Raw genomic sequence first — 72,089 nt, forward strand, 5'->3', positions numbered from 1 at the left:
CTTATGATTTACTATTTGTTGTATTGTAGGTGAAGACTGACCTGAGAAACAGGCTACAGGGAGAGCATCTGGCGACTTGTTTGAGAGTCAGCATCAATGGCCCCCCCACCACCAAATTCCCCTACAGAAGAGCACTGGAGCTCTTCTTTAAAAAGCCCAGGAGAATTAAATGCTCCCAGGCTGGATGTAGCCTTTGTGGATGAGCAAAAACTACACAGTTCTCCGTCTGTTGTCCTCTTTTGTTGTCTTCTTCTGTTGCCATAAATCGTCAACTTGATCTGCATGTTAGGCAAGTTTGTTCGATAAAGTACAAATGATTTAATTAAATATATGTAAAAGGTGACACGTTTGAATTTATTTTGTCATCTGTCTTTATCAGATACACTGATAAGGAAGGGCAGCTGTTTAGCCAGTTCTTGGACCTGATTATATTTGCGTTGTGGCATTTTTCATTTAAATATTACTATACAAAAATATAAAAATCTGTAAATGAAGACACAAAAGGCAAAGTTACAACACCAATAATCCCATCTACAGTAATATACAGGACTGTTTGAATAGGATTTAAGTGCATATTCTCCTCTCAAAGTGCACCAGATTCATGCATTCCAATGTAAAGGGTACAAAAAATTTTCATGCCCCCGGACACCCCTAGAGGGCTCGGGGACCACACCACCGCTGCAGAAAAAAATCCTGCGGGAAACACTGCAGTTTCATAGCGGTATCTGGACTTCATGCCCACGTGGTGCAGTGCACCTAAATGACATGTGTTGGGGTAATATTTGGTGTTGGGGTAGACTCCCCAGTGAGTGGCCAGTTTTCAGTCTTAATTCACACCTTCCTCAGACAGCCTGGAGCCGACGGTGAGGACAAAGGATTAAAACTTTTGGAGGGAAAACATTCTCCAGCAGGCCTGAGAAATCTCCCCCTGGTGGTTGGAAAATGTCCTGAAGAGCCTTCAGGACCCCCGCTGTGTCCCAAGCCCCGCCCACTAAGGTCGGAATCCTGACATTCTCATTGGCTGAGAGCCAACTGAACCCTGTGACCACTTCCGGAGGAAGCAGGAAGTCCTCAGGTGGTATAAGAGTGCTGAGACATCAATAATCGCTGCCATTTTACCCTGCTCTGAAGACATCACCAGGGCCCTTCGGGGCCTCCCAGCTGATTTAGTTGCTAAAGGGGGCAACCTTAACTTTTAGTTTATCAGCCATTTTTCCCTGCTCTGAAGACGTCAACAGACCCCTCCGGGTCTTTCCAGATGATTTAGTTGCTAATGGGGGCAACCAGATTTATTTACTTTCATTTCTTTCATTGTCTTTTATCTCAGTCAACGTTTTTATTTTCAAAAGGACTTTTGCTGTTTTAACTTGAAAAGACCAAACAGGAAATTGCACGCGGAACAATCTCAGACTGTTTCACTTGTCCCACGGACTTAACTTTCTTTTCCAAACGATCTACAAACGGCTTCCACAGCCGTCCCCTGCAGAAGCACGACGTTCATCCCGTTGAGGAGCAAGCAGAATCCGTTCCTATTCGGCCAGCCGACGCCGCTGCGACAGAGGAGCCAGCGCCGCCAAGCTTGAGCGGCCACGATTGTTCACTGGATTTCCGGAATATCCGCGCGACACGCACATGCAACACCGTGAAGGTCACAGTAAGAGGCTTTATTGTCTGGGCAGATGTTAATCTAATACGTAGCGTATTGTTTTAATACTTGAATGTATTTGTTTTGTATGAGACCGCTGAGTCTCCAGTGTTTAGCGGCGATTCGCCACTTCCGGTTTACGGTTACGGACTTGTGCCATAGTTTTTAAGCGCCGTGAGCAGCGTCTCCAGCTCATTGTGACCGTTTGAACAACTTTAAAGATACTTTACCGGTCAAACCTCAGCACACAACGCCACTTGGGTGCTGAGTGGTAAAGTAAATGTAACTTGTCTCTGACGGTGCTTTTAAGAGCTTTGCTCTCTCCTTGTATGCTCTCTCTCTCTCTCCTTCTAAACCGACCTATACACACATCCGATCTGTGTTTAGAATACAGTTCATGTAACATAGTTAAATCTATATTCAGAGAGGCTGGACACATCTGGAAGCCATGCGGCCGAACGCCAAAGCAGAGACAAAGACTTCTCTTTGTCTGAAAATCCCTTTGTGTAATTCATGTGACGACCACCAGTATGAGCTCCGGCCACATGGTGTCATTAACATAGACTCCATTTTGAATAACGCAAGTTAAACCACCATTTTGAGTCCATTATTGGCACGCCTCCTCTCTCCCTCTCCTCCCATTCTGGCTCTAAAATATAACGGCTCCGCCATCTTGTTTTGTAGTCAATCCACCATTTTGAGAGTTTTTAGGCCTTGATTCCACGAATCATGATCGGCCGCCATCTTAGATGTGACGTCACCACGTGACTGCGTCATCGCCACGCCCCCTTCTTTTTCTCTCTCTCTCGCTCTCTCACACACACACACAGACACAGAGACACATTGATAGACACAGACAGATACACACACACAGATACACATAGATGAATACATGTGTTTTCTAAATTGTGATAAGCGGCTGCTGTTGTTATCTTTGAAATATGGGAGTTTGTTAAAATGATGAATCATTAAATAACACTAACTTTATTTCACATGCACACACATAGACACACACACAGAGAGACACTTTGACACACACACCGAGACAGACATACATAGGTAGGCCGCCGGTTTTACATGTATTTTCTGAATTGTGATAAGTGCTGTTGCTGTGTTTATCTTTGAAATATCGGAGCTTGTTAAAATGATGAATCATTGAATAACATTATAACTTTATTTCCCCTTTAATAAACGCTTTTGTAATTAAAGTACCTCTAGTCTGTGATTATTTGTGCATATGTGATTACTGCTGGATTATGATTGCCTGTGCTCGAACTTAGAAGCCTTCACTGTTAATTAAATAATTATTAATATTAAATATTGAGATAATTGATTTGACATTTATCATTATGAGACTGATATTTTATAGATTGACTCGTTGGTCCCTGTAACCAGGGTGGTGCCCCGCGACAATGAGCAATGATTACAGATTTGTATTATTCTTAATTGATAATTTTATTGTTTTCATTAATTATTTTAACTATTATTAATGGATAACCGTATCATTTCTAATTAAATGTGTTACTGTTCTTAATAAATAGCTTTATCATTTTTGATTATTTTTAATAAATAATTGTTATTTTAATAATCATATTTCATGATTATTAATAATTAGCCAACGTCAATTCTACTCCTACTATTGCACAACATTGGTTAGCCAATGTTCAGTGATACTAAATTCGAATGTATACTGAAGTTCTATTGTTGTTTGAATTGAATTGTTTCAAAGAGAAGGTTTACTGTGAAAATATGTTAGCCCTTTGCAAATCCCCCTACAGCAATTGCATATGTAGTTTTCAGTTATTTAATGCAATTAAAACTCATGTTTCACCGTGTCATAAAGACCCAGAAGAAAAAGTCACAGGTGAAGGAGCACATGCATTTTTTACTTGTCCCTTGTGTGGTTTTAAGCAGCCATTTTCTAGGGCAACACTATTGTCATTTGAGCGGTCATGAGAGGGTACTATGCCAGTTCAAGAACTGTACATACAGCACAAATGTATATTCATCATTTAATGCATACCAAAGTAGAAAACATTATGGTAGCTCAAACTTTGATGATCATATTTTTTCATCAGAAAAAAACAACCAGACATGGCTACAGCTGAATGTGCAGGCGAGGGACCTAGTCAGTGTGAGAGCACAGATGCATTATATCAGGGATGCCAGGGCTACGGCTCGCGGCCCGACTGTACGTCACATCCGGCCCGCGGGTGATGAGGTGAGAATATATATATATATATATATATATATATATATATTCGGTTTTTTTTGGTGGAATCCGTCAGTTGGTCTGTTGCTGCTGCCCGAGATGTCCTGAGGGTCAGTGAACAGGTCGAGGTGGGACATGTGACAGTTCATGACCAATGACTGTGGGGTTATGTGGGATTTCAGGCTTTCATTGGCTGGTTTGTTGGCGGGTAAGGGGTGAATGAGGAAGTGGAGGGAGAAGACGAGTGTTGATGTTAGGAGTGAAGAGACGACGCACAGACATCTAAATTATGTTATGAAAATAGCCACTGCCCAGAAGCTGACCCCCGATATGGACAGGCTGGTGAAAGTTAAACGGTGTCTGGCTTCGACAAGTAGTTGAAGTAGGCTGGTCTCCCCATTTATCATAATCCAGTGTGATATGGGTGGGAGGGAATAAAAGAGGTTGGGTTGACTGGTGATGTTGGCACCTACTTTCTGTGACTCGTTTAGGACTAATTGGCCTGGCCTTCTTTTAATTGGCCTAATAATGCATTGATGTGTTTTCATGTGCAAGCCTTTAATAAAAGTAATTAACACTTGTGAGGCTATTTTGGTCCCAATGCAATTTCTTATTGATGTGTAGACGTTCAGGAATACATTCAAATAGTCTACCTATCCATGTGTTGAGTCAGTGTTGGGCCTTTCCAGTCCAAAAGTGTAATCCGGTTCCCTGAGGTCTTGCTTGAAAAATTCTGTCCCCCTGTCCAATTTCACCCTGGCATCCCTCCATTATATCTTTCTGAGGTTGAGAGTCAATGGGACAGTGACAGTTTAGGAGCCCAGTTACACCATAACTTGGCATCATTGTTCCCAAAAATGTAAACAATTCTTCTCAGAAAATAGAGCATTTGACTCAGATATTTTCCTTGTCCCAACCTCTTAGAGAGGTCTTACAACGTCATGACATATCCGCTAGTGAAAACACTCTGGATGCACTAGCCAGTGTTGTTATGGACAGTAACATTTTCATCAGTGCCACAGCTAAAGGGGGGCAATTTTCTTCATGCAAGAGAAGGACAACTTTTGTTGAGAAAAACTGCCCTGTGTTAATTCCTTTACAGTATGTGTTAGAGCCAAGACATATGCAGCAGTGCACATACCCATTCTTGAGATGATCCAGAGATTGTTCACACATACTGACATTCTGAAAATTTGCCTTTAACACAGCGTCAGAAGTCTTGGCCTGATTATTTCCCTGTGCCTACTTTTTCTTATAAAGTGGAGCACATACTCGAAGAAGGAAATGCTGTCTTTGATAGATCTGGGAAAACATTGAAGCTTTCAAGGTCCCAAACGCATGTGAAACATGGCTGAACAGATGCATAGATTCAAACCATACCCACATGACAAGGAAGTGGTTAAGGCAGCTAAAGCTCTGATTACAGCACATCCATGTCTCAGAGAACTTGCATGTCAGACTGGAGGGTATGGATGGAAGTTCTCCTTGAATTTCAAGATGGGGAATTATAGAACCAAGCTTGCCAGATCTGGATGTGCAGAGGTGCTGGTCAATACAGGCAGGAAGAGCCAAACAAACCTTTTAAGCCAGTGATTCTCAAACTGTGTGGCGCACCCCATCTGTGTTTATGTTCGCTTTGTCACATCAGAATCACTCTGTGAGGATTTGCGGTTCAAAGTAGAGCCACAGCTGAAGAGCTCTTTGGCTTCTTGACTGTTACAAGACAGAACATGGACTGAAGTGGGGAAACTGTGAAGGTGTTTGCACGGATGGAGCACAGACCATGGCAGGGAAAAGAAGGGGATTGTAGGCACTGATCAAGCAGGTCTCGCCAAATGCGCAATGGACCCATGTTATACACAGAGAAGCTCTAGCGTCAAAGCAGCTTAGTCCTGAACTAAACCAGGTTTTGGCTGATGTTGTTAACGTGGTCAATTTCATAAAAACAAGACCACTGAAAGCACGGCTATTCTCTGCACTTTGTGAGGAGATGGGCGCTCAAGATTCGGCAGTGCTGTTTCACAGCGAAGCGCGGTGGCTCTCGAGGGGTTAAGTGTTATCGCAAGTCTTTGACCTCAGAGAGGAAATTTGTGTGTTTTTGTTGGAGGAGAGGATGCATGAACTTGCAAGCAAGTTCAGCAATGGACTATTTCTGATGAAACTGGCCTACCTAAGTGATGTATTTGGAAAGCTGAATGAATTAAATCTTCAGCTTCAAGGCAGAGACAAGCACCTTCCACACCTGGCTGACAAGATCAGTGGAGCAGGTGTGGGGCAGGCGACTTGATCAGGGAAATACAGATTCCTCTGAGAATCTGAGTGAGTTTGCTGACACCAGTGATACTGGAGCCACCAAACTCCAGTAGGCCTACAAACGGGGTTGCAGGCCTTATCAAGCCTACAACCCCGTTTTGAAAAGATTTGCAGCGTAAAACACTCTCATTGCAGCCACTAATACAGTTGACAAGACTTAAGTTCTCACATAGTGACTTGCCCATCTTTCTACCCAAGTTTCTGCATGTACTTTATCATCTTTGAAACAAAGTGATTCCAATTTAATTTATTTTTTCTCTATTTAAGAAATAGTACAGACTGATGTAGCAAAGTAGTGACAAATGTCACAAAAAGTTGTTTTAATTGTTTAAAGTAATGTGAGGTTAATGTTCATGTTACTTAAGTGCACAAGTTAAACTTGGCAAAGCTACTGCACTATTTTTGGTAAGAAGCACACAGAATGATGTAGCAAAGTAGTGCCAAATGTCACAAAAAGCTTGGTCGTTGGTTACGTCATAGCGCGTGTTTTTCATGCCACGCAGCTGAAGTAAATGTCGTTTTGCCGGAAGAAGCTGAGGAGTGAGCCATCTCGCTCCCTTCCCATCTCTGAAAAGTCGCGCATGCACAGAAGAGAGAAATATATAGACCAATGGCGGCGTCCCTTCCATCAACATTTCGCTTCCGTGAATCTCCAAAGTATGGGATATCTTCACCCTCAACATAGACAGAAAATATTTGTAAGGCGGAGCTAGCACTCCGCTAGCCTGGATGCCAGACGAACTTAGCCCCGCCCACATCATTTTAGGTTGGGAAGTTCGGTCTTGAGTCGCTCCGTTGAGGAGAAATTATGCCCGACCGGGCCAATCAGATTGTCAGGGCGGGCTTCATACGATGATGGTGTTGTGCAATAGTGCTTAAAGAGTTACCATAGAATGGTGTGCCTTTAGGCACTCAATAAATTTGGTTATCAAAATAAAATGTAAAACATTAATATTTAAAATATTAATATTAAATCATAACTTTAATTGGTTAAAGTTCTCGCGGGGCACCACCCTTCGTAGAAGGGAAAAGATAGCCAATTTATTGATTAAGATCAGTCTCATTTAGATCTAGTTCAATTAGAAATCTCAATATTTGACCATTAAAGATTATATAATGAACAATGAAGGTTATGGAGTTCTCAACAGTGTAACGGTTGGCAAAATTCACTTAGGGAATATTAATGACTGTTAGTGAATGTAATGTAAAACAGTCTTGCTTAGCGTAGTATAATTATTAAGCCCAGATAATGTTACCAGTCCGAGGGAAAGAGGAAAAGAGAGTTGCTGTTCAGTTTGCAGTGCTGTGACGTCTCCTGGCTTTGTGGTCGTAGAGATCTGCATTCGCGATTCTGTCGAGCCGTGTGCTCAGATGCTGGTTGAAGTTTTCCTGCAGGACATCGCGTCGCTACGAGGAGTTTTGTAGAGCTTGAAGGGCGAGGAGATTTCCTTGAAGTGTGGGCAGGGGAGCTGCACCTCTGACCTCCGGTTGTGGGTTGGATAGTGAAGGAAGCTGGATCAGAGCTTGAGCAGCCTTCCGCCCTCGGAGAGATGGAAGAAGAGAGGCTGTAGCAGCCTTCCGCCCTCGGGAGGGTTGTAGAAAGAGGAAGATCTTGGGGAGACCTCTCCTTATATTGGCCCCGGTGACCTCACAGGTCTTGGACCAGAGTGACCAATAGGAGTTGACCCTGGTGGTTCTTGACACCTTTGTGTGACATTGCCCAGACCCCAGGACATACAGCATCCTGTTATATCCTCTGGGAGACTGAGTTCCTTGACTTTCTAAGATCAATGGAACCTGTGGCATCTTGGGGGATTGAGTCCACTCCAGCACGTGCGGCATGTTTGTAACACGTTTGACTGAAAGAAGGCCTGTGGTTTGCACATCAACGGTAACGTAATCAACCACGTCATCAAAGTGCCCTTGGGTTGAATTTGTTTTCAACAAATATATTATATTTATATAAATAATATGTTTATATAACAATTCATGCATTTTTTTGATGTGTGGACCAGCTGTGCCACCGAAGCATACCTTGGAGTGTCCTGCCATTTCATCACTGAAGATTGGCAGATGAAAACTTAACCTTGCCACCATGCCTCTTGAGGAGGCATACTTCTGCAAAGAGGTTATAGAAAAATTTGACATCTTGGCTCCCAAAATAAATGCAGTAGTCAATGACACCGGGTTCAATATGGTGGCAGTCATGCAAATGCTACAACAACAACACAGTTGTGCCTCTGTACGCTAGGGATGTCACGAGGACCGATACTTACGATACTAAAATAACAAAACACTGACGATGCCCCTTTTCTTTTAAGCGCCGATGCCAGCTGATAACAATAGCATAGGTGCTGTGCTTCTTCTGGAACTGATGGGGGCAGTTACAGCAGTATACACTTCAGAGTGTTCCAGTCGACGTTTACATTCAGAAAACTAAGATGGCAACTGCGGCTGCAGCGTTCGCCCCACCTCGACTTGTTGATAAAAAAGGCACAAATAGTTGTGTATGGAAGTACTTTGCGTTTGAGGCAGATGACCGTAGCGTTATCATTAATCCGCAGAAGCCATAATGCAAACGATGCTACCATGGTCTTCAGACAAAGGGAGGTAATACTTCCAATTTAGCAAAGAACCTGAAAGACCGTCATCCAGATTTGTTTAAAGAATTTGTTTTTTAATCTGTCATACTGAAATACACGTTACATGATGTTTGAGATGGTGGGCACGTTTGTTACAATGGCTTATGTAATGTACATAGTTTGGGTTAGCTATGCTGTAGTTTTAACGTTAGCCTATAGCCTACCTTGGTTAGAAGGAGAGAGAAAGAGAGCATGTATCTTGCAAGTATCATGTCTTATGACATATCGCTATTTTTCAAATATTTTAATAAAGAAGTTCATGTTCAAGTACATGGAATCTTAGAAAATCCTTTTTTTTTTACCATGGTATCTAAATTGGCATAGAGAATCTGTGCTGGGCACACAGTTGAGCTAATAGTTAATAGTGCCCTCAAAGAGTCCAGCATCAGCAGAGCTGTTGGGGCTGCAAGAGGCTGAAGGCTAATGTATGCTTCTCCGTTTTGACGGACACGGACAGATAGGACCGCCTTCTCCAACGTGGAACCCCTCTCCGCGGATCCTCGGAGAGCTTTTCGTGCAGCTCTCCTTTTTCTAACTACACGTCGAAATGGCGGAGAGCCCACGGATAGCCCTTGGCTGTGATTGGTCCGCTAACGCCAGGATTTCGGAATTCAGTTGCGCCATCTACTGTTCTGGCGGTGAATTGTTTTCACAACAAAAAGGCTCGTAGAACTATAAATCAAAAGGGGTCCGTCAGTCCGCAACGGACTCGGAGAAGCATACATTGGCCTTTAGTGGAACACTTCAGGAGAAGCAAGCTGGCCAATACAAAACTGAAGTCGAAACAGGAACAAACAAACACAGTACAGCACAAATTGATCCACGATTATAGTACAAGATGGAATAGTACATTCTAAATGATAGAGACTGTTGCAGCAGCACTGGCCAGTCACTGCTACTCTATCTGATCCTGAGGTAAGTCCCAGTGGCAAACAATACGTAGACCTGAAGCCAGATCAATGGGTGCCGCTTGAAGAGGTTGGTGCAAGGTTTGCAGCCTTTTGAATGTGCAACAGTTCACCTAAGCGGAGAGGATTATGCCACGTCCTTACATCAAATCCTTTGGATGTACTTTGCAGAGCCGGCCTTTTTTCAGATGGTGGAGTGGAAATGAGGGGTGATTTCCCACTCTTTCAATGCTGGCCAGGGGTAGGATTTATAACAGTTGCGTACGCACGTTTCGGGCCCCGTTTTGTGCGTACTGCTCTTGCCAAATTTGGGATTTATAAAAACGAACTTGATGGGAAAATGTGCGTATTTCTAAGTAAACTTAGACCCATGCGTACGAATGTTTTGGAGACGGGAAAACGGCGACACAAACGCGAGGTGGTGAACTGCAGCCAGATTATTGATCCACTTCTTCATTACCAATAAAATAAATAAGTTATTTGTAGTGGCGCAAATATGCAACCCCCTTAATCGTAAAACATATAGAAAATTTGTAGTTTCATGGTTAAGTAGGACTGTATTACTATTTTAATTTTTATATATTTTTGTGTATAAAATCGCTGAAGTGGACATGACTGTGCTCCCGGCGCACAAACGAACTTGGCAAGGTGTGATTTTGTGAATTTGTCAGATTAGGGTAAACCTATAAATACTGCAGTCACCGTCGTGCGTGATGAGGGTAGTGATGGGAAGTTCAGATCTTTTTACCGTTTCGGTTCTTTGAATCTCGTTCACTAGAATGAACAAATCTCTTTTTGAGTCATTCGTTCGTTTCAACGGGGGGGGGGGGTGGGTGCAAACGATCCAAAGACTCGTACCCGGCAGATGAACGAATTGTTCAACTCCCGACGTGTTTCGTTCATCTGCCCACAGAGTCTTCGGCCAAAGTGTCGGTCACACAGAGCGAGCTCATTTCGCCGGTGACCACTGTGCGGGCGGCGGACGGGAAAATCGCTCCTCGGAAAAGCAAGCCGAGCTCCGGGGCGGCGGGGCTCCACAGCCCCCCGGTCACCTACATGCATATCTGCGAGACGGAGGTGTTCAGCTGTTCCTGCTGCGGCCCGGCGCCTCCATACCACTGCACGTCCACCCGGAAATGAACGGGGATCTACGGAGCAACTGATCCGCACGCTGCCAGCACATCCAGCTGGCCCGCCGCATCCGCGGACACAGAGCTTAAACTGCTGCTGATCCACTCACTATAACAACGCGCATTTCTACACTTATAAAATGTAATTCAATGTGGAATAATCCAAGTATTCAGAATACGTAACTCAGATTAGTTAATGTAACGGAATACGTTACAGATTACATTTTTTTTACATTTATTCTGCATTCTGTAACAGAATACGTTTTGAAAGTATCCTTCCCAACACTGGAAATGTTACTGACTTGAGAGCAGTAAGACACCTATATTTAAAAAAAAAAAAATTCTCAAGATGGTAAATTTGCACACACTTTTTAAAAAGTGCATGCCTTGTGTTTATACTTAAATGACTTTGATTAAATTACTTAAATGCACACCGATTTGTTATTCTGGTTTCTGTAATGAGCAGTTAAATAAAAATGTGGGAAAGAATATTGTACAGTATCTAATATTGTGTTGGTCATATTTAAATCATTCATTACGTTGATTTAAATATAAAATAGAGAGGATAAAATAAAATTATCGCATATTAAATCTTAATCGCAATATTTTGGGGGGGAATCGCAATTAGATTATTTCCCCATATCGTTCAGCCCTATTCAAAAGTCATAATGACTGGTTTTGTTATTTTCACTTTACATTTACACTTACAGTTTAGTGCAGTGTAATTATTTCCCGTGATAATTAAATGCCAGTGTGACTATAAATGACAATTTAAAACCATACAAACTGTCATGTTTTACTATATATAATAGAGGAGGTTTTCTTAAAAAAAATATGATCTGCCACACAAAAGCTGTCAGTCATGGCTGCTTTTTAACAGCGGTCCCGCGATAGGGAATGAGGTAACTGTTTCCTCTTCTGAGCCTATGGAGGTCACGTGGAAAATGATCCGAAGACTCGTACCCGGCAGATGAACGAATCGTTCACCTCCCGACCGTGTCTTCAGATCAGTGACTAGTTCTTCTGCCAACAGAGTCTTCGGATCAGTGATTCGTTCATCTGCCGGATACGAGTCTTTGGATCATTTTCCACGTGACCTGCAGCAGCCTATGCAATAGTCCCGATGCGCGTCCACGAGAAAATTAACGAATCACTCTTTGAGAGGACTCGTTACTCCCGAGTCCTTGTAACTATTCGTTCAAAACGAACGAATCGTTCACGAACGACACAACACTAGATGATGGATGATGGATGCACTGGCTCTATTGGAAGACTATTTTAACTTTAACTAAAGCTACTTTAACTTTTTAACTTTAACTATGCGAACAGGCGAATTAGGGTGGATCGTGTGTTTACGGACCACACAGATTTCCTGGCCCATGATGATGACTGGCTAATCAGTCGATTTAGATTACCGAGAGCTGTGCTCTTGGATCTATGTGCTGAGCTGGGTCCAGCATTAGAGAGACTGACACAATGTATCTGTGCCATCCCGGTGCCAACACAATTATCAGCAACTCTGGGGTTTCTGGCAACTGGCTCTTATCAGCGGGAATTAAGCGAGGTATGCATTTGATATGATCGAAAAAATATAATATTTTCCTTTCTGCCAAAGCCCCTTTTGAGAATGATATAACTTTGATGGCCCGGGTCCACCTGCCCCCTCCCCGACAAGAAGCCTTCCGGCCACATTGTAGCGTGGATACGAGAGGATGTGATGCGGCGTTTTTGAATGTACAAACAAATGCAAGGTTCACTTTTTTACGAGTTCTTTTAATCAAGTTGCAATGTCTGACAACACCATTTTTATCTACTTCCGTTCCTTTGCTACACAGTTTATGGCAGTAATTGTCTCCCTCTGTGCCTGCAGCACAGCATCCATCAGCACGCGCACAGAGGTGCCATGCGCTGGGTGGGACGCACTGGGGCCGGAGACTGGCTGCCGCCTCCCTCGGGGCTTATAATTTTACTTAAAGACTAGTGTTATTCTTAATTGAATAAAAAAAAAAATCTGATTGTGCGTTACCTGTGTTGTCCGATATTTCTGCCATGTCGGTGTCACCCTCCTTCTCAGACACAATGCCACCGAGACTTGTTACCCCGAGAATTTAGGCCATCCTTATCTCCACCGGGGTAAGCTCGGGTGTGCCCTGGCCCCCACCAGTACCAGTCACGCTCAGGCGGTGTGAAGCGATTCTAAGCTTTGTCTCCACTTTAAAATCTGAGCACTTTTTTTTTTATTTCTGCCACCGTCCTCTCCGTGGAACTTGCGTCATTGACAGCATAAGTTACACTGTGCCTGTCACACCTAGGGTATAAATTACATAACAGAGCGGACGGAGTAGGTTTTACCATGTACAACAACGGTTTTATTGTAGATTTCGAGCGGTGCAATTATCCAACCAAAACACATTAACAAAACGTCTGCATCAAATCCAAATGACAACGCACAAAGCCAAAACAAATGATCAGCACAACACGCCGATGCTGGGCAGAGACCAGCGGCTTAGGCAGTGTGTGCTGCAGGTCGAATCCCCCGAAGGAGGAGGAGCCAGAGCTTTTAACGAGTCAGGTGAACCTGCGTGCCGGGTGCACCCAATTAAGGCTCATCACCTCCAATCAGCCAAACTGCACGCAGAGACCAGAGGGCACAAACAGAGAGTTAGATACATGGCATGGAACGGCATAGGCCAGCAGGCCGTCACAGTGCCACTCTGTGCATTTTCGCTTATTAGTGACCCCGGTGCTGTGGCTTCCAAACAAAATGTTCTTCAGCATCTCCACCTCACTCAAAAGCACCTCTATTTCCGCGTCTGTGTAAATAAGTTTCTTGGTTCTCTTTCTTAGCATTCGTTTCGATGTCTCACTATGGGATATGCCCCTCGCGCGTATTCACAGAAGCACTTATTCCAATTCGCCAGCCCTAATAGGCTAGCAGTCGTGACATCCGCGTCAAGGTGCCGCACCTTAAATAAGGTGGACGCGGCGTCACACGTCATTCAAACACCTCTTCTCGCTTCACGAACAAGCAATTTTCGAATCGGCGTTGATGCTAACTAGCTGCTGTCCACAGACCGGAGCTAACACCTCCATCGCCGGACGCTAGTGGCATAAACGCCGATGCGACTGCCTTCACCATAGGTAGTTGCTTCTATTTGATTAGCTAAACGGCACCGGGAGCCTGCGGTCACCACACTGCCTGCCACCGGAGCTAGCTAAAAGCGACTGTCACTCCAGATAATTCGCTCCCCTTTAGAACACCAAGCTAAATGGATCAAGCTGCAAAGCTTCCTTCCACCTCGCAACCAGGCGATGCCCATCGCCTGTGCACCTGTGGAAATAAAATATCGAGCATGGACACTCACCAGGTCTGCTCCGCGTGTCTCGGGCTGGAACATGCCCGCACCGCTGTCAGCAACGCGAGTTCGTGCGCCGACTGCGCCCGCTTCACATCGAAGAGTCTCCGCCGACGACTAGCACGCCAAGCTAGCGTCTCTGAGAGGGACCCGACCCTTTCCAGTGCCACTACCGAGGAACCCCAACCCGGTGTGGACGAGGAGGACGCTCCCGAATCAGAGATTCGGCCCTGGGGCTCCACGCTGGATTTACTTGACCCGCTAACAGAGCCACCCCTCATGTTGGATTATGAGGAGGAGGATGAGTCCGACGGCGGGGCTGTCTGGTGTCGGACGGTGACGACGAGGATTATGAATCCTGCTTTGTCCCACCTTCACAGGCTCTCAGCTCTCCAAGCCCTGCAAAGGGCTCGGTTGGGACGATTACGCCCGAGCCCAGTGGCGATATGCACGATGTGTGTAAACGCGCCGCAGAGAGACTGAAGATTCCATGGCCCGCGGTCGTGGCGGAGGCCCCAAGGTCCCGCTACGAGGGGAAGAAATTACCCCAAGGAAAGAGGGCTGCGAGACAACTTCTCCCGGTGTTCCCGGAACTTACCGCCTCATGGAAACATAACCCTTACTCCAGCAAAACCACCATTCAAGGTGCGTCTTCCTTGGATATTGAGGGAATGGATAAGCATGCCATGGCCCGCATGCCTCCCATGGAGCCCCTGGTGGCAGCACACCTTCATCCACGGCTGTCAGCTGCCTCATCTAGGGCCCCCACACTTCCCACGCGCCGCTCCTGCTTTCTGCATCACGAAGCGCCCCAGGGCTCAACCGGGTGCGAACACCAACGGCCCCCCGGAAACGAAGCCCGCTTGGCCGAGAAAGTCCTTCTATTCCCCGTCAACCCAGGCTGCTCAACCGGGTCCGTCGACCAGTCAGCAGGCCAGGCGGAAGAAGAAGGCGACTTAGCGGTCAACCCCACCGCGAGCGGAGCTGCCACCCGTTCCCTGTTCACTGGCAGCCCAGCTATCACGTGTGTTAGGGGAGAAATTACCCAGTGCCACCCATCCCTCTCGGCGACGCGTGGGCCCAGAGCTCAGTTCGTGCGTCCCAGTAAAGAGGCGAAGAGACATGTTTCAGATGTGGGATTGTTCAACGCCACATCAATGTCTCACAAGCACGCACACAGGGTTTGTGTTAATAAAAAGTTTTCAACTGATGTATCCAGGCTCACAGCCGAGGGCGCAGGGTTGCAAAATCATAAAAACACAAAAACAAAACCAACGAAACACAGAGGTGCACACTGTTGTTCCCCATAACACCACAAGGGGGAAGCAGCGTCCCACCTGTGATCAAACATCCCGTTCCGCTCGCTCCGAGCCTATCAGACCGCGCATGCGCAGTGATACTCGGAAGTCGGCAGCTGGTACGGGCCCCCAAAGATCGTCTGTGTCAGACAGAGCTTCACTCCCCACTAACTTTGAGGCTAGAGAGTTGGAAAGCATGCACAGCGTCAGATTGGGTATTGGGAACACTGGCCAAAGGCTACAGACTTCAATTCGCCACAATGCCCCCCCTGTTTTCCCGGCCTCATCGCTTCCCGTGCGCAGGGAGAGTCGGCCCGGGTGTTACGGGAAGAAATATCAGCTCTATTAAACAAAAGAGCCATACGAATAGTGCCACACAGGCAGGGACTGGAGGGTTTCTATTCGAGGTATTTCCTGGTCCCAAAGAAAGGGGGGACCTCATTACGTCCCATCCTGGACCTTCGCATTTTGACAAGTATCTCAGGAGATACAAGTTTCGCATGCTGACACACTCAACGCTGATACGTTTGATCCGACCGGGGGACTGGTTCACATCAATCGATCTGAAAGACGCGTATTTTCACATTCCCATTTATCCTCCGCACAGGAAATATCTGAGGTTCGCTTTTCAGGGCACAGTGTACGAGTATCTGGTACTCCCATTTGGCCTGTCACTGAGCCCGAGGGTGTTTGTGAAATGTGTCGACGCCGCTATAGCTCCCCTCAGGGAGCGGGGTATACGCGTGGCCACTTATCTGGACGACTGGCTGCTGCTGGCGCGCTCAGAGCAAGAGGCTGCGGCGCACACAAGCATTGTACTGACTCACCTGGCCGATCTCGGTTTTGTGGTGAACAGGGAAAAGAGTGTGTTAACGCCGAGACAGGAAATTGCCTTTGTGGGTCTCACGTTAAATTCACTGACCTACACGGCTCGCCTGTCAGCCGAGAGAGTGCGCACTTTCAGGTCCACTCTCTCTCATTTTGCCATAACACGTCGGGTCACGTACGGAATGTGCCTCAGGTTATTGGGACTGATGGCCTCAACAATATTGGTGGTGAGGCTGGGCAGGCTGTACATGAGAGATTTTCAGCGCTGGGTGGCTTCTCTCAGACTGGATCCTGTGCGCCACAGACGCCGTAGTGTAACGGCTTGCGCGTCCTGCGTCCTCGCGCTGCTACCATGGCAACGCCCGTCTATGTTGACAGCGGGGGTGAGCATGGGAGCAATATCTGCCAGAAAAGTGGTCACAACGGACGCCAGCCTGTCAGGCTGGGGCGGTGTGTTCGAGGGCAGATCCGCGAATGGGATGTGGAGCACAGATCTCAAACATGCCCATATAAATTATCTGGAGTTGATGGCATTGTTTCTGACGCTGAAACATTTTCTGCCGTTCCTCCGAGGACATCATGTGTTAGTGAGGACGGACAATACGACCACGGTGGCGTATATCAATCGTCAGGGGGGTCTACGTTCTCTACAGTTACACACTCTTGCACGCAGACTGATATTGTGGGGCGAGGAGCATCTCCTCTCAGTGAGAGCGACTCACGTTCCCGGAATTCAGAATGTGGGTGCGGACCTTTTGTCCAGGGGAAATCCTCTCTACGGGGAGTGGAAACTTCACCCGGCTGTAGTAGCTCAGATTTGGTCACATTTCGGCCGCGCAACAGTGGATCTGTTTGCGTCGAGGGGGAACACACAGTGCCCACTGTTCTTCTCCCTGCATGACCAGAGCGCACCGCTGGGGCTGGATGCGTTCGCTCACGAGTGGCCGCGCGTCCCGCTTTACGCTTTTCCACCTCTGGCTCTGATTCCCCCGACACTGCTCAGGGTGCAGGAGAATCGTCTGTCAGTAATTTTGATCGCTCCTCACTGGCCGTCCATGCACTGGCTGGCGGAAGTGAGACAGCTCCTCCACGGTCACCCATGGCCTCTCCCGCTGCACAGGGACCTGCTCTCCCAGGCGCGCGGACAGATATTTCATCCTCATCCGGAATGCCTCGCCCTGTGGGCTTGGCCCGTGAGTGGTTTAATCTGAGCCTGACTGGATCATCACATAATGTTGTTAACACAATTCAGAATGCCAGAGCATCATCCACTAGGTTACTTTATGACTGTAAGTGGAGGTTGTTTGAGGATTGGTGTGCTAAGGCACAGGAAATCCCTTTTCAATGTCCTGTTGGTACAGTCCTGTCCTTCCTGCAGGACTTGATTGATCAAAAGAGGGCATTTTCTACTGTCAAAGTTTACTTGGCAGCTATTTCTGCTTGCCATGTTGGATTTGGTGGAAAACCAGTGGGCCAACACCCTCTGGTTTGTCGTTTTATGAAGGGTGCACGGAGGTTGCTGCCCATCTCTAAGACTATGTCACCATCATGGGATCTAGCAGTGGTGCTTGGAGCCCTCTCTAGTCATCCTTTTGAACCGTTGGATAACGTGGACATGAAAACGTTATCCTTGAAGGTGGCTCTGTTATTGGCTTTGGCTACAGCTAAACGTGTAAGTGATATTCACGCTTTATCTGTACATCCAGCATGTATGCGGTTCACCCCAGGGAACCTGGGGGTGACGCTGAGACCGAATCCTGCATTTGTTCCTAAGGTTGTTAAACCATGCTCCCCAGTGGAACTGTCAGCTTTTCAGCCACCTCCCTATGGTTCTGCAGAACAGCAGCGGTTACACATGCTGTGCCCTGTCCGTGCCTTACACACATATGTGGAAAGGACGAGGAGCTTTAGAAAAGGGGATCAGTTGTTTGTGTCCTGGGCTAAGCCCCACTGGGGCAAACCTGTCACCAAACAAAGACTTTCTCACTGGATAGTGGATGCCATTGCATTGGCCTACTCCAGCTCAGGCCTTCAGGTTCCGACTGGTTTACGGGCACATTCTACCAGAGGTCTCGCGACCTCTTGGGCCCTGTTCAAGGGAGTCTCTATCCAAGACATCTGCGCTGCAGCTAGCTGGTCTTCTCCCCTCACATTTGCGAGGTACTACAGGTTGGATGTCACATCCCCTGGCCTGACCCACGCTGTCTTGAGCGTGGGCTCCAATGTGGATCTCACTTTTAAGTGAGGGGGGGGCTGGTGGTCAGTCACCGAGATAAGCTTGTCTGGCAATACGGGAGTCTCCATATCCCATAGTGAGACATCGAAACGAATGCTAAGAAAGAGAACTTTAGGTTACTTTCGTAACCCCGGTTCTCTGAGTAGCATGAGTGAGATGTCTCACCAGACCGCCCTTCTTGCTACTGGGGTGAAGCGAGAAGAGGTGTGCTTGTTTTGAATGACGTGTGACGCCGCGTCCACCTTATTTAAGGTGCGGCACCTTGACGCGGACGTCACGACTGCCAGCCTATCAGGGCTGGCGAATTGGAATAAGTGCTTCTGTGAATACGCGCGAGGGGCGTATCCCATAGTGAGACATCTCACTCATGCTACTCAGAGAACCCCGGTTCTCTGTACAATATAATATACAATATTATTGTATATTGTATTATTAAATAGTGATTCTCTGTACAAATCCATCAATCAGCAGGTTAATTTATATGCTCCGCATTCATGCCATGCTTTGCATTGAACATTTATGGTTGAAAGTGGGCTGTGGAGGGTGTATACCTAATCTACGTGCAACCGATTTTGAAGACCAAAGAATCCATGTAGTTTTGTTTGTTGAAAATGCTAAAAATGGATACTTGATTTTGTATTTATTATTAGTGTAGGCACTTTGCCTGTTTTTGGTTCAAACTTGAATTAACATTTTTATTTTTGCAATTTGCCTGTCCTTTGTTTTAAATGGACACAAACTTGATTTCTTTATTAAAGTTTATTAAATACATTTTTGAATGAAGAATAGTTCTTTATTTTCTTTATTGTCAGTCATCCCATGCCACGAATGAAAAAGCTAATGGCTAAATAAGAGTCAGAGTATTTGTGTGATTCATAATCCGATTAGTTGATTATTCGTTTCAATAATCTGTGATTAATCGATTATCAGAATAGCCGTTAGTTGCAGCCCTATTGGTCATTGTCTTGATGAAAACAAACCACTGAAACTGTGCCTAATGAATCACAAGCACGAGTTGTTAAATGTAGTGCGACTCTAACATGCATGAATACAGTTGTATTTTATTTGCACTTTTAAATAACCCTTTATTGGTCATTGTCTTATTTTTACTTTTAATTAACTCTTCATGGGTTATTGTCTGTGGCAGTGGACCTTGCCACGGGGCTCTCCAACACACAGCCAGAGACGGAAGTGTTTGTTTTTAGCATACTTTATTGAACCACCAAAAATAAATCAACCATAAAGTGACTAGCTTTTCAGCTTGGTCCAGGCTTCTCTCAAGTGTCTCAGTCTCCCCAGTGTCTGATCCTCTGACGCTGCCTTTTAAGCACAAGGACCAATCAGCTAACAACTCTCACCTTCGCTGATTCATCCGCTGTGGTGCAGGTGAGGGTTCTCTCCTAGCCCCCTCACCTCCACATTGTCTTTTGTTTGTAGTTTTAAATAACCCTATATTGGTTGTCTTTTATTTGCAATAAGAAATTATATTATTGTATATTGTATTATTAAATAATAAGCCTTTATTGGTTATTGTCTTTTAATAACAAATACTATTAATATTATATATATATATTATATTATTATATATAATAAAATATGATTGTATAACTGAAAGGTTGTTAGAGATTTAGTTGTTTGTTACTCCTAAAAGCATTTTAAAGCCAACCTCACAATGTTCCTTTAAATTATGTTGAACTTTTCACCTCTACCTCACAATTTGCACTGTTTGCAACATTTACAATTGGGGAACTTCAGTTGGAGTTAACGTTTTTGGTTACCTTTTTATTTATTGGTTAATAATGTATCCTGTCGGCAAAGAACAGAAATGTGAGGCTGCAGTGATGCAGACTCCCAAACACAGGACAATTGAAGATTGAAAAATGGGGCCTGGTCGGATGAGTCTGAATTTCTGCTGAGGCTGCAGATGGTAGAGTCACAATCTGGAGGAATCCAACCGTCCAGGCTGCTGGTGTTGGTGTGAATGTGTGGGGAATCTTTCCTTGTCTCAACTTTTGACCTTAATACCAATCAATAATGAGTGTTGTTGCTGACCATGGTCATCCCTTCAGGGACAGTTTACCATTTGCTTATCGTGATCCCCAGCAGGATAATGCTGGTTTTAAGAAAATGACAATGAGACTAATGAACTTCAGTTTGGGATGTAGTAGTGGCATACAAATCTTCCTCCACTGCTACAATGATTTAGTATTCAGGGGTGGACTAGAAGCAGCAGTATTGATAATGTTTTTGTTGCCTAAAAAATTTGTGGCACCTGATTTGCTGTTAAACCAACCAGACAAAAGCTTTCTATCATTTCATTATAAACCACTTCATGAGCTATACGTATGCAGGAAACAGTCTCCTGTCTCATACCCATCTACATCAGAATCATAATCTGAATTATTTTTATTGCCATGTATATTTGCACATACAGGAAATTGCCTTTGATTGGTTGGTGCACTTTACAAACAACAAATTAAAAACATCAATATCGAACAATATAACAATATAAAAAAAAAAACAATATATACAGTAGAAGAGCCCCACTGCCATGGGGAAAAAACTGTTCAGGTGATGCAAGGTTTTAGTCCTGATGGCCCGGAACCTTTCTCCGGACGGGAGTCTCTGGAACAGGTGGTGAGCGGGATGGGAAGGATCAGCGATGATCTTGCCTGCTCTCTTACTGGTCCTGGAGTGGAACAGGTCTAGGAGAGCCGGCAGGTCACAGCCGATGACCTTCTCAGCTGACCGGATGATCCGCTGCAGTCTGCCCTTATCCTTGGCAGTGGAGGCAGCGAACCAGACAGTGATGGATGAGGTGAGGATTGACTCAATGATGGCTGTGTAGAAGTCAACCATCACTTTCCGCGGCATGTTGAATTTCCTCAGTTGCTGCAGGAAGAACATCCTCTGCTGGGCCTTCTTGATGGTGGAGGTGATGTTCTCCGCCCATCTCAGGTCCTGTGCAATCTGGTAGGTATTAGAAAAGCAAGAATCCCAAGTGTTTTTAATTTAGAATAAAAAAAAGAACATTCTTCTTATTTCCAAGTTAATGATAATAACTTTTTAATGTGATATTTATTAAAAAGAAGTATAGCTGCTCATCTAACTGCAAACACACATTTTCTTTCCATACATATATAAACACTCAACACAAACAAAAACCAAAAAATATTATCAATTGTAACCCTTGGTTACACTAGAATAAGTGTTAGTCTGGACCAGGATAGGAGATTCTAGGTAAGTAGGAGCCCTGGAGTTGAGAATCAATAATAAGAAATACAAAAATACAATTTCTATAAATTAACTTATATTTAAACATAACAGCAGTTCAACTTGGTTTGACAATAGAATACATCAAAAATTCTCCCCAAAATAATAAACAGAAATAAATAAAAGAAAAGTGTGCACAAAAGTCAATTCAAAGTCTGTCAGTCAAGTCATAAATGTCAGTTTGTAGATGGTTGTTGGGTCCAATCCGTCTTTGTACAGGGTTTGTCCTACCACACTGTGGAGTGCAGAACGTGAAAGTCCAATCTCTTCTGAAAGATCGTAGGGTAGCTTGCCACCAGTTAACTGGAATCTTGGTTCCTCGATGTCCTCTTTGACACCGGAGAATTATTTTCCTCAGAATCAAAGACCTGACCGTTGATCCGTAAGAATCCCTGTACCTTTCAACAGGTCAGCAGGATTACTTCACTCATCTACACAGATTATGATCTGACCAAAACCAAGAGCATGCGTCTAGCTCGAGTGATCTAAAATGGCGGGGCGAATGTAGACAGGTAATGACGCTTGACACAGAGTAGGTGAGTTAGATGACTGGTACCTCCCCCTACTGGCTAGAAACGTAACAGCATGTCAAAGTCTACATTCTCCCTTTCTCTCAATATTTACTCACTGGTTTTATAATGTGGGCTACATCTTCCCCCCCTAAACTCATGCACGTCCCGTTGCATGGCAGTGGTTGGGCAATTACTGCTTGATGGGACTGCACAGAGTGGAAGTGCTCAGTCTCACTTATAACATCAGTAAATGCTGTGGTTAGACCCTGGAACAGAGACTGCACAACAGCTATCAATGGGTTTCCAGGTTTCACATACTGGAGTCTGCTAGGCTGCTGCCTATTCCTAACTGAACGTCTGGCAGAACTAGGCTGATTGTCACTGCAAGGCTGCGACCGTTTTCTTTTTACTCTTGATCACAAGGGGACTGCTTAACAGGCTCATTACTGGTTTCGGGAATGAGATAGCCACAAGGGAGTAATAGGTACCTATGTAGGGTTCTGAGTGGACCGTCCCTGTTTTCAGGTCTAATGGTGTACACTGGGAGGGTTCCAGCCCTTTTTACCACTACATAGACAGTGGACTCCCACTTGTCCATAATCTTATGCTTCCCTCGAAGACGAACATTCCTGACCAGCACTCGATCACCAGCTTCTAAATCTGAAACAGTTACACGTTTGTCAAATCTGGTTTTATTCTTTTCTGCTACCTTGGCAGCATTACCTATGGCTAGCCTGTAGCTCTCTTCAAGATGGGACTTGAGGTTTTGCACATATTGGGAGTGTGATGTGTGTTGCCCCCCTTTCACAGGTAACCCAAATGCCAAGTCAACCGGCAAGCGGGGCTGACGGCCAAACATTAGCTCGTAAGGCGTGAATCCTGTCACCTCATTCTTGGTGCAATTGTAAGCGTGTACCAAAGGTTTTACAAAATCACGCCAGTGAGATTTCTCCTGTTCTTGACGAGTGCCTAACATATCCAACAAAGTGAGATTAAATCGCTCCACAGGATTACCCCGGGGATGGTATGGAGTAGTCCTCCCCTTATGTATGTTAGCCATCTGACAGAGCTCCTTTATAGTGTGTGATTCAAAGTCTCGTCCCTGATAGCTGTGTAACCTCTCAGGGAACCCGTAATGCACAATGAGATTGTCCTAAAGACATTTCGCAACCGTGCAGGCCTTCTGGTTCGGCGTTGGAATAGCAACCGCAAACTTGGTAAAGTGATCTGTAATCACAAGGATGTCTTTGGTCCCACTTTTGTCTGGCTCAAGCGAGAGAAAATCCATACAGACTAACTCAAGGGGTTGTGTGTGTGTTAATATTGACTAAGGGTGCCGCTTTCTCAGGCAAGGCCTTTCTGCGAACACACCTGCCACAAGTCTTTACTTTCCTCTCTACATCCAAAGCCATTCTTGGCCAGTAAAATCGAGTACGCACAAGATCTAACGTGCGGTCAATCCCCATGTGACCCATGTGGTCATGCAGGCTGGTCAAGACGGTCTCCCGGAGTTCAACTGGCAACACAAGCTGGTGCAATGTTTGAGACCCTACTTGGCGCTTTCTGTACAAGATGTTGTCAAGGAGTTCTAAGCAACTTAGCTCTCGAAGCAGGAGTGGAAGATCTGGAAGCTCATGCCTCACAGTTGGAGGTGGACTCACTCCCTGTTCGATCTGATGTATAACATGCTTGAGACACTGGTCAGCCCGCTGCTTAAACATCAACTCTGCCTCGGTTAGATGAGGAATTACTGGCAATCCTCCAAGTTTATCCTCTTCCCCATAGCTGTCAGGCACAGCTCCTGGGGACATAGCAAGAGCCTCAACAAAAGCAACACCACTAGCGCAGCTGTGGTCGACATTGCTGACACTATAGACAAGTTGTTTCTCACAAATGGCTTGCACCACATCATGATCCGCTGCATCAATGTTCCCAGGATCAGAAAGATGACCCTTTGCAAACTGATAGATGCGTTCTCGCTCTTTTCGTGATTTTTGGTCATCAACAAGAGGTCCATGAGATCTGCGGGATAATGCATCTGCATCAGCGTTTTGCTTCCCAGGGTGATACAGAAGATTGAAAGTGAAGGTTGACAAAGCTGCAAGCCATCTATAGCTGGTTGCATCAAGTTTTGCAGATGTCAGTAAGTAAGTTATAGGATTATTGTCAGTGACTACAGTGAAATGGTTGCCATACAAATAGTCACTAAACTTCTCTGTCACTGACCACTTGAGTGCCAGGAATTCTAGCTTGTGCGCTGGGTAGTGAGACTCACTCCGTGACAGGCCCCTACTTGCATAGGCAATGACCCGTTTCTGCCCCTCCTGCTCTTGATACAAAACAGCACCAAGGCCAATGGCGCTTGCATCGGTGTGTAGCACATACGGTTTCTCTGGATCTGCATCTGGATCTGCAAACCCTAAAACAGGAGCGGTTCAGCTCTGGTTTCAATAGTTGCATCTAAGGGACGTTGCTGAGTCACTCCAGCCCCTATTTGTCCCACAACAAGGGCGGAATCTAGTTTAAAGAAGGGTTGGAGTCCCTGGGATAGTTTTGCCTGTCCCATGCGTGTCGCTTTTCCTCCAACTGCTTCCTCTTGTCACTTACTAGAGCAGGGTTTGCAGCATTGGTGCAAGACGTGGCAATGTGCCCATCCTCCCCGCAGTGAAAGCAATACCAGGGCCTAGGTTTGCTGGTCTGCTTCTCTTTTGTCTGCCTCATCACCTCTGTATTTGCACCACTAGGCTTAGGTTCACCAGGAAACTTCCCAGCTTTCCCCTTTGTGCTAAAGACCTTTGTCTGTTTCTGTGATACAAAAGAAGCTAACTGGCTCTGCAGACTTGCCATTTGCCGTTTAAGACCTTCGATGGCGCTGGGTTGAGTCTCTAACTCCTCTTTTGGTTCTACACAGTTACAAGTGCTCTGAGAGTGAACATTGACTCGCTGTTTTGTGGAGCCGATGTGATTTCTCATTCTATCAGCCTTTGCTGCTTGTCTATCTTCTTCAGTGCTCAGCATTAGCAAAAAGTCTGCAAAGGATGGTGGATTACTTTTCCTTTGCTCAAGTTGCAGTTTACCAAGCAGTGCACTATCCCAGCACCCCCTACAGAATTGCTTCAGGAGGTGTTTCTCTAAATTTTCAGGTGCAACCCCTCCCCTCTTTACAGCTAAGTTTGTGCAAACTGCAGTCGATGAAGGAAAGTTGATGGTTTTTCACCAGGATCTTGGAGAGTGTTCATAAACTGAGCAAAAAGCTCCTCCCCATCCTCAACCACACCAAAAGCTGAGTCTAATAGCGTTAGATAGGCTACAGGGGGAGATTTGGGGCTCAGTCCCTTAACTAGGTCAGCTGCAGGGGAGAGCAAGCTCTCTAGAATCCTTCTAGATAGCTGAATATGAGGCATGCTTGGATCACTGAGGAGTAGTTTGATTTGTGAACGCCAAGTATCATAGTCTGTCTCATTATTAGGCCTGGGGGTCTTTCCAGAGAAGGAGCGGAGCCGCACTGGGGAATGAACATGTGCCCCTATGTCCTCTCTCCTTAGAATGTGCTCAACCACGACCTTCTGAATTTCTGGTGGATTCACATCACTAATCGTAATGGATGGAGACTTTGGTCCAGCAAACTGTGTAACCGTGACAACACCACCTTCGTCTTTTCGAAAAGGGTCTGAAAGCAAGTGTGGCACGTCATCAACCGCATCGGTTTGCAATGGACCTGCAAGTGTCTCCTCTACAGGTTCAACAGTCTCAATGATCTGTGACATCATCTCTCTTAATACTTCTTCGAAGTCTTTTTCACTTAGTAGACCCCCCCCCCCCCCCACCTTAGTAGTATACACACTGGCTAGTGTCCTTATATGGTATACAACACTTGGATCATCATCTAGTGTGTGCTTGTATGGCAAAAGGGGTTCTAGAGCTTCTATAACCAAGCTGCTTGAATATTCAACGATCAGGTTTTGATAGAACTCTGAGGTAGCATCATCAACTGGTATTATTCTCTGAATAGCACCATACTTCCTCAAGAAATCAAGCACTCTCTCATCTCTTTATTAATTGGTTGTTCCACTTAAAATAACTGCATTGGGAATCTTAACCCCTGACTGCTGTATGAAGTCCATTTTACAATCTCCCAATACTGATACTCAATTTACCCTGGGCTCCTGGCTAGCTCGCCAATTATGTAACCCTTGGTTACACTAGAATAAGTGTTAGTCTGGACCAGGATAGGAGATTCTAGGTAAGTAGGAGCCCTGGAGTTGAGAATCAATAATGAGAAATACAAAAATACAATTTCTTTAAATTAACTTATATTTAAACATAACAGCAGTTCAACTTGGTTTGACAATAGAATACATCAAAAATTCTCCCCAAAATAATAAACAGAAATAAATAAAAGAAAAGTGTGCACATAAAAGTCAATTCAAAGTCTGTCAGTCAAGTCATAAATGTCAGTTTGTAGATTGTTGTTGGGTCCAATCCGTCTTTGTACAGGGTCTGTCCTACCACACTGTGGAGTGCAGAACGTGAAAGTCCAATCTCTTCTGAAAGATCGTAGGGTAGCTCGCCACCAGTTAACTGGAATCTTGGTTCCTCGATGTCCTCTTTGACACCGGAGAATTCTTTTCCTCAGAATCAAAAACCTGACCGTTGATCCGTAAGAATCCCTGCACCTTTCAACAGGTCAGCAGGATTACTTCACTCATCTACACAGATTATGATCTGACCAAAACCAAGAGCATGCGTCTAGCTCGAGTGATCTAAAATGGCGGGGCGAATGTAGACAGGTAATGACGCTTGACACAGAGTAGGTGAGTTAGATGACTGGTACCTCCCCCTACTGGCTAGAAACGTAACAGCATGTCAAAGTCTACATTCTCCCTTTCTCTCAATATGTGCTCACTGGTTTTATAATGTGGGCTACACAATGATTATAATAAATGGGTTTTTGAAGCCTTACATGATGTATGTGTGAGAAATATGATGAAAAAGGGGAAGGGCAGACGATTGTGAATGTAGCAGTAAAAAAACTAATCCTGTTTGTCAGATGGTCTACCATCATAATCCTGACTGATTCACATCACAGTTGTAATGATCACAGTAATGATGATGGGAGTAAATAGATGATGGCCTGATCACGTGTGATGATCACAGACTTGTCATCTGTAAATTAATCTAGTAATGTGTTCCTGTGTGCATTATATGTTATTTAATCCTTAGTTCTTCGTATTCAGTCTTTTATTTACTTGTTTCCATATTCTGCTGCATGACATGTGAGCGCTTTGATGCAGTGAGTTAGTTTTTCATTTCATTTTAGGACAGCTTCTTTCAGCAGACAGATGCTGTAGATTTACTTAAATCCTCCATGAGTGTTATTTTGACCCCAGAAGGAGTTTGTTATTAGGCAGTGTTTTTCAGTGTTTATTCAGCAAATCCTGAATTTTCAATGTAGAGATGAATTATTCTCCCCTGTTGTGATTTACTGAGTTTCCTTTTCTGCCATACCCAATGATTGTTAATTATTGTTCAATTCAAACTTTAACAAATAAATTCTGCATGCAACTTAAGGTAAGTCTTGTCCAGATGTAAATATACATATACCATTCATGTCATTTCCTGTCCCTGTGGCATCCTTTGGGAGAGGTGGGCAGCCTGGAGGAGTTCAATCTGGTGCAGTGTGGCTGTGCAGAGCTGAGTGCTGAAGAGCAGGGGCTGCTCAAACTGTTACAGCACAGCTTTGATGATGAGTAGGTGGACCTGGACCTCAACATGGATCTGCTGCACAACATCTGCTCCACCACCTGTGATGGTGAGCCTCCACGTCAACTGGATTTTAACAACATGCATATTGAGCAATGTATTTCATTGCTAAAAGAGAAGATCCACTCTAAATTCAACCCATTAATTAACATTTCTATTCACCTTGATCAAGGTGAGGCAAGCAAGAGCAGAGAGTACCGGCTGATACAGGCTAAAGTGTGTCTAAAGGCCGGCACATGCTTCTGTGTTTTCATGGGCCCGCAAGAGCCCTTCCAGGCCCCTGACGTGCTTATGTATCCCTTCTTACGAGGAGCCGCAGTGGCTATGTAAATAAACAGTCAACGAAGAAGAAAGTAGGCGTCTCTAAGGTCGTCTTCGACAAAAAACATTACTCCGCCTAGTTTTCTGGGGGGGAATTGCTTTGTAACACGCGCAACGGTTTGAGAAGCATGAATGACAACGAGTCCTTCGACACAGCTGCCTTTACCCTTAACTCCAACACACACGAACAAGCAGGCATTCAAGCTGACCTAGAACTATCTAGAAGTTCATAATCCCAATAAATTATGATAATATTTGATGTGACCATTGAACAGTGGAATAAAGGAATGAAAGGGGAATCGGTGCTGCTTGAAGTTTAAATAAAAATTGGTGTACCAATTCAAGCCAAATTAGCCAGTAGGTGTCAGGATCCCTTTCCTCTCTCTTTTTTTCTATTGTTTCTTCTTTGCTGTTGCCCTCCCGTCTGTGTTTGTGAGTGTGTTTGTGGACGGGGGGGGTTGTCTGGGCATGGCCTCTAGAGCTCAGCTGATTGCCTGCACACCAGTGTCTCATTCTCCTCATCAACTTTAGCAGCATTTACACCCAGCTCTTCTCTCTAAACTAAAAAAAAGAATACATTGGATTAACACAATTCAATCGTGAATAGTGGTTGCACATAGACAATTTGCTTTGGTTTTAATCTACAAAATTGTGCTAAATCAATACAAATGACTTATGTTGAATAAAAACAAGTATTTTGTGTTATACAAAGTAATTCAAATTTAGCTTAATAAAGTAAATTAAACACTTTAGTTACTTTACTCCATTACAACTTGATAACGTTATTTCAATTCAAGTCAAACTATTATACCACTTAAGTCCAACACTATTAGATCTCTCTTATCTGACTTCTATTTCAGTGAATTAATTATTGTCTAATACCTCTCAAATAACCAATATAATCATATTTATAATCATGATATAACCCACTTATTTACTCCTTTTAGTGCCACAATTATTATCAGAAGACCTCCTTAAACTTTACTCATGCTTTTTTTAAACTACTGACTAATGACTACTGTAATGCACTGTATTCAGGATTACCGTCAAAATCCATTGATAGACTCAATCTTGTACAATATATAGCAGCCAGGGTTTTACCGAGAAATAGGAAAAGAGATTACATTACTCCGGTTTTGACGTATTTACACTGGGTGCCAGTATCACTGAGGGTGGATTTTAAAATAATTTTCCAGACACACAATTGTGTTCTTCCTGTATCGATTCTTTGGAAACACATACAGGAAGTGTTGCTAACATTTACGTTTGAGACATAAATTCATCAGATAAACATTCAAACTCAGGTGACGGATCATTTTCTCTATTTATTCTGATGTGAATTAGATATTCTTCTAGCTCCGTCACCAGTAGCGGGAACAGCGCTATGGAACAACATACAACTGACACACGGCTGATCTGCGGCGCAACCGCAGCCTGTGAATCCAGAGAGATACGGATTGTGTGAGCAGCGAAACTTACCAGAGTAAACGGCAGATACACGCAGTGTACTCGCTAAGTGTTTCTGGCGCAGTTGGTGTGGGCCAGGTGAAATATACCAGACACCAGCCACGTATAAGTTGCATACCTCCCAACAATGCCCTTACCCCTCAACGCGTAAACATGATGCAAGCCCAATAAAATAATTATCTATTAAAGTCCCTCTTTCCGAAGCTAACCCTGCTTAAACAAGCCAATTCAACAGGTAACCAACACACCTATGAAGTTAAATCGTGCCACTATAACCGCTATTTATGAATACATTGAAGACATAATCATTCAGTATCATCTTATCAAGGTTGGCTTACCAATGCAAAGAAATGCACCGAAAAAGTTTCAGTTGGGCACCGTAGTCACAACGATGTAACAATGATGGTGCCTGACAAGGAGGAAACCGGCAGTCACAGCGATAAAACGCCAGCACAAATAACGTTCATTAGCTTATTAGCTTATGTTGGTGACTCGCAGGATTGTACAACACACAGATACGCATTAACCAGGACTTAACTGTATTCAAGAAATAGATACCTACCGAGTTCAGCCGAAAGACGGCGAGATAGTCTGTTTTTTCCCTCACTAACGATCCAGCTGTATTCCAAGCCATGGTCACCAAGTTTTGAATGAGTTTTCCTGAACCACTTTGTCTTCTTTTACCTGGACGACATCCTTATCTTTTCTAAATCCAAGGCAGAACATGTCTTCCACGTCCGGCATGTGCTCTAATGCCTACATGAAACAAGCTCTTTGTCAAAGGAGGAAAAATGTGAGTTAATTTCAGGTCAGTCTGCTTCTTGGGTTATTTAATAGAGAGCGGGCAGGTGAATACAGACCCTGAGAAGATTTACAGTTGCCAGTTTGCCCTAGCCCATATCCAGGAGCTTCTGAGGTTCTTCGGTTATTCCAACTTCTACAGACGCTTCATCAGGAACTTCCGTTGAGTTTTCACCCCTTTCCCCAGACTGACCTCCACCCCCTTCTCCTGGTCCCTCGAGTCTGAGGAGGCATTTAATAGGGTCAAAGCCCTCTTCACCTCAGCCCCCCATTGTCGTCTTACCCAACCCGTCGAAACAGTTCATTGATTCCATTCAGAAACTGCATACCTGCGCTTTCTTATCACTTTGTCTGTATAAGTGTAACTACATAATGGGGGACCGGAAGCTCTTGGCAGTAATACTAGCTTTGGAAGAGCGGAGACCATGGCTGGAAGGACCTGAATATCCTTTTTTGGTTTAGACATGAGTCTCGCAATCCCTACCGAAGAGTCCACTACCGGTCCGAATCCTATCAAAACCTCATCCTCCATTGTGGCAGCACTCACTTGGGAAACTGAGCAAGTAGTAGTCAGTACAGACTCCCCCTGGTCTTGGGTTCAGTTAACAAGTTTTCAAGTTTTCAGTTTTGACCTCCCCTAACCAACTTGGACATTTAAGAGCATTTTGAGAAATAGTTTTCATTATTAATTTTGTAGAAGTAATGGTAAATTATTTGTACACATTTAACTTTTAGCAGTTTTTCTCTGAACACTATAAACAGGACTCTCCACCACCATCATCAAAACATCAGATGAAGCAATGATGGTGAGGTTCATCCCACCAGTGGAGTTCTATGTAAAGAACATCGAGGCTTTGCTGGATGAATAATTTGTCTACCATATACTTGTGAAGAGAGCCCTATGGTGCACTTCAACATTACATTTTGTAATCAACAATGAAAAACCACGAAAATAAGTGACTATATTCATAGTGCAATTTATTGGATTTGAAATCAGGCATCTCCTCCTGTCATCTCCAAACACATATCCTCAGTCATTTACACTTCTGAAGGAAGCTTACCTGCCTGTCATAAGGAAGTCCTTTTTTTGTGTGTCGGTGAGTTCAATGTGTAGATAATTACAAGAAGCTATCTGTCTTTGCCCCCTTAGGGTTTACTATACAGGCTGGAAACGGTGATGTCAATTAATTCCGCAGCTTTTTTATGACATTCCCAGCACCTCTTATCATTTCAGGTGTAAAAATCGATAAGGGACAAATTTTGCAGCTGATAAACTTTGGCCCTGCTGTGTGTGTGTGACCTATTAATGCAGTGGTATGACGGAAACACACTCACAAAAACAGTCACATACACACACCATAAAGAAGTAAAGAAATAGATCTTCATGTATTGTGGCACTAGCTGAAGAGACAACTTGGTCATCCTCTCTCAATCCTAGACTGAGGATCTCTTTATCTATGACCAACTCTTTGAGGGGCAGTTTATAGAAAAATGAGTAAGGAATCTGGAGATGAACAGAGGGAGGAGGAAGAGGAGGAGACTGCGTGAGTAAAGGGAGGTAAACAAAGACTGTCACCAAACAGCCAAGTGCTCTTTGTCACAGAAAACAGCTCTGGCAGAGCGAGGACGAAGGTGTGGGTTTGTGTCAGGATGTCTGCACTGAGTGTGTGTGTGTGTGTGTGTGAGTGAATAAAAGGGATGGTAGGAATTATGGGAAGGCGTGGGCTGTTACTAGGAGGGGTGCAACATGGGAGGTAAGGTCAAATAAAGTTCAACGCTAAGTGAGTGAACCCAGACTCACTGTCACACACATGCATGTGTGCGTACATGCACACACAGCATAGTGGAGTCCAGAATTTAGCATTTTGGGGGATAAAGCCCTGGTGCCTTTTTTGCTTAGAAAGACACTGACTCACACACATACACTAGCATACAGTTGATGAGCTTATCTTGCCTGAATGTCGCCTATTCAGTTTTTTGCCAACAGTGCAGACAAAGCCGAGGGACAAAGAACAGAAGACACTGTAAATCCATTCATGTTTGAGAGAATGTGTGTGTGTGTGTGAGGATAATGTCCATATGCATCTTCTGATTCAGCTGATGCGTATTAATTTGTCACTTTTCAAAGTCGAGTGTCCTGCTTACTTCGGTGATTTGAGAATCATGGAGCAGCCTTTTGGGTTAGGGTACGAGAGTTTGTCATCATTCCCCAACAGAGAGCATACAAATGCAATAACATTGAGAACAGCGCCACCTTTCAATTGTAATGCCCAAATTGGTTATTGAAGCAGTACTTGTAAGCATACTGGCAAGATTCTTACCCTGTCACGTGGAAGACCGGGGTTCTTCATTACAGTGGTTTTGCTCTCAGAGGTTGACAATGCTCCCTTCCCTTGTAACAACAGAGTCTTCAACCATGAGTGTAATCACAGTGGTTCCTCGATAACAACAATTTCATAACACTCACATACAATCAGCCTGCTCTCTCTGAGAATGTGTCAAATCCCCACACATTTGGATTAAACCTCAACTGATTTCAACTCGCACAAAAGGCATATACTTCAACGGTGATCGAGCCACTGGGTGACAGTGAACTTTTTCTCTATTTTTGACTTTATCCAGTTTTGAATCTCTCGTATGATATCTCGAAGGACTCTATAGTAAATTCCCCCTTTGTATTTGGCTCCTCCATGAAAAATGCTTATTGGACTCACTTTGAATTGGTACAGATTTCAGTGTTTTGCCCTGATGGTAGGGCAGTTTCTGTAGTGCAGTGGTTAACATTGTTAACTAGCGAACGGTCCCCAGTTCAAAACTGGGCAGAATCAGTTTCTTTGTCATAATTTGCTTTCCAACACAGTGTGGTCAGATTGTGCTGGCAGACAATTGTTGTGACCCATAACTTCTGCATCTCTGTTCCATAAATTGTGTTTCATAGATCCTCTTTGCGATTATGCACAAGCAAGTTACTGCTCTCTTTTAGAAAAGTTTGGGACAGTAAGCGGTACTTCAATTATCACCAAGAACTCAAATGCCACACATTTGGATTTTGCTCCTCTGATGAGAAGAGATGAATGGGACTTAGAGTGTATAGATGTATTATCCAGTGTCAATAAAGAATGTTATGTGGCATGTCAGTTTCTATACTGGTTATCAAAAAAGTAAATGTTCCTTTTTAAAATCCAGTTTCCTGGAGTAGAAAGCCAGTACAACAGACAGTTTGTCATCATTACCCAGTAGCATACAATGCAATAACATTCAGATCAGCGCCACATTTCCATTGACATGGCCAAATTTAGTCTTACAGCAGTCCTCGTAAGTATAGTGGCAAGCATCTACGCCTGTCACATGGAAGACCGGATTTGATTTGTTTATGGGAAAGACATCTTCACCTCTCCCTACGATGCTTAATACCTGATTGCAGCAAACTGCTGTGAAGATGATCGTTGGAAAAATAAATCCAGAATTGTAACGTTCTTTAGAGCAATGGTGAATAATTGCTTGTATCATGGCAAGTTTTTGATCCAAGATACTGCCTTGACTGAATAGATTTAAATCAAATTGAAAGTCTCTTCTGTGTCCTGTCTCCCTAGATCAAACATTTGGTCATTTGATTATTAAAAGAAAAATTGAGTTGTGTTTGGAGAGAGGAGGATCAAACTGACCAGTTTCTTCCCCAAAATACAGATGACACTCATGTTAACTTGGATTTATCTAATGTGTCGTCAGAGATGCAGGAGCAACTGCTGGCCATTATTCCTCCAGATTTGTTTGTGGACAAACCAGGGTACACCTGCTTGATGGAGCACCGTATTACCCTTAAGGATCTGACCCTAAGCCATCAAAGATTGTACAGAGTTACTGAGCGGTTTCTTCCTGCATTAAAGGATGAACTCAAAGTGATGAAGTTATTAGGTGTTATTGAAAGGTCAAAGAGTGAGTGGAATAGTCCGATAGTGCTGGACCTGAAAAAGAATGTCCATTAGATTTTCCATTGACTTTTGTAAGTTGAAGTCTCAAACTTTGAGGCATATCCTACACCAAGACTAGATTACCGTATTGAGCACATTTGTAAAGCCCAGTACATTAGTACATAAGACCTTTATAGATGTTAGTTTCTTTAGTCTCACATAGGAGGATCATGGGCAGCATCTCAAAGTGCTTCTGCAGCGCCTTCATCAAGTCGGTTGACAGTTCAGAAAACATTTAATTGAAATAGTGTTGTTTAAGGGTGTACACAATCTGTGGCATATACCCACCTATTTTAAATCAGCATAGCACATATCCACTTGTAATTAAAATGCTGTGGGCATCATTCATTCATATTCTACAAGCCATATCCTGCAAGCATCACGTGCCTTACTCTGCCTTTGATTAATTAGTTAGGACAATCATTTTAGAGTAATGCAATCGGAGGCAAAAGTAGGGCGTGTCGTATCTGTGTTTGTCCTCCTGGTAAAACATCACCCGCCCTAGTTTGTGACCTCAATCTCAATTGCACTTGGGTTATGCAGCAGGTCAATGATCCGAAACACACCAGTAAGTCACCTTTGAATGGCTAAAAAAATCCAAAATTAAGGTTTTGGAGTGGCCTAGTCAAAGTTCGGACTTAAATCCGATTGAGATGCTGTTGCATGACCTTAAACAAGCTGTTTATACTAAAAAAACCTACGAAGGGGCTGAATATTATTCTATTCTGCAAAGAAGAGTGGGCCAAAAATCCCCCACAGCGATGTGAAAGACTCATTGCCAGTTATCGCAAATGCTTGATTGCAGTTGTTGCCACCGAGGGTGGCACACCCAGTTATTAGGTTTAGGGGGCAATTACTTTTTCACATAGGACCAGGTAGGTTTGGATAGCTTTTTTCCATTAATAAATTAAATCATCTTTTACAAAAACTGCATTTAAAAAAAAAACTAATAAAAATAATGATCTGAAACATTTAAGTGTGACAAATATGCAAAAACATGAGAAACCAGGAAGGGGGCAAATACTTTTTCACAGCACTGTATATATATATATATGGCGGGTTTCTGACCAATGTTTAATTAAATTCTGCTTTTGTTGTTGCTCTGATATTCAGTTGTATGAGACAGTTGAGCAGACACAGAACTAGTGCAGCAGAATAACAATCATCTTTGTAGGTTCAATCCAGGCCAACATCAGCACCTATATGGTCCCATATGTACATGCAACTGTGTTTGTGTGCGTGCGTATGTTTGTGTGTGTGTGTGTAAAATCCCAAAAAGTAGAGTAATGTTTCCCGGCACACAGCTGCTAAGTGACAACAAAAGGCCTGTCACCATGATTAATGACAGGGGAAGTTTCCCTGCATGCTTGCTGTGTGCAGTAGGACTGTAGGAGCAGCTTCCAATGGAGCAGTGTGCACACACGGACAGGCGTGAACGTGCATCTCTGTTGGTCTCTTTCTGTCTCATTCCTCGAGTTAATACCTTCACTTATGTCCGACCTTGCTCACTCGTAGCAGCTTTCCTTCTCTCCTGCAGGGCTTGCCCAGCTAACCTGATGTTTTTTGGCTCAGGAGAGGAAAGGACTGGAGGAGTAAAAGGAGGCGGACATGGCGCTATGACTCGAGAAAAGACAAAGGTGGAGCCACAACACAACATGACATATTTACCAAGGTTGCTTCAGAGACTATAGGCCACTTGACTTTTTGCCACGAAGTTGTTTTCACGCCTGACTCTGTGTAAACAAGGGCGGGCTGCTCTTTTCTTTGCTTGCTTTTAAGGTGAAAGAGACGGGGGGAGTCAGAAGAGAGGGAGAGAGTCTATTGATTACCGTTTGTGATTCTCCCATCTGGAAGCAAGCACCAAACGCAGCTGGGGTCAATCACATCAGCCATGGGTAGGAAATTGACGGCTCAACTCTATGGAAAAAATCCATACTTTAAGGTTTATTCCAGTGATTGGGATGCACAGCACAGCACAGCACCGCATGGGGCCGCGAAAGAAAAGAGAAAAAATAGCGTTGCATGAACCCAGAATAACTCTTTGTTTAACTTCATCTGAAAGTTCACAAGCATTCTTTCACACAAGTTTTCTTTAAAGGAGGAAGTTTCTAGTTTGTTTCACATTCTCACTAACCTACAGAAAAGAACCAAACTCTGTAGACCTAGAATAAACTATCTATTTTAATGTTATTCTCAACTGTGAAGAAGCCTTTGTGTGCGATAAATTAACAATTGATCATCAGTCAGATCTTTGTAATACTAATACACACATACACTCACACAAACGTTTGACTACTGTGCTTAAATAGATTTACCATGTGTCTATTTACTTTCAGGTACTTTTCACTTTTGCTCTACATATCTCAGCACATGTCTGTACTTGCTACTCCACTACATTTACAACGCATTGCATTGTAATCAATAACGAGAGGAAGATTGATCTGCTGATCAAATGAGAGTGGGCAGGTATTTTCGACCCAACCTCCTGCAGCAGCAGCAGCATCATTGGTGAAGAAAAAGTAATTTGGAAGAGGCAGAGACTCAACCTTTTGATATACACCATCCATGGCTGTTTTTAAAAGATTCTGTAGTATCTTGTACTGATCAAAACTTTCAGAAGTGTCGTAAAGTTGCCTTATTGAATACACATGGCAAGTACTTTTAAATATGTTAAGTATATAATTTAATGTGGTACTTTTACAAGAGTATGTTTTTGTCTATTTATTTAAGGATAAATCTCTCTCTCTCTTTCTCTCTCTCTATCTTTGTCCAATAAACTAATCTGATATCAATATCTAATACAACTATGGGATTATTATTATTACTAAGTGTCTATAGCAATTAAACATTATAATCTTTCACTTGTTACGAAAAAGTGGCATTGCTGTAATGAAGGAGTGTGGAACCTTTTTTCTATCAAGGGCCATTTGCATTTTGATAACATATTTCTAGGGCAATACTAAATCATTATAACATGAATCTCCACAGGGCTCCAGAATAACTTTTTACATTGGTTAAACTGATGCGCCGAACTTTGTCATTCAGATACACCATTTACACAGTTCCCATAAATATAGAATTTCCGATTCACAATGTCTCAATCCGATTCATTGATTGATTAATTTCAGGATATTTCATTGTGGAATACCAACTTTGCTTGGATATGTGCAAGGAAACCTAATGTGGTGCATTATTAAAAATATTAAGGTATACAATCCTTTCACAACACGTTTTGTTGCATGCTATATTGTTCCAGAAAATAGTGTGATTAATGATATTATTGTTCTTCATTTTGAAACCATTGAACTGATAATGCAGTAGCATATCATGCAACAGGCTACTCCCTTTAAAAGAGCAAATAACTAAATTTGCTTCCAAATTTGAATTAAAAATATAAACAATTATTATAAACACATTAAATGACCTCTCTGGCTCTGTTAACAAAAATAGCTCTGGAACAAAGATGTAACTTTTGGCACAGAAAATGTTACCAGCTCAGTAAACAGAATGGGATGGTTATGATTTAGTTGAGCTTTTATGTATCTATTGTATTAGATTAGTATTCCAAGGATTTAGCTTAGATTGTGTGCGTGCGTGTGCATGTGTGTGTGTGTGTACTCTAGAACGAATCAAACAAACACAAAGTAAAGATCAGTACCGCTCAGGTCCTACTATAACTTGTGCTGAGTGTTGGTGTTCATTGTTAAAGTGTAAAGTGAGCGTAGGTCAGCAGGAGTGTTGAGGGAGGAGATTCAGAAAGAGAAACCAACTGCTCGTTCATGTTAACAAGTTTTCCTCCATCATCTCCATCTTCTTTGTGAGTGAGTGGGGGCGGTGCCAGTCCGAGGACTCTGTGCATGTGAGTGTACATTACAACATAAACTCTGTCTCGCTCCCAGAGGAGATAAGAGAGAGACCAGTTCAATGAGGCGCAGAGCAAGGAAAAACATTTCCGCACTTCGAAGATTTGTTGTTGCATGTGGGTAAGTGTTTTTATGTATTTACGAATTGCCTCACAGGCCGGATCAAACAATCTTGCGGGCCGGTCATGGCTTGAAGGCCAGATGTTCCCCTCACCTGCTGTAATGCAACTGAACATAAAGAAAACTACTATTTTGTTTAAATACAATGAAATTATCCCTGAACCACTCTGACTGACAGAACCCCCAAAAATGTGTTTGGTGATATAAAATAACTTGATAATGTGGCTGTTTTCATGCTCCTCACTAAACTATAGGAAAGGGGAACTTTTTGTCACGCTGCCATTTTGGAGATGCACGGGTTTTACTGAAAAGCGGGATTTGTCACTTCCTGTTTTCACCCTGGCCACGCTGACAATAGAACCCTGAGAATTCTCTGAGCATGCTTTAACCAGAGGACAAAAGCAACACAGCCCCGCAGATAAAGAGAAACCCCCGAAGAGACACACTGGATGATGCTCTTGAACGAAACTCAGTCTGGGTGGAGCCGGCGTTCGTCGGCAGGCATGTTAATGAGGCCACGTCGCAGCTCGCTGTCTTCTGGGTTCAAGCTGGAAAAGTGTCCTCTCCCTGAATGCTGGAGACGACCACAGGGGAAGTGAACTGTCTCATACTGTCCCAGATGAACTCATTATCCAAGTAATGCATCTCTCCCTCACACACACACACACAAGACGATTGAGTAGAACAGCGAGACAGACACGTTTTTCTTTGACATGCTTCTTTCCTCCTGATTAAAGAGGGTTGGAGTTTTCTCTCTGCCAGGTAGAATGCAGTTTAAACATCACAACCTTGGTCAACTCCACAGCTGTCAAAGGCAGCGACTAGTAAAATGTGACCTCAGACTTAAAATCCAGCGAGAGACAGGTTCCCCTTCTTAATGCAAATCAACTAAATCAAATAGATTTCCTTTTTTTCCCGATTTTCGTTGAATGCGTTGCTGTCAATCTGCAGTCAGTGTTTGGCCCATGAATTCCTGCTAGCCATTGGCTTTCACTTGGCAGAGGGGCCTTTGGACGGAGTGTTCTGAAGATTCAAAGAACACACACTTACAAACATCCTGTACACAAACTCACACACACACTATGAGCCACACGGGGGGCAGCTGTATGCCTGCACACAATGACCCCTCTTGTTGTGAATGTTGACAGCTTGGCTGCCGTCAAATAACACAGTGAGTGTCTGAGTTTTTGTGGCTAAATGTTTATGTGTGTTATTGTGTGGAGCAGAAAAGAGCATGCTGATGAACACAACAGTGCCTCGGTGCCTCTATTGGCCCCTGCAAACACCAGGGACTCTGGGCACAATTAAAACAAGCCAGCTGCAATTATTAGCCGCCTCTCCCCCCTCCTCAGCGTCCCTCCTCTTCCCTCTGCTTCTTCTTTTAAAACAGAGAGATAAAGCCAGGCCTCCTATGACTATAATCTTGGGCTTTGCTGCTTTCCCAAATGGATATACTGCAGACAGAAGAGAGGGAAGGAGGGACTGAGGATGTCAGACATTAAATTTGGATAAAACTAAAATATCCTTTATTTGTATCTGCAAGCTTCTGTAGAGAAACAGAAATTTGGCATGTGTGTATGAAATTGTTTAGGCACGTAAGAGCTTCATGTGCAGTGGTAGTGGGTAAACATAGAAATACAACGTAAAAACGTTGCTTCTTTATAAATACTTCATTACAGCACATATTTACTTTTCACAATGCAAAACTTCTCATGATAAGTAAATGTGCTTCCCAAAGCGGATAAAGATGCCATGGTGGAGTGTGCTTAACACACCAATAACTACTATTTTCAGCCTTAACTCTGCTGATACTCTTGAAACGTGAAAGACAAGGGAGGGAAAACTTTTTGCCATCAAGACCCATATCAGTTTTAATCACATTCTTCGCAGGCCATACCAAATTAATATAACAATTATATTGTATTGCTGTTAGTGCTTCTCTTAAACAAGGGCTGACATCAGATGGCAGTTATGACGACATGATGAAGCTCACAGCTGGTTTAAGCCCAAAGTTTGTTATAGCTGTCATTTTATTGCAGGCCTTTTCTGATCCCACAAACAAAATAACCGGGTTGTACACAATGTTGCCTAAAGGAAAACTCTAATCTTAATTTAATCCTAGTGGACCAGACACAGAACCTTGTGGAACTCCATGTCAATCTTTTACATTAATGGAGGATTCATTGTTAACGTGTGAAAACTGAAATGTATCTGATAAAAAGAATTTAAAGCAGTTTAGCACAATTACTGACAAATAAATATTTCAGTCTCTGTTATAGGATGCGATGGTGCACAGCAACCGACAGTGAAGGTGTGCTTCAAGGTGCACGTCAGCACGTCAGCACAAGTGACTGCAGGAAAACAGCCCCATACGTTTCACAATTTAATCTAGTTTATGTTTGCCAAATCTTTTATTTGTCAACCAAAATAAAAAAATAGAAACCTCTCTGGAAAATATCTAAAATATTTAGTTTTTCCACCACAGCTTAAATCTCTCTCTCTCTCTCTCTCTCTCTCTGTGTGTGTGTCTTGTTTCCAGAGGGTCTGCCCAGAGGGTGGGTGCTCCTAATCTTAGCCGACGGCCTTCAGCTCTGTCGATCTCACACTGGTAAGAGAGAGTTATCTAGAACTCCAGCTAAGACACACCAATACACTCCGACAAACACACGGAGAGATACACACCTACACCTACAGTTCTCACCACGACTCTGCAGAGACAGCAGAAGAAGCAGGCAGTGGAAGGAGGGCAGGGCACCGATGCATGGACAACTCCAGGAGAAGATGTCATGACAGAAATGAAGTGAGGTTCCAGACATAAAGCTTTAAAAATCAGCAAAAGAAACAGCAGGGGTGGACTCAAACACCCATGGAGGAGCCCGACTCTCCGCTCTCCCCTATTGACCCGCCCCTCCTTCTCTGCCTTTCGTCCTCCTCTCCCTCTGTTCGCCTCTCCTCACTTTGACATGCTGTTTCTCTGCTCCAGCCTCAACCAGCTTAACCCTGTCTTCTTCTTGAGTCTCCTCCTCATGCCCGGTCCTCCTCCTTCATCCGCTCCTCGACCCGTCCCTCACCCTCTCCACTTTTTTTTTAATTTCCCTCCCCTCCCATACTGTCACCCTGGAAAGCATTCAGGATGGCTTATGCTACGCTGCCTCGCTGTCTTTGCTCACCAATACAAGTATTCAGCGGATTAAAGGGAGAATGTGTTGACTGCGCCATAAACCATTTCCATGGCTTTTGATCACAAAGTGGAGCTGAGTCCTGACAACACAGGCTGACAAAAGACAGAAAAGAACATGACAACCTCATTACCAATTCAGACAGTATTGATGAAATACTTATACACACACAGAAGTGGTCTCAGACATTCGGACCCCGCTGTAAACACCCTAACCACACAATGCTTCTCATCCTGGTTCAGGTTGTGAGCCTAGTTCATTAGTTCAGCTTACATAAGTATGCTAATGAGGCACTGATTTTATTGGCCTCATTACACCGCAGGGAATTGGCCCGATAAAACAGGACTTATGTAAGAGTGGAGAGGACCAGAGTTTAACATCTGCCCCTTCATGGCACTGAGCCCACCAGGCACCAATCACCAGCACCAGGCTCTCTTTACACTGATAGAGAACGCGACTTAGGGAGATAGATCCCTGGCCAAATCCGAATTTGGCAGGCCTGCGTATGTGGGAGGGTATATGAGTGTCTGCATGTGTTTGTGCGATTTGTTTTTGTCTCTCCTTTTTGTGCCTGCCTCTTTGCCAAAGCAGAAATTTCATGGCTGGGGACTATCGGAGGTGATTCTGAGTGCAAAGCTGAATTATTTCTTTTTGTGTCTGATATAAGCGCCTTGGGTGATATGAGAGTGTGCGCATGTGTGAGTGTGTGTTTCATGTGTTTCTGCACCCCGCAGATGTCTGCTAAAGAAAAGAGAAAATGTCAGATGTGTGTGTTCTTATTCCAGCGTATTTATCAACATGAGGGAGTGCAAACTGTGAAACAGAGCTATCCATTTTTTGCATGTGGCTCTAAAAGCGGTCTGCTCCGATCCCACGCCTCAACCTGCGATTCAGCGAGCCGCTACTTTTGTACTGTGACAGTGATTATCACCAGATATTATCCCAGGCCCTTTGAATAACTCTGGATAAAAGAGCGATTGGTTTAAATAATGGTAAATGACTTTGACTCCAGCATTACAGCGAGCTGGATTTCATCTGAAACTTACCCCGCAGCTGAGAAAGTAATTACCTGCTAAGATGAAACCGTGGCAAGTTTGTCTCTACATTGCAGAAAAGCTCTCCACGCAAGCAAAGAGCTAAGCTGAGAGGTCATTTAGACCTCTGTGGGGTTTATTTAACTTAAATAGCACCGAGTTCCAGGACAACCTTCCAGCTAAAATACTTGATGACATGGACAGGATTTCAAGCTCCTAAATTTTTGAGATCCAAAGGAAAATACGTTTGTGGTTTTAAAACGTCTTTTACATCTCTTCTCTCATGATTCAAGAACAGAGTATTTTGTGTCTCATTCTGATTGGCTGAGTGCTGCTCCGTGATGCACGGCCAGGCCAACCGCAGGTGACGGATTGTACTACCTACCCTCATAGCATGAGCGGTCAGTGGTGTCGTTTCCAAATGTATTTTTCAGCATGGTTTATGTTTATACTTGTAATAATTATAAAAGGGAAATATAAAAGAGAAATTTACGATTGTCTATTAACTGACTCTGAGTTCTTAATTTTTTGTCTCTATACATTTATTGGAAGTGTTACAATTGCTTTAACCCTGACAAAATGTTAGTAAGTCTACAGAATTAGATAATTTATTAGCGTTAACAGAACTTAGTGATAAAGTGTAATTTACATGCTGTTAAAAATGTGTCACTGTGGTAAGGGTGCTAGGACGGATTATTTTCACCATTAGGGGATCAGATCAGGATCACAGTTTACAAACGGCCATTTTTCTTTATGAGGAATGAACCAGCTGCAAGCTGCATTATTAACCATTTCGGTCAGACATGTATACTTGGATGTGATGTTTTTCTACAAACTGCACACAACGTTCACCATGCTGACTTTGGATCTCTGAGGCTGAGATTAAAATGGTAAATAATGCAGGAATAAAAAAATATGACACATACTGTTACATTGTGGCTACGCGGCGGAGGAGTCAAACTGAAGAGACCTGATACACTGTGCAGAATACGTTTTATAAAAGGAGACAGTGTGGTGGTCCGTGCTGGGGATATGACTAAACAGTTATGACATCACAATCTCACAAAAGTCCTGACGACTCATTTTAAGGCACAGTTCCTGAATACAGGCTGTGAATTGAGTTTTGTTATACTATCAGAGAGTTGATACAAATATTTATTTTGCACCTTGACCCACTTACTAATCACTTTCTACAAAATGTGGCCGTAGGTAATATTTCACATCTGTTCTGATTACAAAAAAAGCTGTTTCATTATTTTGTGTGATCATCATAATTAACAGATTGTACAGTCGCTTATTTATAGACCACTTACTGGCAAAATAACTCCAGAACATCTCAGAGGTGTAAGATCATGGAATTGTTATTTATGAAATAAGCTTATGCAGTAAACCTGGTGAATTTGTATCCAGATGCCCTGTTCTTGTGTAAAGCCACTTGCAATTTGATCTGCTTATTTGGTAATTTTTATAACTCACCTGTAGTTTACACCAGGGACCAGCTGATCATACAGAAGCCATGCAGCCGGCATGGTCACCAGAACAATGGACATCCCCACACAAATCAGGACACTCAGAGGAGTTCATTCATTGGTGGATGGCTTGTGTCTGCTATTTCACACAGGATCTGATTCTGATTCTGAAGGTGGCCTCTCTGGTCTTAAGATAAATTCCAAACATGTACAAGCTACCACTGGCTACACACCAGATTCTCCACCAGGGAGGTAGGTTTAGGAAGTTAAAGCTGTCTCACTGACTCCCCCTGCCTCGTCTGTCAGGCAATGGTTTAAACAAAGTGCTTGTTAAATTATATTATCTATCAATTATCATCATTTTCAAAGCTAACTTTTTTTCAATTTTTTTTGCTGTTTATAAATATCTCTTGACTGTCAGGCTGAACACACACTATACCATGTAGAAAGAATCATATTGTGATTCGTTGTCATATCATCTTTTGCATACTGATTAAAACTAGTTCAAATGTTTTACTCTGCAGCTGATTTTCAACTGTCGTGGTGGGAGAGACAGTAAATGTGAAAGGTTGTGCAGTTTTTTTCTGTAAAATTATTGATAAGGATATTTTTCATCTGCTCGAAAATGTTCTGTTTATAAATTATATTCAGTATTTTATGTCAAATATTGAATTAAATCAAAATTATATATTTTTATTGCAGAATAAACTGATCAACTGATATATTAGCAACTAACATGGGTACTGCTTTCTGTTTAATGTAAAATAATTCCGTCTGAGCTCTTTAACATTCAAACCAGCTCCAGCTCTCGACACAGTCAAAGTGCTAACAGCTGCCTGTCAGATGACATATGCTGTTAAACTGACAGTAGTACAACAACTACATACATGATGGAAAGACAAAGTGTCCGAGAGAAATCAACACACACAGCACTGGAGCACGTTGGAGCAGCATCCGTCTCTTAGTCAAATAACGCGGTCATTATCGGTAATTTAATCAGCTAAATAATTCACTGAATTCTTTCACAAATTATTGTTTCATCTATAAGCGAAACACATTTTTGTGTTAATGATTATTACAGAATTAGTTCAAATGTATTATAGTTTATAATTGGTTACTTTAGGGTTCCATAAGGGTTCAGAGTTAATATGCACAGATATATAATATGTTTCCTGGCAGCCGAGAGGTGTAACCATCAATAGCTTATATTGGATATTACTTTTAGAAATAACCCTACCTTGAAATGTGTTCTCTTCTTTTATAGAATATTGAACAGTATGATTATGTACTGTTCAATAGCATCAATTGTTTAGTGTAGAGTAACCAAACCACACACATACTCTGACATTGAGCTGTTGAAGGAGAGTTTGCTTCCAGTGTATATTTCCTGCAGTATAAGACTTAATTACACTGCTGTTTTAAGCTTTTTTTATATATACATGTACTACCTTGCTTTTGTTCAGCAGATAAACACCCCAGGTCTGGTATTTGCTGACAGGCACAGTATGGCAGAGCTCCGGGGAACAGCCTCTTATTACAGAATAACAGTGACCTTTAAAACATCCCATCAGGCACCCTGGGTGTTCTTGGTAAAACATCTGTTACTGTTGCTCGGAGCCACACACCGCCACCAACAGCACAACTCAGTGTCCCGCTCTGCTCAGTTCAGTTCTGCTCTACAAACCTCACACATCTTTTTCAGGAGACTGCAGGATTTTGCATAATACATAGCAAGACGGGGGCCACGCTCATCTTCCCTGTCTGCTGGACTGGGATGGTTTGTTTCTCCTGGAGACGGGCTGCACCAGTCTGTCTGCTATATAGACAAACACAGATGTAGTTTTTGCCCGCGGCTGATAAGCTTAATATTTCACCACCGGCCATACATCTCAACTGAATGCAGCCAGTTTGTTTACAGTGTAAAATCAGGGTTACGGATGGTGAGACTTTTGGCTCACTGGCCGCACTGTGACTCTGTGCTGTGGCCTGAACAAAACAGGTTTTGTCCCAGAAACGCAATTTGAAACGGTGCCGTCAGGCCCCCGTGACTGCATTTGGCAAGTGTGAGAAACATCAGGACACCTGCAATGAGGTTTCTGCCTCATACAATGCAGGAGGTTTCTACTCACCGATTTTTTGATGTTTGAGGAAAAGGGACATCGATATAATATTTGCAATTTAAAGGACCATTTTGCTTTACTATAGCTTGGTAGTTGTCATATATAACGTTGTAGTCAATGTGGTTATTGGTATACTCACAGAGGCCACCTTTACTTCTGTATTTATACTAGAGCGTTTGTTAAGAACAGACCATTTAAGCTACTGTTTATCCCTTTCTGGTTGCTTTGTTTCAATCAAATTTCTATAACAAACTGCAAAAACACGATTTGAATAATTTTTTCTCTCTGATGTATCAGGAAAATTCCCCCCACTCACATGCAACCACGGTAACCAAATAATATGACACTATTATTAAATGTAAATGTGACTATCTTAGGGGATACTATTGAATGAAATGATCAGTTATCAGTTCTGTGACTAAATAGAGCCCTGTTTTGTAATAATCTAAAGTTCTTTATCCTTCAAACCTTTGAATCTGTGACTCTGAGTTTTGTCTGCTTTCTTTCCTTTTGTTAACAGGAAAATGCTATTTGATAAATGTATCAAAGAATCAAATATGAATTCATTATTATTAATTATTAATTATATTATTTATGAATGAGATTTTTGCCCAAGGGTTCCCAACAAGCTTTGGGTGATGTTGACGAAAGTAAACAACTGCCATAGAAACAATCAGCCTAGGTTAGAATCATTCTAAAACTAAATTAAGGTTCTAAATCTCATGATTAAGAGGCAACATCTTTAGTTATTACTCTCTTCTCTTTTATATAATTTCTGAGCATTTCTAAACTCATGTTTATTCAACATCCAAGATACCAGCAGCACTTTGAAGACTGACTGTGTTCATAACTGACTGAGTAATGAGTTTGAAAGGAAGGTGAGAAGTTTGGTTGTAAATTGTCTCAACCAGCAGTTGTTGACAGTATAGAAAATGCTGCTGGTATCACAACTTTACACCATTATAAAAAAAACACCATATATGAGAAATGGAAGTAATAGTATCTGCAGCTTCTGTACAGTGACCAATTTCTAAATGTAATTGGACACTGGGGCTGGGTCTAGTTACAAGATCAAATACATACAACAAATCCTGGGAAGAAGGTGAGAAATATGGAGCTGTATATAGTTATATATATAGTTAGATAGTTTCAGCTTATTGCGTTTGTACGGTCTATGGTGAATGGGCTATGGTCTGTAGCTAGAGCAGAGGTGCAGATATAATTGGTGCTGGAGCTTCACCCCTGCTGGCCACTGCTCTAACTGAAAGGAATAATAACTTTGGTAAAATGTCAGCCTGAATCACAATCATTTTCCAGTGTTACTTTCTGTTTTGTCCGGTTTGTCCGTACGATTTCAGAGGATGTGCACAGTTATGGATGCACGGACAGAGGGCTCAGTTTACTTCCGAATAAATATCCAGCGTTGAGCATAAATGAGCCTCTGATGTATAATGTTACCGCTTCGCTCATCTCTGGTCTGTGTGAGATCCTTTCTTCTGTTCAGCGACTTCCTCTGTAGAATGTTCACCTCCTCCCACACCTCCCCTCTCTTTATTAGTAAATGCAGCTAGCTATCAACAGTAGCTAACAAGTGTGATCCAAGTTTCATGGGAAAATGTTTTTGCATAACCCTAGGGGAAAACAAACAAATAAACTAACAAATAGACTTGAATGATGAAAACCACAAAATGTATTTTTCATTTGACATATGCATCTTCAAAGGCCAACACAATCGTGCCTTCAGCATCAGTGACGGCCGCAGCGGGCAGCAGTTTGGCAAGTGATTAATGGTCGACTCAACATGGAGGCCTGCGTGTCAGAAGCAGCAGCATCAGTCAATGAGATGAAAGAAAAAATGCATATTTATGTTTGGTTAATATGTATATTATATACTTTTTGTTCAAACTCCTAGGTTTTTCATCTCGGCCTTGAAATGAATATTTCCCCTTAAATAAATAAATATTTCTGCATGTTATTTTCCTTTCTTTTCATACTAATTCTTGAGGGGGAAACCACCAGCGCTGGGCATCCTGCTGATCATTTTTGGCACATGAACAATCACTTTTCTGCTCCTTCTGTAGCCTGAAGGTTTTACTTCTAAAACAGACAGAGCTATTTTTATCCCCTGTGTTCTCCGGGACTCGCAATTATCGATCAAATCAAAAAAGACTAAATGCCAGCAGGGAACGCACACTTCAGCAGGCGGATTTATCAAAGGTTGGCTGTTAATGAAGTCACACCGGGCAGACAGATTGTAAAGATGTCAAAGTGACATGCAGGGATTTCAACTGAAAGACTGGAAATGGGGTAAATTAATTGATGCCCTTGTGATTTGCTTTGATAATCGTTTTAATGTCGCCATCACCCACCATTGGGGACATTCACGTTTTTTTTTTCTCGTCAAATTTTATTGTTGTAGAAATTTTCGTGCAGACTGAAAGCAAGTGTTTGTGATTCAGTGGGTTTGATGAAAAGACCAAAATACCTTGTCAGATCAGGGCAGCCTCTGGCAGAGTTTCCTGTCTAGCGCTGGTAGACTGGTAAAAGTGTTTTCAGCCTCCCAGTCACGGAATTTGAACGGCTTTTTCTTTCCACTGCGATCCTGTGATGGAGCACGACCCCTGCATTAAACAGCGACATGCACGTGTGCCTTACTTCACTGGGATTCTGAGTGGTATTTCTGTTCTATTCTATGTGCTTGCATGTATCCCTATACTGCATGTGTAAGCATGTGTGTGTGTGTGTTTGTGTTTTTCTATGTGTGTATGGTGGTAGCGTGAGCAGCAGTGTATGTTTTCAGTGCTTCCGTGACTTGCCAGGAAGCCCCCCTGCTGTGCTGCTGAGTGCCTCCCTTTCAGACGCATTAAAATAAGATGAGTGTGTGTCTATGTGTGAGTGTGCAGCTTTGTGTGTGTGTGGGTAGATAGAGATAGTAGGCCGAACAGAACAGCAAGAGTTAAAGGAGAGATTAAAGCACTGCAAACACACTCATCATGAAGCGGATCTTGGCGTGCACGTTCACAATGCACACATGCCAAAATGCCTGTATGTTTGTGTGTGTGCACGCAGGAATGTGTATGCTCGAGTCCCCATGGGCCATTAAACTAAGATGAGGGCCATGTTGGATAGAAGAGAGGGAGAGATAGTGGAGGAAGAGGGGGGAGGAGGATATGTGTACATGGCGGGTAATTGGCTCTTAAGTGCAGCACGCGTCTTTACCCAAGAGCCTATCCTCTCCGCTCCTCTCATGGCTGCTGTTTGTTGGGCTGCAAACTCCGTCCACTTATCTCCGCAGCCAGCAATCACTACAACCTTAAACACACACACACATACAATCTTCATCACTGACTTACATGTTGTCTTCCACTCCGCTATTCTGTCAGTCTCTCTATTCTTGACGCCTACCTCTTTACTCCCTCTTACCAAACTATCTCTCTCTCTCTCTTTTTCTCTCTCTCTCTCTTTTTCTCTCTCTCTCTCTCTCTCTCTCAGCCTTTCCCTCACACACACACACACACACACACACACACACACACACACACAGACCTTAGCCATACACATGAGATCAAGACTACAAGAAAACACAGTACAGATTGTTGTATACATGTATATATAGATATCTTATTGTTATAACTGATCAAATCCAAACACTCCGATTGGTTTGTTCATTAAAGGTTTACACAAGGAGGGAGTGCGCGTCAGCCATGACGCATGTGCATGATGTCATCTGTGGCATTGAGGGAGCTTTCCAGGAAAATAAACCTGATGATGTCATCATTACCTCATCTTGGGATTGTTCATTTATTCAGTATCAGAGAGCCTGCAAACAGGAAAGGAGAGGATTTTGATTGCCTCGGTGCAATCAGGTAGGGTCCAAAAAAGAGACTTAGGAAACTAGGAAATAAAAGTCAGGATATCTCAGAATCAGCTGCAACAACTTCAAAAATGTATTTCCAACTTTATCTTTTTATGTGATTCCCACGACTTTTTGGAAAGATAATATAAAATTGCTTAAACACCCCTTTAAAGACCCGCACCAGGTCTTTCAGAATTGTTTTCCACTGTCGAGTGAAGGTCAACCTGAAAGTTATACCAACCTGTATCACTCATTCATTTCACGCACACACAGTTTTTTTAGCTATAGATTATTTGCAACAGCACATCCATAATACCCTCCCATTGTCATACATGTGACTAAGTACAGTTTGTAAATGCACTCAAACCATTTAAGCGTATAGAAAAGCTATTTATTGAACTGTATTTTTAACATCTCTGTTTGCAATCTGCCCCGTACAACCTCCAGAGGTTTGAGAATTTCATCATCAGAGTTAATAAACCATCTGTGAGAGTATGAGCTAAACACAAGTGAGCAAGATGCTTATAGATAACTTTCATTAGATGCAACTTCAGCAGCGTAGGTCACCTGACAACTTAAAGATGACCTATCTGCCCACCGGCGGCTGATTACAGGAGGCGTAGGTGGCGCCCAGCGACCTGGACATGTTCTGTCTTGCTCTAACCGGCACCTGGCCGTCCTGGAGCATTATGGATTTGAATCTGGTCCATGACCTTTTTCACATGCCGTCCCCTTGCTTTCCTGCCTCTCTCTGTCTAATGAAGCACACATGAAATAAAACTGCTGCTAGGAGAGGTGTTTAAAGATAATTTAGTGCACCGCCGCTCTACTCCCCATTGCTAAGGATTCACAACAGGTATATTAGGTGCATACACACACAAACACACACATACACACACCAAAGACAGTACAAAGTGATTAATTTATACTGCAGCAAATCTGTTTCAGAATCTGTAGCTCACCTGAGTACACTATGTTACAGAGTTTGCTTGAATTACTAAACTTAACTTAGTTATTTTTCTTCAGCAGACACAATGTGGTGGCAAACACTTTAAAATGAGTTCCCCAGGTGCCCTTAAATAACATCTGGTTAGCACTGTTTTTTCAAAAACCAGGGGAGCCGGCACACTGTAAACCAACTTCAACGCTTTGCTCGTCTAGTGAAAAGCATCTGGTGAATAAAACTAACCAATTAAAGTCCAACATATCAGCCTGCTCCCTTTTAGTATCACGAGCCGTTGTGTGGCATCATCCTTCAAAGTGTGCAGCGATGGTTGTAGCGGGACAACACGAGTGCGTGTTAATGTGCGGCTTCCGTGTTCAACATCATGACACGTCAGAGGCATGAATGATTGAAGAGAAAACCAAGTGGCACATGCAAGGCTAATTCCACCCATCTGAAAGGCCCATCATTCCTCGGCCCATCCCAGTTTCCCTGCTGGTAATATGAGCACCAGACTCCTGACTGGAGAAGAGACAAGCCCCTCTGCTGTGGGGGAAAAAAAGCTCACAGTGATAAACAGCTGTCAGAGAAAAAAATGATATTCTTCAACGACATGCGAGAAAAGGCTTATGTTTATGATTTCTCAAAACAACTTTATTTCTGACCTCTCCATAATCCCCAGAAAGTCTTTCAATTAGAGAATGGCTGAGACTGCCTATTACTGAGCACCCGGCTCCCAGACAGAATGGGGAGAAGGGGGAGATAATTGGCCAATAAAAATGTAAATAGGGTGGTGGAGCAAACCAGGAAGGGCTGCTGGAGAGAGGGTGGTGTCGGTGGGCGATGGAGGGGAGGGTTGGGATAATCCACAGTGACAGGTTGTGTTGGTTTTGTTGGCTGCTAATTGGAGTTCTTCGCTATACAAACACCATAACACCACGCGGGCACGATTATTGATGGGAGCAAGGAGAGGTGAAGGAGGTTCGAAGACCGAGGGGCTTGACTGGGACCTCCCTTTCTCCTTCTCCCACACCCAACCTCCATGATGATGACTTTGGGTAACGGGGTAAACTCCATGCAATTAAATGATTTGATATGTTTGGATAAAAGTTCAAAGTAGGGTGAGATCTGTAATTGGCTTTGACAGCAGGCAATATAGGCCTTTAATTAAAAATCTGATATGATCTGGTGAAGCCTGGCTCCAGTAAGATGGATGTGAATTCATACAGTGTATACAATTACATATTAATTGTAGAGTTTATAATTGCAAAGGTCATGCTGGTTGTCTGCCAGCCAGCCTTGGAAATATTTCTGATCAGATTTAATTAAGTTGTATTAATATGTTTCATTCTACTTCCCCATTGAAAGGAATAGGGGCTTTTACAGCACACAACTGCAATGTTTGATTCATCAACAGCATTGATTCATTTTGCAGAAGCACTGTTCACCAGCATCTAACAGCAGACAACCAGTTAGCAAAAAGATGGCGTCAAAGGTGAAGCATTTAACAGTTAATTTTAGCTAAAAACCAATGAGGAGTAAAGCTGGAGCTAAAGATGAGAGTGAGTATTGGAATCATATTTGTTGTATGTCACGAAACACCACTCCAAATAAATGCTAAATTGTGCTTATTGATTAATATGAAATACATTAGACACATATACAGAAACAGACAGAGCCTTCTGTCCGTACTGTGAGTCCACTTCTTCTGTTTTTGTGCATGTCTTCTAAAAACATACGGATCCGAACTGGACGGACAAAATGGAGCAGTACCACTGGAGTTCATGGGGGGCAGTGTAGCCTGCAGTTCAAGCAACCAATGGAAACTAGGAAGACATTTCAACAAAGGAGCCTAAACATAGATATATATATATATGGCTAGATGTCTCGTCCGCGTTGCCGGCCAATGGAGTCGAACGGCCACACATGGCGGCAATCTTGCGACAGGTGGCTCGCTCACCCATAACATTGTGTTGTAGTGGTACGTGCATAAATTATTATTATATGTATTTTTTTTAGTATGCAGAGTCATAACTACATCTGACGTTTATAACAAATCCAAACCAAGTTATGGTTGGTTTTAGTACGTACAACTACAACACAATGTTATGGGTGAGCCAGCCCGCTGTCGCAAGATGGCCGTCAATGTGTGGACGTTCGACTCCATTGGCCTTTATTTATAAAGCAAAATTTATAAAGTTAACAAATTGCTTTGTAAAACAACGAACAAATTGTTTAGTCTCAGCAATAGAACAAACTTTTGAGATATCAGTTCCTTTAAAATGTGTTGCTTCCATATTACACAGCCAGCAGACACCACATTATTGGCATTCATTTTGGACTAATTAATGTAAGTCCTTTTGTATACCTGCCATTTGGTGCTGAAAGTGAACCGTGGGTTTATCGTTTTTAGTTGGAAACAGCTGCCATTTGGAAACAAGGTAAGCTCACTGAGGCCGGACCAAACAGGAACTAATGTTTGTGCCAGAAAACCAAAATAATGAGATAATGAAATATGGTTCATCCGGCCTGCAGTCCCATGTGTGTATCAATATTAATATTTATTTGGACCACAAATTCAATAATGACTCTCCTCTTAGCCCTGTTTTTGTTTTGACAGCTCTGAAAATATCTGTCTTCAATCATGATCATCTGTATTTAACCTTCTGTCTGCGTGTTGGTTCTGAGCAAATAGTGTAGAGTGGATTTACTAGAGCTTATCCAGAAACCTGTTGGTGGTACATCTCTGTTCTCCACTACATGCAACACTTTTCCTACTATATTTTAAGACATATTAAAACACAGGTGACATCCACATGGTTAGTGCGGCTCTGAATCCTGTTTCAGGGGCTTTTCCTCTTTAATAGTGCAAATTTAGATTTGTGGTTTCTGTGGTCTGAAACAGACGTCCAAGGTTCCTTTTCTCTTAAAGAGAAAGATGGACCCAAACTAAGATAAAAAATAAGAACAGAGGAAAATCTGTGAAATAAAAAAAATTATTTATTACAAATTCATTGTATATTTTCAAAAATGCACAACAGAACATTTCATTGATTGAAAACAGAGCTAAAATATATGAAATTGATAAACCTTTCATAAAGACTGGAGCAACTTTTTGTTATTTCGCCCTCCCCCCTGTGTGAAGTGACTCTCGCTCACCAGGCTGCAGATTTTGTTTTGTGCATGCGTACGTGTCTGCATATGTACAAGTGTGCCAATGTGTGTGTTTTGGAGGCCTTTGACAGATGGGAAGAGCTCTTCATTTTAGTGGTGGTGCTGAGGGAGAGCCTGTCCTTTCCAGTTCCAGGTCCCCTTTGTTTGTGCAGATGACAATTCACTCACAGAACCACTCGCGAGACGTAGAATATGTCGCTGAACTGGCTTTAATCACTGATTGTGTCATCATATTTATGCAAACCTTCACGTCTCCCAGATCTCCCAGTGCCACTTTGATATATTTCATCACTATGGGGAGACGGAGACATTTGCACACTTTGAAATAACAGACAAAGGCAGCACATTAGACAGTTCTTCTTTGAAAAATGAAGGAATGAGGTAAGGGATGGAGAGACAAACAGCTGGTGAAGCGAGTCCCACTCCTTCATATGCAGCATTTCCTAACAAAGGCCTCTTAATTCTTAATTAAATTCTGATGAAATCCTCTGTGAATCGTACGGTCGTTCCAAAACTATCAGCGTCTCGCTCATGCTACATTCATGTTTCTCTGGCGACTCATAAACTGTGTGCTAGATTTTTTTAATTACAATCGCAGTATTAAAAATAAAGTAAAATTATGTCATTAACTGATATACTTTTAAGGTCAAGAATAATCTCGTGAGCTCAACATATGGCAGACAACAGGAATCCTGGAGTGTTTTTCCACCTGTAGTGAGCTCTTGTTCATGTTCACTATGACCTTTAATAAACATCAGGAAGAGACACACTAAGTGAGTAAATGGGCCAAACAGGTCCTTACCTTTTTCCTTATTTGGGCAGCTACAAATTTATTTTGGCAGGTTGTAGCAATTTGTGGCAACTAATACCATTAGGGTGATTTACAATTTCAAGTTTAGCTCTAAGAAATGTGCAAAATTATCTCCAGGAGGGTAAAGATACTGTGATAGTTGAGACGTGGAAGGGAGAGGTACACATGGTATGGGTTTTAAATTTGTTTCCGAAAGCAGAACTTGAGCAAGAGACTTTCGACACTGGAGAAATTGTTTTATTTAGAAGATGCTGAGCTGAGGTTTCAGGGAGCTGGGCCAGAGTTAAGGAGAAGGACTGGCTGAGGGGACCGAGCTGGACAGCAGACTGGCAACGTGATGCTCGAGGCGGATATGACACAATGAGATCAGTGGAGAATGATGAAGCTGAAGCACAGAGCTATAGGTTCAGGGAAAACACAAGAAACTGGGCCTCAGTATGTGCCATGTTGGCAAACTGAAGACTCAGGTGTAGACTGGCAGGTGGAGCCAGGGAACATGTTCTGCAGGAGCTTGATGAGGGGATGTTTAAGAGGAGCGCAGGTGAATTGGCAGCAGGAGGTAAATGGAGTGCCACGCTCAGACAAAAGAATCAAACAAGCAGGGAAAAACAACAGGAGGAAGAGGAAGCGGGAGAGCCAGAGGTGTAGTTTGCAGTTTGGTGTGCTTATCAACATGAGCAACATACTAGACTGCTTCTCAAGAGTTGCCGTGGGTTGAATGTATTTGTCAGCTAGATGAGAAACCTATTTAGCAGGTAAATCACACAATACCAACTATTCTACACCAGAGCACTTTATAGTATTTATGATAATAGAATCATCTGGTAATGATTATTGCTGTTAAACTTTGAGCAGAAGAATTAGTTTGGCAGAAGAATTTATTGGTATCAGGCTGGTTTTGATTGGACACTTTCATGGTTTTGTCCCACAGACCTGGCCACCCTATGACACACAGCTCGTGTAGGCACTAAAGGTGTGCCACTCTAAAATCCTTACACCGATTTAAATTAATTTACATAGAAATCATGGGCGAAGGCCAGTTTTCCTGCAGAGATTTTAAGTGTCAAAGTAATTCATTGATAGTTACTGTACATTATCTGATGGTACATAACAATCTGGAACTGGTCATTTCTAATTCAGTTTAATTCTTGTTTCTGTTTTTATGACTCACTGAATCCATGGCAATATTAATAATACTGTTAACCAAACAACCTTTGTGAACACTGCTCTCATCGATAATTCCACATTTACTATAGCAGAGAACTGGCGACCAGGAGGGTTTTCGTAAACAAGAATAAGAACCTACGTACAGCCAGGTCAACAAGATTAACTTTCCACTTATATCAGAATCATTTTATTCACTAATTTTGCTACTTTTGCTGTGTGTTTCTCACAATTGAAGACATATACAAATAAGTATGAATTGCTTTTAATTAGCTGAATAAACTGTATGAGTGTTAGCATCTGTAATACATTTGTATGAAACTGCTACTACATTTGCAGCCACTCTCCTCAGAGATGCTGTCTTATCTATAAACCAAATGTGGAGGAGATGAAGGTGAAGGGAGGCCAAGCTCCGTCTGCGGTGGCTCTGAGTGACGGACGTTGCCCTCAGGTCCTGGCCCACGCTCCGGCCAGGACCTGAGGCTTCGTCAGCGGAAACACATGACTGGCAGACTACAAACAGTATTCCATCAGGGAATGCTAAACTCAGACGGAGAGTAGTTCCCTCTGACCATGGATACAGTCAGAGGATGACCTTCCATATGAGTAACATGTCAGTATTGGAAACAGTAAAAGGGGGAAAAATCCATCACATCGTACAAGAACAAGAACAAAAGAAAACAGTCAACCATCTCTGAGATGATTCATGTGCATTCTCATGTGAGGGTATTGTATAGTAAATTGGTCTTGATAATAATAGTTGAGGAGTTTAAGGGTACTGGTTTAAAGATTTTTCTTTACTTTGATATAAACCTTATTCAACAGTCACATGTACACAAACCAGGCTCCTGCATCAGTTGTCATGAGATAAAAACCCTACTTGACAGGCTGCAAAAAGGAAGGGATAACAATTTCTGTAAAGGGATCTTATAGTTGTGGTCTTTCTTCCTATCATTTCTGTTAATGTTCTACTCATGAAAAGACAGAACAAAGGCATCACATCCCCAGTTTTACCAAATCTATTCTTTCCCATTTGCACCTGTAGTAAAAGCCTTTTGGGTGATTTGATTGCAAAAGAATGAGCTTGACCACGTGAAATTAGAAAATGCACCCAAGAAACATTGAAGGCGATCTGATTGGCCAAAGCACCTGATGCTCAGGGATGCATGTGATGTCAATCCACATACAACATGGGCAGAAATAATAATTACATGTGACTGTTCCAAACCCCCTCTGTAGAAATGGCTAAATAGCTAATTAGCCAGTATACACAGGAAGCAGTCCTCTCCTTAGTCATTTTATTATTCAACAGAAGATGAGACAAATTACAAAACAACCGCAAACACAATAACAGCTTGAAAGATAACTACCATGTTCTTCTGCTTCTTTTTTCCCCATCCAGATTAGAGGAGGACATGGTGTGAGCTTAACAGAGCAATCAGATGTCAGCCGGGTCTAAATGTTGACACTAGAGACTCATTTAACCAAGTGTATAAGTAATCAGCTTAAAATCCTATTTCTAGATCATATCCGGCTTTAATTCCAAGTCTGTCCTTATAAAATATAAGGACAGACTTATAAGTTTTATTTTATGAAACAACGTTTGTCTTTAACGAGACAATACAGTTACTGTGTGGAGAGGTTTCCTGTGTAACAATAGGTAAAGCAATCTAGGATACCTAGACCACCTGACAGATCACAAACTGTTGTGTTGAATCTCAGTCAAAGTGGGGAGTAAAAAATTCTCGTAACTTTTGAGAATGAAGTCTAAAATTGGAGAAAATAAACTAAACAATTAGCAATAATAAGAACTGCTGTTTTTAAGCATGGACACAGTCAACTTGGACATGTATGAGGCCTGGACATACATGTGAATTAGCTAAGTTTTGTTCTTGTGCTCTCAGCAATAGGAATTAAGAACATGAAACACTGGACATTTCAAAGACACAGGTCAAAGATGCAGGCACATTGTTTAACAGAGTCAGTTTAAGTTCAGAGTTTATCGACTGAAGATTCTAAACCGGCCTGTAATAACTCCAGACGACTCATTCTTATCAGACCGTCAACAAGTGGAGCTGTTGTTGAAGTTCTCCTGCCGTTTACAGAGCTGACGCTCTGACAGGAGCGGCTCTCATCAAGCATTTCTTCTCATCATCACTCTTCAAACAGGGGGTTTGCTTTCCGTGATCTGAGATAAATGAGAATCTACTGCAACGCTCGCTATTAAAGTTGAGTTTTTTACTATTTTAAAGGTGAGTGATCCACTTGTTTGCATAAAAGAGAAAAACCCAACAGCTAACTTAAAAGTTTAACATGGCAGTCACCTTACTGACGTCACCTCAAAGCCTGTGATGTAGTGTCTGCTCTTTGAAAGGTCTGCATCATTGGATCCTCTCTGTCCTGCTCTTATTATCAACACTTCTGGACTACGGCCTGTTGACGTGTTGAAGTGGTGGTGTTTAAACTGGGATTGTCTGGTACTTAGAGGAAATTATGTTTCAGCAAGCGTCTAAAAACAGAAATATTTGTTAATCAATGATATTAAAAGAGTGAACCACACTATAGTGTTGAGATAAGTGAAGACCCAATGCTGTGAGTCATTTCAAAATGGCAGCTGTTTGGTTATTCAGGTGCCAACAGATACTGAATTCATTACTTAACCATCTCTTTGAAGCTGCCTTCAGACATGCACTGAAGTCCAGATTATCTACTGACGTTCTCCGGTGGGGCTGTAGGTGAGAATGCAAATATACTATTGAGAGGCACAGGACAGTTTCCTAACAGCTTTCCACGTGAAAGGTCAAAATAATGTCCGAATGAGCTGATATGAGCAAAACAGCATGGGATCCTCTGGAGGATTCACTGCGATTGAATGGGTGAGTTGTTGACTATTCTAACACAGGACGGATGCAAAAAATTTAATAAAATAGAAAAGAAATACCTCAGGATGAAAAAGTGGTGCTATACATAGAAAACACCAATAAAGATGTAAAGAGAGCTTTTGGTGATAAGGGCCAACGCCGGCTTTGATGTGCTGTTAACTGTGGTCCCGCGGATCGGAATATGTAACATCCTGCCACTCTCCGCTGAGCCAACCCTCGCTCTGTTGTGAACACACCTGAGGACAGAATCTTGCATCGTACAAATGTGAAAGGCCAACTCCTGAGATAGTCCAGACCGGATGTTCTTGACATTCTGCTAAATTCATGTCTTGAAACGACTTTAATGATTCCGTCCATGAATCCAACCCTGACTGCGTGAAAAGCACATGCACTCACACATATGAATGCAGCCCTACACAGGGAGGGTAAGATGGTGCGATGCCAGTGAGTGGACACTGTTAATCTCTCCATCTCTGCCTCTTTTTTTTGTTCTCTCATTCAGCAGGTTGAGCAGACCCCTGAGAAAAGTCTAACCTCAGTATGAACCCACATCTCACCTCCAATATGACAGCTTACACTCCCCTCTCATCTCCCTGTTCTGCTCCCTGCTCTGACACACACACACACACACACACACACACACACACACACAGGGAGACAGACACACACTCATCTCAATTTCCCTCTCATCTCAACACACACAAGAAAGTTTGAAACTTCTCTCTTCCTGTCTCACCCTTTCTCCATCTAACTCACTTTCACACGAGGGAGCTCGACTTTGAGGGGAGCCAGAGAGAGGGGGAGGAGGAGATATCAGAGGGAAGAAAGAGCTGGAGAAATGTGAGATCTCTTGCTGTGACCTTTGATGGTGACAAGTGTGGGAGCGCTGCCATACAACCGCTGTCTTTACGTCTGTCGCTGCGCCGTCATCCCCTCTCTGTTTCTCGCTGAATTATTTGGATCAAGAGCAAAACGCTTTTGTTTTGAGATGTGAGAGGAGCCATGTGTTGAAGTCTTTGCAACCAAAGAGATTTAGAGCTGGTTGCACCAGGTTGAGTGAGTGTCAGCAGCTGCAGAAAATAATGGTTTGGATAAGGGACATTTGTCAGATCCCACTAGAAGAAGGACGTTCAAAAACTAAATAAAAGTAGAATTACCCCCTCATATGGCTCCACCGCATGCCTCCACCAATCAGTCAAGTTGTTGGAAATGTACGGTAACAAGCTCCTCTTCTGTTCCTGAGTAATAGTGTTAAATACAATAATTAATTCCAAAACATTAGTATGTCACAGTGACCTTTGACCCATAACCATCAAAATCTAATCAGTTGTTGTTTGAGTCTAATGGATGTTTGTGACAACATTTTATGGAACTCCCTGAAGTATGTGACATAAGATCACACAGACAAACAAAAAACATGAAGCCTTTAAAATGTCGGGATCTGTTACATGTGAAAATGACCTTCATGCGCATACATGTGCAACTCTCGTACAGCCATAGATTTAATTAATTGTGTGGAAAATGTTGCAAATAATGTGAAAATATATGCCATATATCTGCAATACACTAATATCACAATAATGCTAACAGGAATATATAGAATGATGGAAATGTCTGAACACATTAAAATATGTACCCTGAAAGATGACAGATCGAGAGCTGAAAACAATTCCAATACAGAGGAGCTAATGAGTGGCTTCCCTGGTCTTATCTCTTCTGAGGTCTCGTGCTATTTTAAGAATAAAGCCTTTTAGATACACACACAGATGTTGATGTTCAATAACTGATGTTGCACCTTGTCGCCAATTAGTGTCTCACTGGTTATTTCTAATTCCAGCCTCTGTGTTTCATCGTCGTCCTTTATCTCTTTCTCCTATAATTCTTGTAGATGTGTTGCCGTCCTTTACACAAAGTAAGATGTAGGCACAGAAACGTTTCAGATCAGATTGCTCCTTTTAGACAGTGAGGTGTCATATACAGCAAGGATGCTCATCAGATAAAACACCATTTTTTCTTTGTTCAAACACTTGGACCAGTGTCAGTCTGTCGTTAAACCTCTCCTGACAACAGCTCTCTTGCAGAGTTTCACTGTGTGTGATGTGATATCATTCTACATAACACAACTTCTTCAGAGGCAGAGGTGCTGATCCAGCAAAGTCGCACACTTTGCTGACCCAGGTCTGGATCGGCAAAGTGTGTGACTTCATCCCACTATGGCTCGCCTCATACAGGCAATACTGATTCCTTTTAATATAGAATAAGAGGGTTTATGGCTTTTCAGGTTTATCCTAAAGGAGACAAATTATGCTTTTGCAGTTTTTATCGATCGTCTAATGTTCTTTTTCGTGTATGTAAAAGGTCTGCAAACTGAAACTAGCCCCAAAGTGAGCTCCTCTGCTCCACAGAAAACACTTTTCATGGAGCTCCTGAAACACTAAATCAAGTACAAGCCATGAGCAGAGTAAGAGGATATTTTCCCAAAATTGTCATTTTGTACAAAATTCTTTATTTTGTATTCCTGTAAACACCAGCAGTAAGTCAGGCTGCTGAAGTTTTATGTTCACTTCACAAGAACTGAACATTTTGTTCCCCAACTCAGAGTGTAGATGTTCACAGTAAATGTATGAGGATGGTTGATTACTACTTTCAATATGCGTATAGCAAGTGAGTATCACTTGGCTTTTTGGGAAGATACTGACAACACACCAACTTTTTGAAAATGTTGATCCTCCCATGAGGCCTAACAATCCCCTCAGGAAACCACATTTAAATTCACAAAATTTCAGATTTTTATTTGGATCTGCATCAAATTGCACACACTCATGAATATCAGACTCTAAAGATGCCTGTTTTTTCTATCAAGATTGCTGAATTATGGAAATAAATGAAAATGTTGAAAAACACACTATTTGACAATTTTTTATAAAGTGTGTGTGTGGGGGGGGGGGGGGGGGGGGATCCGCCCCCTAATCTGGACCAATGAACGATTCCTTCCCTTTTTCATACCAAATCGTTCCACCAAGTTTCACAGAAATTTGTCCAATTGTTTGAGTTTAATCCTACTAATTAATAGACAAACAAACAGACAAACCAACAAACTCAGATGAAAACATATCTTGTTGGGTGGGGAGGAAATGCGTTTGACCACCTGTTGGTTGGCCTGTCTGTGAGTGCAAAAAAACGCATGTTGGGTTGATTAGAGACTAAACATTGCCTGTAGGTGTTAACATGAGTATGAATGATACTTTCCCTCTGTATATCGCCCCTGTAATGGATTACTGAGTTGTCCAGGGTGCAACCCCCATCTTTCCTACCTCAGATGGGATTGGCCACAACCCCTCAAAATAAAGACAATTTATATATTAGAAAACCAGTCAAACCACATGGCTGATATACATTCTAACATTTGCTTGCAATCATAATGTCTCCAAATCTGAAACTCTCCAGGGCCTCGGACAGTGGATGTTCAAGTTAATTCCTTGTGGTTAAAGAAAACAAAGAATCAAGGAAACAAACACTCAAAATCTTCAAATAAATAAAATTAATTTTTTTTATTTTTAAGATCACATATATTTTTTTTTCTATAATTACAGATTTTGAAATGAGGGTAATTTTCTTTCGGAAAAGTGACTATGATGAATATTCACTTTCCATACAATGAATTTGTATGGTTTGCAAAATAAAAACTCCTTCTACATTATGAGCACTGGCTGACATTTACTAATATAAATATGAGGTTTGTTTTGACTGAGTTGTAATACATTGTCAATAGGCATTAATCCAAGGCTGACATCGGTCTCCAACAAATGTAACACGAAGAGAAAATAAATTAAATGGATAGACCTGGAACTGAGTTTCCCCCCCCCCACACACACACACTCACACACTCACATGTCCACCTGCACTGTCCTATAACAGCTGCAACCGACCTCCTCTGCCTCCAAAACGCAGACAGGTGAGCCTGGGTCTAGCCATAATGCCCCCGTTGTTGTCGGCTCCGGAGCCTGGAAATAGATCACATGCCAATATTCCCTTTCTGTGACACTCATCCAGCCATACCTGCATGCAAGACAATCTCTAAAGAATGTCCAAGCTTGTCTGAGGGGCTGCTGTTGTTTGCTGCTACGTCTTATGCCATTCCCAGACTGCTGCCAGGCCCCAGGGCCAGACCTATGGGAGTATTGGCTTGTCGTCCAGAGGAGCAGGAATACATTTTTCTTTGTATATGAGGGAATTCTCCTGCTCAGCTTACCTCCCTCCCTCTCCCTCTTTTTCCATCAACAAAGTAAAGCTATGTGAGCGGAAAGGGGAGCAGAAAGAGAGTAGGGGAAGCAAATATGACAGGACGTTGCAATCTACTGAGAGCAAGGAGAGGTGGAAAAAGAAAGGAGAGTGGAGGAAAAGGAGGAAGGGGGGACTGTGAGAAAAAGTGAACAGACGTAGGGAAGTGTTTGGAGAGAGTGGGGGGTGAGGACTGGAGGAAAGATGGAGATGGTAGATTTTGTCTTCCCATCAGGGTGCTGTCAGCTTTATAAATAACAGTAATCAATGGCTCAGCTGGCTCTGTCCTCTGCACTAATTGCTTTAAGAGCTTAAAACCTAGCTCAGGGACTTTTGTCATGGACGGCTTGATTATAGAGCTGCCACTGTGCTTTTGTCTCTTCCACTGCTGTCTCACATTTGGACCAATATGTCTTTGGACAAAAGTGATCACATGACCACTTTTGATATACTGCACACGGTGTTGTTGACTTGCACATTCAGACCGTTTTCAGATATGAACTCCACACAATGTCCTCAGAACTCGGGCTGGAGTTTCCGCAGAGTTCATCTTTCACACAGGATAACCACAGCAGGAGATTCTCCTGCACATGTTTTTGTTTACAGAACATCGACAATGGCCTCAGCTCTAATCAGAGAAAGCTTTCTTGACTTCTTCCTCTGTCTCTTCTACATGTATGGAACTGCGTTTTCATCCTGAGATATTGACCCTAACCCTAACTCCCATTTTGTTATTTTCCTTTTCTGTCTATTGCACGTAAGATAGGTCATCAAATCGCCCCCTCGCTTGAGATAAATCGTGCGGAGGTTCTCCTGCTGTGTTCACACTACAAGCGGCCCATCAGGAGAGCCTCTTACTCTGACATTTGCATTCTCACATACACAGACTCTGGAGAATGTCAGGAGATTATCCAGAGTTCACTGCATGTGTGACAGCAGCTGTAGATCAGTGGTTAGAACAGGATATTGTACACATAGGAGAGTCAGGATGCGACAGAAACCTATCCCAAATTGAGGCAGAGCACCAACACTCAAGGGTGAAATCCTCACGAGAAATGAGAGACTGATTCTATAGCACATTTCAACAGCAAGGCAATTCAAAGAACTTTATTTAAATACGAAACTGGAGATTAAGTAAACAATTAGCAGCTATGCTCCTTACAGCTAACAAAACCTGCCAGTGAAATTCATCCAGGTCAAGGGCATGTTTCAAAACGTTGTTATCAGCAACAGTAACAATATTTGGAGAGGGCATATTGAATGGTCGTTCCACGAGTATCCACAAAAGAACAAGTCCACAAAGTGCAAGACTAATGTCAATACAATGACTTGAAAACAGGCCAGCACATCTTATTAATAAAATTACTTAAATATAATGGAAGACTTTCCCCTTTCAACTGTGTATGGTTCAGGGCTGTCAGACCAGTCCACGTTTTTGAATTGACCTGTAACCTCTCTGTGATTTGTCAATTTTCAAGGACCTTTTTTTGACAGATTTATTATCTGTCATTGCAAAGTGTGATGTAGTATATCAACATGCTGCACGAGCGATTCTCTCTATATAGATAGATAAGATATACCATCTGGTTCATTTAATACCAAAACAATAACAAAGTCAACAAACGAACAACAAAAAACAACAAATATTGCTCCAGTGGCGCTCCTCTGTCGGTCATTCTATCAAACCAAACCCATTTTAGATAAATGGTTGTGATTGACATGATTGGTCTTGAGATGGATGGAAATCTGTCTGAATGGAAAGGCGCCAGACCCATCAGCCAAAGTGAAATAAGAATGAGCTAGTTGGTCTGGTTTCCAGGCCCCTGCACTCATGGCAACATTATAGTACTAGTAGGCCTGTGGGTGTTTTTTTTATTGTTTTCTTTTTTTTTCTGTTCTCTATTTCCAGCTTTGAGACGATGAAATTAGGAGTTTGTTTTCAATCTATGTGTGACTGCTTCCCAGTGACAGCTACATGGAGTCACGACTACCCTATAAACTGTCATGGTTTCACTTTGAGTGTAACTCATCATGTTTGCGACACTGTTCTGAATCGAGACAGTTCACCTGGCTTTAATCAAATACATTCATTTTTGACTGGTTTATGCAACAACAACAAAAATAACTTAAAATATTTAATTTAATAATATATCCCGGCCTTAATTGGTTGTATTATAGGTAACCATTGTACTAGTGGCACAATATGCAGTTGTGAAAGTGGTAATACCAGCAGCAGCATCACCACAGAATAAAACACTTATACAGCATTGCAATGCAAGAGGTGTTCTGGTGTGTGTCTATCGTTCGCCAACACTTACACAAATATGACAATGATGTTGTTTGTTTTAATAAGTAAAAAATGTCAAATGCATTAGGTCTTATGATGACATATTTCAAATTTGGGGAAACATGTTCCACAGATCCATGAGAGTGATGACAAATTCGATTGCAAAGCAAAGCACAGTGGTTTATAACAAGGTTGAATTTAATAAGTAACAACATCATCACCTTTTCTCAAATAGCAATTGTGACTATTTTTGTTGTTTTTTTGGGCCTGTGCACAGGCCTCTTCCGGTGACAAAGCAGTGATATCATTTAATTGAATGGGGTTTATGTGACAGTCCACAGGGCTCCTTTCAAACCGAGACATTTCTTGTTTGAAATATTCTCTGAACAGGACAACAGAGTTTTGATATTTCTCTGAGCTCAAAGACCTTCACAAAGCTACTGCAATAAAGTGCATGAGTGGCAATTGATTTTCCAGTTATGTGGGCACTTACTTCCACTGTGTGCATCCAGCAGTGCAATGGCTTTTTTTCTACAGTTCTGTCCTGCTGTCATGGATCAAATGAAAATAAAAAAGAGATAAACCCATGGGACATCCCAGAGGCTTAAGAGGGTAAACAATAAATCATGTCTCCTCTGTCTTTTGTTCTTCTCTTATTTTATTTTCCTCAAAGCTTTTCAGCTGCATTGTTGTTCCTCATGTTCCCCCACCCTCTCCATATATCCCAACCCTCCTCTCCTCTCCTCTCTTAACCATCTCTCTTTCTTATACTCTGATCTCTCAAATGGAAAATCCAGAGGAACATTTGTTTTTCTGAGGTTTGTGTTGATGGTACTGTCGCAAACTACCGAGGATGTATGCCGCCTCCAGTCAGTTGAGATTGGTTCCATCCAAAGGATCTACTCACAGGATCAGCTAGTGGATGGAATTCTTCAAATGTCTGACCATTGCATCTGATCGAAGCAGGGCTGTATTATACAGCATTGAAAATGACCTAATAAACACAAAAAGACACCATGGAGACCTGGTATTAACATTTGTCCTGATTGATGAAATAAATGCACAGCTCTATACACACGTGTAAATGCACCCAAATGCGTCTTAAGATTCATTTGAATAGACCACATTTGGAGATGGTGCGTGCATATGGCCACATTCTTTTCACTGTGTAGACACAACCATGTCCTGGACCACATTGAAGGGCCGCCTACTCAGCTGAATCGCTACTGTTTCACAATGAATCAAACATATTTTTATGTTGGTTGGCCTGTCTGTGAGTGCAATGGGGGTCAATATGTGAATTTGTGTGAAATTTGTGGTCCCAATATGTGGTCCCAATATCATACAAATATCATGTGTGTGATATTGTGACCATGTAAGGATTTGCATTTTTTTCAAATGGGTAAAATCTTTCGTTCTAGCACATTGATTCAGCTCCTGCTGACTCTGCTCTCCATCTTGATCTCTCACTCTCACCAACTCTCTCTCTCTCACACACACATTAACAACAGATATATCTGTGCACAAACTAATTTTGTCATGCAAATGTTTATTTGCATTTGGTCGCAGGAGACACATTCAGGACAGATGTTGATACCAGGTCTGAACAGACCTGGTATCAACATCTGTGGTGCAGTAATTGCCTGCAGAGCTGTTAGAGCAGAGAAGCTCACGGTAAATGTTTCCACACCAGGAGGATAACAAAATGACATCAATAGAAAATATAATAGTAAGAGTATGATGATATTGTGTAATAACATTAAAATGAGGTTTCAGGCCAAGAAAGTGTATCGACAAATATGTCACACAAAATGCGTACACACACAGACACATTGTCCCAGAGACAACACTATTTAGTTATTTTGTTTTATGATGGGCCAAGATAAACATTTTTTAATGGATGTAATTTTTACTTTTCTGTTGTTTTCTTTATATGGAAATAATCTTTGACCCATAACACAACAGCTGTAACAGTAATTGGTTATTTTAAGGTAAAAAAAAAAAAAGTTATCCTGGAAATACATTCTGGGAGTCTTAAAAGAAATTAGCTTTTGCACTGAATTTTTTTGAAATGCAAGCTGGCCTCCTGCTGTTCTGCCAAGTTATTTTGTCATTTTTCGATGTAAGTTTGAGGTCAGATGGAATAAGAACATATTTTTTTTATGTATGAGTAGTTTCACCAAATCACATACTGTAATTCTGCTAGGAAATAATGCTTTGGATTTGCTGCAATGAGAGCCCAGTCATGCATAAGTGTTCTCTGTGCTTGTTTAACAACTGAAGTGCTGTCTTTCTCCAATGATGCTTGCCAGTTTGGCTTGTCGATTGGGTGTTTCGTGTAGATGTGCGGGTGTTCCTGCTGGCATAGCACTAAATTGAAGTGAAACCAACTGTGAAGAGATGACTCGGCATGCCAGGTAGGTGTGTTTGAGATGGTGTGTGGCGGGCTGCTTGTTTGACAAGATATATGTTCACCTAAAGCGTTGTTAAGCTCCGCACGTCTTAAGTCTCATTGCTGATTAGATACTAACAGGTTCTGAGAAGATAAAACCAGAAGTCCTTGTAACAAAGAGACTTATGAGGATGTTAATCAGCACATCTTTATGCAGCCAAACCTGGCTTTCATTTAAACGTATCCAGTGTATGCTGTGATGGAGGTTCCACATTGAACACAGCTACATGAAACACAGCCTATAAACCTTGTAGTGATATTTTATCTTTGTTTATCGTGTGCTGTCATCTTTAACTCGTAGCTCTTTATTCACTGGCAGCAATGGAGCCCAAAGATTCAAGATTTACTGCTGAGCACTTTGGAGAGTCAGCCAACGAACAACACAGCGTTCCTGAGCTTTGTTGTGGGGAAAATCAAAGCAAGACAATCCTAATGAAAATTTAAAGAATCTCGAGCAAGTATATTGGTGGACTTTATAGTGATGGATGAAAGTGGATGTGGTTGTGGTTGGTCATTCATTTTTGAGCTGCAGAGCTGTCCTCTTTTTTTACAGATATCAGCAAAATAATGTTAGGATTTCAATATTTTAGCTATATTCTGTGTCTGACTCAACTCTAAATAAATAAAGATAGAAGCAGTTTGAGCCAGATATACAAATGATTAATAAATAACCTTTTCCTTCCTAGTGTGTAATCTTGAAATTAGAATGTGTGAGCGTCACAGTTCTGTTTCGTGGTTTTGGTTAAATTGTTTTGAATGTCTGTACAAACTGAATATTGTTTTGATATAGCAAGAACACAATAATCTTTTCTCCAATTGTCAACACCATTGGCCCACATGCCATCAGCTGTGTCAAGGTCTTGGGAGTGGCTCCATGTCACTATTCCAATACAAAGAGGATGGCCTACGCCTGCGCACTTTCGAGGAGGAAGAACCAAGACCTACTGTTATAAAATAGACAGGAGCCGGCTGTTAGATGCGTTCTGATTGGTCTTGTGTTCTGATGCGACTTGTTGGATGCCCATTGCTTTGCTGATTGTTACCTTTCATTGCTTTCTAAATAAATACTTGATTTAACAAACCGAGTTCGGCTCATCTTCTCATATTTAGGATAAACCAACACGCATGACAATAATCCTTGTAAGGCAATGCTAGTTATTTTTTAAAGCCCCATCCGTGATACTTGCCTCCTCTGTTTGCCCCTACTGGTCAGCTGAGCCCTCACAGGTTGGCAGCTTTGTGTGCACTGCGGTACACCAGAAACCAATCAATCATGTTTCCAATCATTATTTCTTAAAATTTCCAGAACCTTTTTAATATTTCATGAAAAAAGTAAAGTATGTTCTTTTGGGTTGTGAGTCCCCACTTGTCCACAGACAGATACCATGTTTGTGTTGATTGGTGTTGAAGGCTGTCCCCTCTATTGTTCTCATGGACAAGGGTGACTATAGTGCCCCACTCTTCTCCCCCCTTTTCTTTGTGAACTCCTCACACCTTACCCTGGAGGCCCCTTCCTGCCTTCTGCTAAGTTGACTCCTGAAGCTCTTTGAATGTAAATCTGACTGTCTGTACCCTTTGATCACAGCTGTATTTGCATACAGTCCCCCTCCCCCTGCTGTATAACTGTCCCCCTGTCCTTCACTCTGGGTCAGACTTTGGTTTTGGATCCCTTCAGTAAAGCAGGATTAATTTACTCTTGAATACCAACAAAACTTACAACACTACAGCAAACTACAGAGACAGAACTCTGGTTGATGTTTCTTCAACAAACTGTTGGATTATGGGTTTGGACTAAAATGGGATAAAACCAGTAGTCGCCTTTCACATCTGGTATCTGGTATCCATTGTGCATGCTCTGATAACAAGTGGTCAGCTCTAAATTCATGTGGCACTTGTAGCCATACTTGTTCTGTTAATGCCTTAGCCGCATGTAAAGGACAACTATTCAGCTGATGTCCGCTGACAGTTTCACAATGAGTGGAAAGTATTTTCTCTCTTCTCAAAGGTTGATGTGTTTGTGGCCATAGCCATACTGACTACCATATAATGGTTTCTGTTGTTTAGGAGCCCTGCGCGCAGCTCATCGATTAATTCAGTCCCTCCTGACTCCACTTTCTCTCCTTGTCCTCTCTTGTTCACGCTGACACACACACAAACAAAGTCATTGGACACATTTGTTAAATCAATATCATTTGATGTCAGGAAGCTGAGTGAGATCTGATCACATGTGGTCAGAGGAGACACATTCAAAACGCACATTCGCCATCTGTGAACAGACCAACGGTTCGAGCTGTTAAACTTGTTAGGGGATCTCTCAGGTCGGATGTTTTCTGAAAAAGGCCAAAAAAGTAAATTCAAAAATGGTTTTGCCATTGATTGTTTCCAAGCTGAACAGGATAGAATTCGGGGTCAGACACTGAAAAAATAAAAATACTGACTATTGACAAAATTGAATCCCTCAGTTGGTATTCAGAATTCAAATACCAGAATTAAATTGTATGATGTTTAGGGATTTTCAACGTTAGCTTGTCTGTGTGTGTGTGAGTCTGTGAATATGGAAAAAAACTGAACCCTAAACAATTGAAAGGAGGGTGTGGGCAGTTTGGGGCAGATATATGGCCTTCACACCAGGACTTCTAATAACCGTTGTTGCTTGTAGTTAATCATGAAATTAAGTTGTGTGTGTGTGGGTCACAGCGCTGTACAATCTCACACCTGTCTTGATAAGAGGTCTGAGAAAAGCCATGGCCTGTTGTGAGACTGTGAATTTGTGGCAAACTATACACTGTACTTTAACTTGTTCTCATTTGTAACTAGCATAACTCCCTTAGATTTATTCAGCATCACACAGAGTTCAACCAGCTGCCCCAGGCCCTGGAGGGTAGATTGAATGGTGTTGTTTTGGTTTGGAGGATGCAAATGTTTACACAAACAGAACACACAGCCGACAGAGCAGGAACACAATATTCTTTACTCCAATGAACAACAAGACTGACCCACAAGGCGTCAGCCGAGTCAATGCTTGTTTATGAAACACAAAATCGAATTATCATGGTGTGAAGATTTCTGCAGCAGCTATCAGAGGATGAGCGTGACTGGGAACGGCTCCATGTGACTTCCTGGTTCCAGTGCCAAGAGGCGTGGGACTACGCCTGTGCACAAACAAGGAAGAACCAAAGTAATTTGCGGCGATTCCCCTTCGTTATTTTGACCAATCAAATTAAACCTACTGTTATAAAATATTACAAACGCCTTCTGTTCGATGCGACCCGTGCTTTGGGTGCCCATTGCTTTGCTGTAACTTTTCATACCTTTTCATTGCTTCTTAATAAATACTTGATTGAACGAAACCGAGACCGGCCCTTCTCATATTTAGGATTAATGAACACGCAAGGACAGATGGAACAAAGAATTAACCTAGGTCAGAAGAAATGTAGCTGGACTTTACTGTGAGGGATTTATTGCCTGCTGTTTGTGATCACCCAAAAGGAGACTGAGCCATTGTGTTAAATAGAGCTTAGTGGGATATTGTACCCGAAAAAGTCTCCTCAATGAATTATTATTGAACTATCTACATAACCAGCCAAGTTGTGTCATATGGGCCAACTCAGCGGAGCGAGATTTGATTCAGATGAATTCATATCAATACCAAACTGTGCCAAATACCAGATGAACCACGAGCCAAGACAGATTTTGTCGAGATAAAAACAATTATGTGAGAAGATGAGAGAGCACAATTAGCTATGAAATGCTGCTTTTATTCAGTGACATTAGCAAC

Source organism: Platichthys flesus, chromosome 2 (genome assembly GCF_949316205.1).
Source record: "Platichthys flesus chromosome 2, fPlaFle2.1, whole genome shotgun sequence".
Lineage (NCBI taxonomy): Eukaryota > Metazoa > Chordata > Actinopteri > Pleuronectiformes > Pleuronectidae > Platichthys > Platichthys flesus.